General features: G+C 45.1%; 1 long non-coding RNA gene across 1 annotated transcript; it reads left to right on the forward strand.

Moving 5' to 3' along the window:
- Positions 1-4,269: 4,269 nt before the first annotated feature.
- On the forward strand, positions 4,270-58,962 carry LOC125757206 (uncharacterized). The gene is made up of 2 exons (XR_007415142.1): positions 4,270-4,319; positions 58,764-58,962. It is a non-coding gene; the product is annotated as an uncharacterized LOC125757206 (long non-coding RNA).
- The last annotated feature ends 13,127 nt before the right edge of the window (positions 58,963-72,089 follow it).

The raw sequence follows: 72,089 nt of genomic DNA on the forward strand, positions 1-72,089 counted from the left end.
CGGCAACGGCGCGAGGACCCTGCCGTACGAGAGTTAAATCACACTAAAAGACATACTTTGCGGGCGATACACTCTAGTGAGCTTTCAACTTTCCGTCTTAATGTACATGATAAAGAAATTATTTCTACGAAAAGCGCAAGGCACACCTTGAGCAATATATTTGGTTTTGGGACGCTAAATGGAACCATGAGGCGACGCGAAGCCGGAACACTTGCACGATAGCGTTCCGTTGGCTTTCGTTGAACCGTTTGTGATACAATAAATTTTTCTAAACACCGACCTCGCGTCGTGGAACGCGCGTCCTGTCTTCCCTCTAGCCTTGCCTTTAATTCGCACAGCGCGAGCGGGGAATGCGGTCGCTCTTGGCGCTCTTTCGCTCGGGAGCGGACTTCTTCCTTGCATTTCACCGATCACAAGTGATAATGAAGGGACCACGTAAACCAACAGTACAATAAAAGTTTGATATTTAATATATACACGATGTTTCACACTCTTTATATTATGTACTGGGCGCATTTCACGGAAGAGTTTCACGGTTTACAGATGATTCCCTCCGTAGCTTCGCCCCACTCATCATCATTCACCCCGTGGATATGCTGTGATTTTTTTCTCTTCTCTTGTGCCCTTGATGGCACGCCTTACCTTCCTTTTGCGTGCATGGCCCGTTGAGGCTTGAAATGGCCATGTGTAACTTTTTTGTTTAGACCAGGGTCTGAAAATTTGTAACGATGCTATAAACATATATTTGATAAACTCGGCAGAGCATCAGAATTAGCACATCTCCCCATTGTCCTCCCGCGCTTGCACAACACTTTTTCTAACTTCCTTGGTACTACATTACTTTCGGGCTGTGAGGAACCCGACTTTCTCGTCCTATCCCATAACATGATATGGCACACCCCTGCATTCTCAGGTTTGGAAACGATCCGACAACTTCGTCCTTGCAAACGTCTATAAGGAAACTTCATCTCACAAGCAGGTTGCAGCACTACGTAAGCTACGGAGCTGCTTAGCCAATGGTAGGAGCAAGCACCCCACACGATGTCTCCATCCGCGCAGCGTCGTCTGCTCGGCGTCGCGAAAGCGTCAGCGCTCACGCGTTGGGCGAGTAGAGCCAACACCCTGTAGCTTTTCTAGAGGGTGTTGGTACAGCGAGCCCGCGGAAGCAACCAACGCTCTTAAGCGGTGGGCCACGGCCGCTAAATAAAAAATAGGTCTTTTTAGGGGCGAAGCTCCTTAAGGCGGCACCCGTTCGTCCCTCGTAGTCGTCGTGGTCGTAGTAGTGAGTAACAAGTCTTACGCTTTGACCTCCAAGGTGGTGCCGGTGGGAGATTTCTCCTGTGCGTTGTTGAACAATAAAAAATTCGCAACGTGCGCGTTAACTAAAAGCCGAATTCTTCTGTCTCTCATTCCCCATTAGCAGCCATTGGCATGTTCCAGTAGGAAACGTTAGTAGAAGTAGAAGTGTAAGTGTTAGCTAAAAGCCGACTTCTTCTGTCTCTCATTGCCATTAGCAGCCATTGTTTACCTCCAAGGTAGTGCCTGGTGAGATTTCTCCTGTGCGTGATTAAACAATAAAAATTTTGTTCAGAACGCCGTTGATTGATGAAATAAACCAACGAAAGACGCCAGATGTTTTGTAAAAGCAGAACGAAAGAACGCCAGATGTTTTTTTTTAAAGTGTAGTAGTAGTAGTTGCATGTAGCCACCTCGCCCGATCGTCAACGGGCGAGGTGGACCGGCAACGGCGCGAGGACCCTGCCGTACGAGAGTTAAATCACACTAAAAGACATACTTTGCGGGCGATACACTCTAGTGAGCTTTCAACTTTTCGTCTTAATGTACATGATAAAGAAATTATTTCTACGAAAAACGCAAGGCACACCTTGAGCAATATATTTGGTTTTGGGACGCTAAATGGAACCATGAGGCGATGCGAAGCCGGAGCACTTGCACGATCGCGTTCCGTTGGCTTTCGTTGGGCATGCTACCGACCTCGCGTCGTGGAACGCGCGTCCTGTCTTCCCTCTAGCCTTGCCTTTAATTCGCACAGCGCGAGCGGGGAATGCGGTCGCTCTTGGCGCTCTTGCGCTCGGGAGCGGACTTCTTCCTTGCATTTCACCGATCACAAGTGATAATGAAGGGACCACGTAAACCAACAGTACAATAAAAGTTTGATGTTTAATATATACACGATGTTTCACACTCTTTATATTATGTACTGGGCGCATTTCACGGAAGAGTTTCACGGTTTACAGATGATTCCCTCCGTAGCTTCGCCCCACTCATCATCATTCACCCCGTGGATATGCTGTGATTTTTATTTAGCGGCCGTGGTTGGGCATTAACACAAGAGCCGCACAAATAAAACAAAACAACCACGCGCGTTGGGCGAGTAAGCGAGCGCGTGGTAGCAACCAACGCTTTTAGCGTTCGCCAGCAACCTTAGCGCCGGAAACACGCACTCGTGTCGTGCCATACCAATTTTGGTATATATCCAGTTAACAAAACGGCCGGAAGCACACCATTACAGTCGCATGTAAATCATACCGTACATGACATGCATAACATGATTTGCATGTTAAGACCTCTCATTTATGTTCTTCATACAGTCACATCGCACAATACCAATTTTGGTGGATATCAAGCAAGCGAAACGGCCACGAGTGCGCCATGAGCATGACATGTAAATCATGTCGTACATGTCATGCATGTCATGATTTTCATGTTACCACGTGTCATTTACGTTCGTCACACAGTCGCTGCGCGCAATACCAATATTGGTGTACATCAAGCTAGCGAAGCGGCCGCGAATGCATCATGAGCGTGGCATGTAAATCATGACATACATGTCATGGATGTCATGGTTTTCATGCTACGACCTGTTATTCATGTTCTTCATACAGTCACATAGCACAATACTAATTTTGGTGTATATCAATCTAGCGAAACGACCGCGAGTGCGCCATGAGCGTGGCATGTAAGTCATGTCATACATGACATGCATGTCATGATTTTCATGTTACCACGTGTCAGTTATGCTCGTCATACAGAAATGTCTCGTCATACCAGTTTTCGTATATATTCCTTCATTTAAACGGCCGCGAGCGCCCAGAGACCATGTCATGTAAATCGTGCTGCACATGACATGCGCGTCATGATTTGCATGTTAGGACCAGTCATTATGTTCGTCATGAATTCTTGTCACGCCGTACCAATTTTGGTGTATAATCCCTTTCAGTCACGGTGTATACAATTGTACACATCAACTTCGAAGTCGCATCACGCGCCACGTGTTTCTTCAAATGACCTGAAACTTAGTGTGCAAATTCGTGCGGGCTTCCTGAGTCGACAACTAGCGCTTATTTAACTTCATTATGCTGTATATTGCTGCAGATAATCAATTTGCTAGAGACACTACCATGTTCGACAATCGTTCGACGTGCGACGTCAAAGGACCAACGTCAACAGTATTTTTTTCTTCGCTCGAAAAGCATACAACCAAAAAACAAACTGTGCTTGCATTTTGGGCCTAATAATTGATTCCATTTATGCCAGAATTGAAGCTGACTGATTGCAGAATAATTAGATATTAAATTACACGCTAATTAGTATTAATTACTGTAACTCTCACAAAACAACACATTCCTTCATTTTATTTCTTGGAATGTAATACTGAGTGCCTTGAAATCATGCCATGGAAATTTGATGCATTTGCAGACAGTGCATCATAATTCGTGACTCAAAGGGATATGAAATTAACGGAACGGCCGCAACAGCCTAAGGTCGTGGAATGTAAATCATGCTGTTCATGACATGCGTGTCATGATTTTCATGATATGACCTGTCATTTATGTTCGTAATAAGGCCATGTTATGACACACCAATTTTGGTATACATCCGATTAACGAAACGGCCAGGAGAGCACAAAGTCGTAGGCGGCTAGATAGATAGATAGATAGATACGCTCAAAGTCGCAGAAGTTCGCTAAGAAATGCTTCGCATTTAAAAAAACAACACGGCGGCACCCGTGGAAGCTGCTTCCTTGCGCCTCGAGGTCATGAAGTCGCCATCGTGAGCTGCGTGGCCCATAAGCTCCACAACAATGTATTCGAGTCTAATTTGTATTGTTTTCAAGATTCATTCTCAAATTCTCGGGGAGAAGGCTCAGCAGGCGTGGCTGAACCTTTGGGCTGAACAAACATCTGATCTCAATATTAAGGACAAAAGTTACGTTATAATTGTACTCAGCTTGAGATGACACAAAGCGCCCCGCCACGGTGGTCTAGTGGTTATGGCGCTCGGCTGCTGACCCGAAGGTCGCGGGATCGAATCCCGGCCGCGGCGGCTGCATTTTCGATGGAGGCGAAAATGTTTGAGGCCCGTGTGCTTAGATTTAGGTGCACGTTAAAGAACCCCAGGTGGTCAAAATTTCCGGAGCCCTTCACTACGGCGTCTCTCATAATCATATCGTGGTTTTGGGACGTTAAACCCCAGATATCATCAGAGATGACACAAAGCGATAGCGAATTCCATCGTTTATTTATTGCTGACAAGGAGCAGGAAGCGTGAGTTTTGATCGAAGCGGGCGATCGCGTCTGCACGGGCGTTGCCATGTTGGTTCACCACCACAATTATTGGCAGTTACCAATGCAATAATTAAATTCTTATGACGCGCATGATAATTGTGATTAGCGTATCACGTAGAGTGCTGTGACGTAATACGTTCGAACAAACGCAGTTGTCTTAACGTTCTCCAAATAAAATTTTGTTGCAACTAGAACTATCTTCTCCTGCGCAAGCATACGGTTTATTTACTCCTCGTAGCTTCCACCGTGCTGCAACCAGCTTGCGAGATGGAGTACATTTCAGCATTAGTTCCACCTTATCAGTGCATATTTGCAGATACGTTGGTGCAGCAACGTTCGTAGCAACATCTGATCCATTTCGGGCGTATGAAAAGCTTATCTCTGAATTGCAAATCATCGTGTGGGAAGAACACACGGAGAGAAGCGGCGGACTGTAAACAGGCGATGAGGAATAGAGAGCGAGATAAAAAAAAAGTCACACTTTCGCCGCAACGGCGAAGCAATGATTGCGATAGCAATAAATTGGAATGTAACGCGAAGAACGGAAAGCAGCTCAAAATTGCCAGCGCGTCGCTCGACCTCAAAGGACGCACGAAAAGAACGCACACAGGACGAGCGCGAACTAGCATGCGTCACAGCTCGATACTTGAAGCGCACCGCTGAAACATAAAGCAGGACGCACGAAACGAACGAACAGGTACACACAGGACGAGCGCGAACTAAATGCCGCAGTTGTTACTTATTTCTGTTTTAACAGCGCGCTCCTTTTGCAAACGCGGCCGCTGCAGCGAGCGAAGTGACCTTTGTACGCTCTATTTCTTCAGCGCGCACATCGCGGGAAAAGCACAAGACATACAACCCCCCAGCTCCCCCTCCCCGCCCGCCCCCCTTCTTTCCTCGAGATAAGCGCACGAAGGCGACTATGCCCTGTAGGGCGAAGTGCATCGGCGTTCGCAGGAGTGGGGCGACGACCTTTAAAGCGCGCCCCCACGCGCACTTCGCACCATCTCGCTGGTGAGTAAGAAAGCACGCTGAAGTAAATTGTGTATACAAATAGCTCGCCGTTATCATGCTCAAAGACGCTATTCTCCGTGGCCTAGCCGTCTAACGCCGCGTGTTTCGGAGCGAGAGGTCGGCCGTTCGATTCCGCGCGTTGGAAAGTATTTCTGAATTATTATTTTTTGTGGATTATATATATATATATATATTTATATATATATATTTATATATATATATATATATACACATATATATATATATATTTATATATATATATATATATATAATATACGGTGCATGACGGCGGCGACAACGACGGCAAAAACCAGCCGAGACTGTCCATATAATTGCTATCGCAATAAAAGAATGAAACGCATTTCCACGAAGTGAATGATTACGAAGGGGCGAAGCTAGGTCCTAAGGTCCATAATGTCTACGTTGTAGTCGCCGACTAATAAAGGGTTTGTGCTTGTATGAGGTTTATATTGTTCTGTCACAATTATGATTGATATTAGTGTATTGTTAAACCATTTTTACGGGAGTTTAAACAGTGCCGTGCAGTGAGCACGGACACCACACAATGGACAATCCTAGGCCCTGAGGTGCTTCGCCCCTAAGACGGAACGCACGTAGCAGCAGTCCAAACGCATTCGATTTTTTGGTGTAATTTTCAGTAGGAATACGCAGGGGAATTCAGGAGGAAAGACGTAGGACTGAGTTGAAAATATTATCAAGATCACTGGCACTTGCCAAAAATGAAAATAAAAAATAAATAACAAGGCGATTGTGTAACCTTGTAAAGTGATCCTACTTCAGAGAGCGCAGTATAAAGTATTCGGGTGTCAAAAATACAAGACAGAAAACAGCCTTTCGTAATAAACAAGCCACACGCCGTGCGAGGCGAGAACTTCTCGAAGCGCCCGGAGTTCAACTTCTGGTACGTCAAATTTGGCTATGGGTCCCACGAGAACCCACAGCCTAGGGGAAAGCCCATACGTTCATACCGCTACGGCGCGCCAAACCAACAAATCTACGTTTCCAGATCAGCGCCTGTCGAGGGAGGCAGAAAACTACACAGAAGCCAAAACATGAAAAACAGCACATAACATCCAGCAAGTTTGAACATCGGGCAGGAACCATGAAACCTCTCGCGTAAATTTGATAAGATGCGCAGGGGGCGCTCACTTTCGCTGCTTCACGAACTAACTCTGTAACACACTTAGTGGTTTGCCCACCGTCAAAATCTAGAGAGCTCCAGCTGCGAACCGCCACTTCGGGATGCCGCTCTTTTCGTTGCATTAGAAATTTTTTTTCCAAGCTTTTCTATGCGCTGCCTTCGTGGTGCGTGTGCGTGCTGAAAATGCAATCAGCGCGTTCACGCCCAACGTCTGCGCCGAACAACGAAGCACAGCAAAAATATGGAAGAGAAAATATTTTGTTGAAGCAGAACTGCAATATGAGTCTTATCTGTAAAAAAAAAAAAAACGAGTATGGGTGTGCTCTGTGGGGGCATCGACAATTGAGTTACGGTTTCCTTTTTGTGGTGCGTTTGACTCCAGTTGTTGAACATTGTATGCATTTGCCTCTACTTTTGTTGCTTAAAATGGAATAAGATTTTCCTCAATATTACAATGAAATTTTATACGTCGTGGGTTTAGTGTATTTTTTCTATTCGTCTACAAAAATGTACGTGCCACTCAAATTGGCCAAACGCCTCCATCACCAGCAGTCAAGAAAAAACGAAGAGAACACACGTGCGGCAAACAGCAATTAAGATCGCGACAGAAACTGCAAGCGCGTACTGCAAGCCATAAAATTCTATGAGTGTCGCGAAATGCAGAGTGTGGCAAAAAACTTGCAGGGACCATTATGCATTTGCCTGAAAACGACTCGCGAAAGCCATCTTCCTCCTCTTTTTCTGCTCAGTAGAAATTTATCCTCCCCCGCCCCCCTCTGAAAGCTTTATGCACCTCGCCTGGTTTCGCACTGCCTCCGTGATCGGCCCTCCTTCGACGCCCAGCACGGGTGTCGTGCAACGGCGTCTCCATGCCGTCACGTTATGCAATGTCGTAGTGACATTACGATGATGTGACAAGTTTTGGCGATCTGTGACGGCGTGATGACGTCATATGGGGACGTCATCACGTGGTGATGATTTTTTTGCATCAGTCGTGTTGACGCCGACGCCTACGGTTGATGAGGCATCTAGGGCTGTCGCCTTAAATGGCGGAAGTGCAATGCTGCTCAAATCAACTTTGAAGGCGCGTATGGTAAATTCAAAAGAGGCTTTCTGGACAGTCATTTCGGATTTAGTTGCATGACGTCTATTCGGCTGTGGATCGAAATTCTGTTTCCTCTGTTTGATGGTCGATTAATATTTTGAATCAGTTAAAGATCCATCGTTCGCCACCTCAGTCATTTATCGATAAATCCCTATCCATGAAAGTTTCTTGTCGCTTAAGTGAACAATCGGCATTTTAGGCGTGTGCTTTCCGAAGGGCTGAAACCATTTATAGTGATATACAGATTAAACAATTCCACCCTCCAGAGAAATAAATAGAAGTCGGGCTTTATTTATTTGTATACAAGGTGAAACAAAGATGAAAACACGAGCACGTCACTGTGTGATAAATCGTATTTACTTGGTTAGATTTTAATTGGAATAGGTACTAATGATTGATTAATCGATGAGCAACATGTCATGTAAAACCAAACAAGACAAAATTTCAAGGGATGGTGCAGGCTTCAAGTAGTGATAAATCGGAGAACGAGGAGTGTTGCTGTAGTCTAGTGGCGCAACGAACGCCGGTATGAAATGCAATTTATTGGTGCATATATAGAGGTTCGAAGCCTGGGTTCAAACGAGCCATCGCCAACAAACTTTAATAACGCGATAGCGTTAAAGAGCTCGTTTCGCCGAAATTCAACGTCGGTGTCGGCGTCGCTGTTTGTGAGAGAAAAATCATCATCTTGTATGTGACAGAAAAATCAAGAAAAATAAATAAGTAATAAAATGTTGGCTAAGAGTGAGAATCGAACCCAGGCTGTCTGCGTCGCAAGCAGGTGTTCTACCACACAGCCACACCTCTGCTTGGAGCTGCACTGAAGTAACTTTGATGCTTCACAAATATACGCGTCCTGTATGAAGGTGTCACAGTACGAGATGTAATATCGCAGTAGTATTGCGTGGTGCAAGCGTACAAAGCCATCGGGCGCCACACCATGTCAATATCATAACGACTTGGTGGTTTAAAGCCAGCCACCCATTACAAAAGGCACACACTTTATGCGTGTATTCTCTTAAGACCACGTAGTGGGTGCATCGCAACTTCGAAATTGCTCCTGGTTGAAAGCATGCTACCCATTACACAAGGTACACACATTAGTGCGCGCATTCCGTTACACACACGTTTTGGTCGAAGTACGCACCAGGGCCATGATATCACTATCGCGTTCAACTCTTAAAGGCGAAGCTTAAGCGTTCCCCATTTTTTTTCTATTGTGCACGAGTTTCTGTTCAGCGAAGATTTTTCAGCGAAGGTTTCTGTTACGTGACAGAGGGAGGGACAGACAGACGTACGGACGGACGGGCATATCAAAGGTTTCTAGTTCATTCAGCATATATAATGGATGCGCAGTCTGTATTCGTAGGCGTCCAACCGGGACAGCTTATGCTCTCTCATAGTAGATCACGTATAATGATCGAAGTCGTACGCGAGTTGTTCTAAGAACATGTGAATCCGTAATGGACTATTGTACACATCAAGAAAACGAAAATTTATATTTTGAGAAAATATAGTGGCAACCTCGAGTTTCGGTGGTCGCGAAATGTGGTTTCTGTGGGGTCGTTTCAGACACTGACGAATGTTGGAAAGAGGATGAAGAACGCCATTCCGATGCGTTTTAGGAAAGGCCACGGCCTCTCATAAAACTGTCTCTTACCTACACATGAAGCTGATTTGTGCGGATTTTTGTATATGTAATTACAGGGATAAAATCCATGCAGAATCTCTTTTGCTACTTTTGAAAGTGAAGCGTAAGCGTAGAGCTTAATCGATCAGTTGTAGCCTTCCCTAGAACGTTGATTTCGGGAAGTATCAGCATTCGGTCTTCCATCTTGTTGCTAGCCTTTGTCAGCGTCTCGAACGCCCCCGACCACCGAAACACTCATTCGGCATCAAATTTTCGCAAATTCAGAACTTTCCTGCTTCGTACAATCTTCAGCGTAGGCTTTAGAGCTGTTCCTTCATAGGGTTTTTATTTCACTACCAGGAGGAGGCGGAAGGAAGCGAAAAAGGAGAAGGCAGCGAGGATTAACCATAAAAACTTCCGGTTGGCTACCGCACGCTGGGGGATTGCAGCAGGGGAATAGAAAAATGAGAAGGAAACTCGACGAAGCCTTCGTAGAAAGTGTTCTCGTTTTATGTCTGTTTTGCTCCGAGCTATAGCGCATTCATATGAGTCAGAAATATTCAAATGGGTGGCTTCATTCATTCATTCATTCATTCATTCATTCATTCATTCATTCATTCATTCATTCATTCATTCATTCATTCATTTAGCGCTATGGCTATAAGTGCTTCTTTTGGTTAAACCTGGCCATTGCTTCGTGAGGAATTCGTAGCAGACATTTAAGCGGCGCCATTCTAAGTATTTTCTCTATATTGTGGTTGTTTGCTTAAACGTTAAAATGGAAACCTAACTTCCCTATTGGAGTATTATTTATTGCCTAGGGAACAAGTAAATCTATTTGGACGGGAAGCTGAACACTGAAGTATAACCAGATTGAGCACGGAGGTATTTCAGGATGACATAAGCTAGGTGTGCCCGACATATCTGCTTCCTCCTACTTTTTTTCATGTCTGCAGCTTGATTCCCGGGCGGCTCCGCACGGCCCCGGACGCCGGCGCAGCATTCGTTTTTCTCGGGGACCAACCACAAGCTCCGCCCTCTGGTCCTGGACCGCTCGGATGCATGTTCGTGTTTCGCGTGCCTGCGGACGGGCCCGAACGATTTCTTTCTGGCAGCTGGCAGACGACGGTGCTGGGCGTCACGCGTGCGGCCATCTTAAGTTGGACACGGGAAATTTTCGACGTGATTTTGCTCTCTCTTTGCTTTTCTGTCCGCTTCTCGCATGTTTCCGGATTTTACATTGTTTTCGCACCCAATTCTTGTCGTCAGTGTTGCGAGCCGCGTCGAGCATGTGCGTATTTCTGATGGTCGGGGAAACACGCGCGGTGCTCGCCAGAAAAAACAGCAATGGAACGCCCACGCGCGTCTTCGATGCGCGCGCGCTCCAGTACTTTACTTGGTAAGTTGTGCCGCAACGCAAACAGGACGATCTAACCGCCGTTGCGGTCGGGATTGGGTAGGCGTTGTGGCTGGTGTTGCAGCCATAAACGGAGCAGATGGCGTGGCAGACGCCATAGCGGACGCGGACGCAGCATTTCTAAGACGCTGTGCGCAGACGGCTCGAGGCAGCTCGGGCGGCTCGGGACTCTTGGATCAAGTGATAATGGCGTCACGTGACGTAAGTACCTATGAGCCAATGCATCCGCGGGCCGCCGGTGATGGTCCGGGACACGTCCGGGACTTGGTAAATCGAACATGCGCATCACTAGATTGCGCTAATTGCACCTCTCTGGTGTCCTTATAAAACTAGCTCCATCGGCAACGTCCGCGCCAGGTAGAACGTGATTACCTACACTGTGTTTTGGGAATATTCGGTCTGCCAGAGCCCTGTGTCTGCTGCATAGAGCTACTATACAGCGACATGAGCAGTCGGCACCTCATAAACGCCACGGAGACAAGAAGCTTTAGAGTTGACAGATGTGTTCGTCAGGGTTTGCCAATCGCACAGGAGGTCTTTATATTTTCCATGGACCCCCTAATTAGGAAAGTGGCAAAGAGCCAGAATATTCAAGTCCGATGACAGGATTGGGAACAGTTAGCATCACAGCTTATGCAGATGGCACCTTTGTGTTCGTGCGAAACCAAGCCACTTTAGGCGTGTTTTTGGAGCTCTTTGAAGAGTATGCCAGGTTTTCGGGTGCTTGCCTGAACGCACAGAAAGGCAAATCAGTTTGTTTTGGTGGCTTCCGTGGCTCTTTGCCGGGGGTTTTCAATGCGTGGATGCAGCAAAAGTCCCCAGCGTATACTTTCAAGACGGGGAGCTCGCCAAATGAATTTAGAGGACGCAGTAGGTAGGGCCACTCAAGTCTTCGCGTACGCCGCTCACTTCAGTTTGTCGATTGCTGCAAAAGTTACAGTGGTCAAAACCAAAGCGTACGCATATGCTTTCTATATCAGGCGCATTGCGCTCATACCACAGCGTTTTCCAAGCCGCCTTGCTTCGCTCGGAGGGACAGCAAGACACTGACACCTCCACAATAGTTCCTGAAACTTCAAAAAATTGTGGAGGACTCAGCCTGCCAGACGTTGCAACTTTCACGGTTGCACTGGCTGCTAAAACAGTTTGGAAAATTTTTCAGGACAATGATTACTTTTTCTAGTCGTACCTTATTATTCTACTGGACCGGGACTCTACAAGCGGCATTTACATCAGAAGCGCACGCACCCTGGTCATTTATAAGGGATCAGCAGGCCTCAAGCGTTCGGTCGACGGCAACGCCGCAGAAGATGGTTTTTCAAAGTCTACATCCGCACGAATTAGCAAAATGCCGGTCAGTCGCTCCATTACCGACGAGGAGGAACAGAGATGGAGGCTCACTAAATGAAAAAGATGGCGGACAAGCACATGCCGGAAGTTGTCAGAAAATTTGACAGCTGCGGTGGTGGGATGCACTGCCCACTCGCAAGAGATTGCCGCAGTGGGGAGTACTTCACAACGATCGCTGTCCTAACTGTGGCAATAGCGGCAACTGTGGAAATGATTCTTCACTCCATGTTTGAATTCGTGGCGGCCAAAGGCGTGTGGCACGTCGTATGGTGTTAATTCGGCGTCTCTGTGTCCCATGTGGTCGGCGCGAGAAGGGTTTGTTTGCACAGCTCGTATTAAATGCGAAACATTTCTTAGCGAAACCCAGGCACCTTGAGATTTTCCATCTATCTATCTATCTATCTATCTATCTATCTATCTATCTATCTATCCGCCTACGCCTCGGTGCTCTCGTGATTGTCTCCTTTGCTCGGTGAGGACCAAGATTGGCATGGGAGGGTAAGCAGACTTGGTGAATATGACTATCGGGTTATGACATGAATAACGTGAAGATCCTGTCGCGTACGTCGTCAAACCCCTTCCTCCAGACACGTGTGGCACATACCCGTTTACCACGGGCCGCGGTGTACGGGTATGCGCCACAGGTGATTGACAGTTTATATCTACCCAGGAACGACGAGAGCAGACATCGGTAATTTAAATGCGAGACCGTTAAGAAAAACCAGCGCCGGCAGCGTCGACCCGAAGAATGCGGAGAATAAAAATTAGGATCCCAGCAGAATTCAAACACAAGCATTCTGCGTCGCAGTCAGGTATTCTGTCGCAGAGCCACGCCATGTTTGGAAACTGCTTTGGAGAAACACCTTATGCATGCGTAATGTCAGTGCAATGACAATTGTGGTTGTGGTGCTGGCTATGTAATGTTATAACGAAGCAATAAACGCTACATATTGACTCCTTCGATACATGCGTGATGTCAGGATAACATCTGTGGTTCGAGTGTTGGCTCTGCTTTTATAGCAGTCTACTAAACCTTACATTTGTATTCCTATATGATTCAGCAAGCTAAATTCAAGCGTCGCTTGACCCCGGGTTATGTATGATATTCACATCATCGCACCGTCAAGTGCACTTGGTTTCGATAATACTGACGTATGTACGTGCTCTACGTGAATGCTGACGTTACGTCAGAACATAAGTTACCCTTTAAACGTCAGGGTTGTCGACGTGCCTGGAAAGCCCACGATGTGTAGACAACTACTACACTTAAAGAGACACGTCGATCCTCCGCGTAACGCTTGGCTCGAAGCCAAAAAATGCAGCATAGAACTACTCGCTGACTGCTTCGCATGATACCGATTCCCACAAGACATGGGATCTGCCAATTTCGTCTGTCACAATGTTCGTATTGTGTCATCTGGACTGTTTAGCCAAAGCACACTGACAGCCACAACGAGCTGCATACCCAGCTTTACAGAACAGCAGACTGATCATGGTTTGAAATCTGCCTGAACAGATAGAAACGCATGATGAAGTTTTGGTGCGGAAGAGATTATTGAAGAGACGCGTGGTGAAGAAGGTGGCCCACACAGTTTTCGTGATGAGCAAGAAGAATAGTGAATTTTGCTATGCTGCCTTTTTAAAAGCATCTGGAACATGGAAAAACAAGGGAATTAAGTATTATATGAGCCAGCCTCCGGAGGCGGCATGCGTGTTTTTCGCATGTTTCAGCACAAATGCAGTAATACTCCCCAACTGGGATGTGTGTATGTGAGCAAACTTAGACTGTTTTGTTTATCAGTGATCCGTCACACGAGATAATGTCTGTGTTCCATAAGTTAGGTAATGCATGTGCCTTCCTGTTCGTACGTGCCCTTAGAGCGATTATTTGTTGCCCGATGCAGCTGTATTGACCGGAAATGCTGGGACCAGTATTCACTAAACTTTCCTGTGTGGCGATGTGGGATCAACACACCTTGAGAGCTTACTACTCTCCCCAGAGAGAAATATAATTTGTAAAGAGGGGCCACTCCAGCAGTTTCGAGGCCTTGCAAACAGGGGTCTTAACACCGGCCAGGTGGCGTAGCTTTACGAGCACCAAATCGTTAGTTCGCATCTCTAACAGCGGCCTCAAAACGACCAGCGAAATGCGAGTGTGGCAGTAAATTTTTACAAAAGAAAAATTTTACTGATGTGTAGAGAGAGAGAGAGGGAGATGAAAAAAGGAAGGGGAGGGATGTGGCTTTCACCACAGTCTGTGCCTTGGGTTCCTTGTTTAGAGCGTCAACCTTTCATCATATGTTCTCTCCATTGTACTCTTTTTTGCGCAATATTTGCAATTTGTTTCGTTATGCTGACAGTACCTATGCATTTATTATCCAAGTCTGTGTCCTCCTCCACTTTGATTTGACGCTATAACTCAGTTATGGATTGCCATCACCAACTAGCCTAAACCCACTCCCTGCTATTTTTTTATTGGGTTAACTATTAATCGTTTCACTCGCCTAACCTATAATCACTATAGGTGCGGCTTTTAGGTTGATTAATCTGTCTTCTTGGCAAGCGTTTTCAAAAAAGGCTGCAATCAAATGTTATACTACTGCGTGACGCTGTTTATTTTGGTTAGTGAAATAGACTAAAAAGTGCGGAACGGCTCGATAAGTGATTTTATAGCAGAATTTCGTGTTGCTATAAATGGCGCTTATTCTGTCTATATCTTGAAGTTTAGAGCAAAGAAACCATGCTGTATTTCAGAAAATACGAGAAGACAACATTGCAGCTTTCCCGCGTCATGCGTCGTCCTTCATCGTTCCTTCGCGGTAGACCATAATATATGCAGGACCAACGAGCCCACCAATCTGCTTTGTTGAACTTGTTCAGTAAGACAAGCAGAAACGATACTAGAGAGAAGTCCATGAATAATACCTGGAGCAATACGAATATGTAAAATAGGCGGAGAAAAAAATTAAAGGTTTGGGTTTTTCGAACCACAATCTCTTTTCTGCATGGCAAAGAAGCGCCAATTCACCGACATGTGGCTGTCACTTGGTACCGCTAGCATCGCTCTTTAAGTAGCAACCGGTGCCCTGAATCCCTACGACCCACTTCCTGAACCTTTTATTGATACAGTCTGTATCAAGGGATTCTTGTGTTCAAAGAAAAATAAACAAGCTAAACAAGACGCCAGCCAGAGAAATAGCACGCGATAATATCCGCTGGGACGCTGCAGATGTTGCTGCGATCGACAACTCCATTGTTACGTATTCATGTTTGTGTGCGTACTGGAACGGAGGATGAAAGTGGGTCTGAATTCATTTTTTCGGATTGTAGACTTTTTTGTTTTGTAATAAGCACACGAAAGCTCAAATATATTAGTTGAAATGATCACAAAGAGTTCTCAAACCACCCGGCGTATACGTAACCATAGACAATTATTCTCCCATCGTTAGAGTCCCCAGCACTCTGGCACTGGAACTCATTTTTGCCTAGCCTGCACCATTAGAAGCAGTGAAGCGCCCAAGAATTTCAATCGTCAACACTGCCTATATACTTCGCAGTTGGCTATTTTTAGGGCAATTGCGTAAAGTAAAAAATATGCATAAATAGTACACATGCCGCCGCGGGGGAACGTGTACGTATTTTCGTCTCTTTTCGTAAAGTTCTTTGACACTGTGTACAAATGCGTTAGATATCAGCTTTGTGAACCGCTTAGCTGCAGTTCCTTTATACATAGCTCTCTAATGGCAGTAACTAACTTCCCCAATGCAGTAACTAACAGGTAATTAAATGCTGGGACCTGGGCACACCCGTGCGTTTCTATGTGAAATAATTTCTTTGAACCTGCAAAGTGTCCAGCGGGCCGTTATTGGCGCTACATTCGACGACTCAGCTGTACTCCGGTAACTGTGATGGAATCCACGACCTGCCGACACTTGATCGATAAGACTAGCGCTACCACGGTGAAGTAACCGTTGGAGAGGAAATTACTCTGAACAATTCAAGCAAAAGTGTCAGCCCAGCACAGATTCCCGCTCTGCAGGCAAACTTAGAGCAGTACAGCCGCACAAGTGTACAGTACTCACGGATTGAAACAGGACAATATAGGGCTAACAAACACATATACTTTCCTTTCTGCCGTCTTCGTTGCGAGTCATATCGGCGCAGTTTCAATTATAACGCCTAGATAAGCGCCAACACTATTTTAGAGACCAGATTCGTCGCAACACGACCTGGTTATCTCGAGCGTCCGAGTGGTTATACCAAAAAAATTGATGCCGCATTTGAATCCGTGATGCTGTGCGTCGATCAAACACTTCCACTTACAAAATATTTTTTTTTTGCTACTATGGTTTGAACCGATAAAACGAGGGAACATACGCAGGAAATGTTTTCACGGAGCGATCGTTTGCCAAGGCTGGCTTTGCGACGAAATGCATGCGAAGCGTGGTGGAATGTAAGAAAAGCGCTTGGCCTCGACGGCTGCGTCATTGTCAGTCTAGAAATCAGTCGACACTTGAGGTTCCTTCTCGCTCGCCCACCACGCACTCAGCTCATTATCACAGTCATGGCTCTTCCTAAGTGTACTAGTACGATTTCAGAACTTCGGCATCACTCCTGTCACTGTCTGTAAATCGATTAAGGAAAAAGGTTTATTAGAATAACAATTAAATTAAGTGCGGAGATCAGTGACGATTAATCATCTTGCGGGACATCGATTATTGATCAAATAATCGATGAATATTTCATCGACACTGCCATCCCTCCGTGTAATCGAACGACCTACGATTGCGCTTATCATTTTGTTTTTTATGGAAGGGGGGGGTGGGGGGTGGCGCAAGTTCACTCAATAAAAAATTCACCGATGATTACAAGACTGCCAAACGTAACTTCTGAGATTGGCTTCGTGTTGGGGCAAGGCCAACTGTGTCGAAAGTTATGACTTTCCACATGGTATTGATTACGCCATAAATCATAATTTTTGCGAAGTAGGACAGCACCCGCTTCGCGATTCTTCGTCTTTCTACGGATAAGCGAGGTAGCCACTACACATTTGTAAGGTATTTACACATTACACATTTGTAAGGTCATCGTCATCAGCCGCATGCATGCGGCTGATGACGATGAAGAATTATGGCTGAGAGAGAGAGAGAGAGAGAGATTTATTTATAGAAAGGCAGAGAGGTCGACCTGAGCGATATTATGCTCTAGCCTGCTACTCTACACCGGGGGTGGGGAAAGGGGAGAAAAAAGAATGATGGATGACGATGGTAAGTAAGAGAGGTGAGTATGTACAGTCCCGTCTAGGTGGTGCAGTGCTATAGCCGCGCATCCAGTCCAGTGGCTTGTAGGAATGCTATAACCGCTCTTATGACCACAGTTGTGCTGTTGGCGTCAGGCCATGGGCCCAACACAACCTCATCAGTTAATGTCCTATTATGCACTCCTTCAGTCGAGGAAATCAGTTTCTGTCGTTCGCGTGCGTACGCTGGGCAGGTACAAAATATGTGCTCAAGTGTTTCTGGCACTTGACAGTGATCACAGTTGGGACCGCTGTCACTGCAGCCGATGATATGTGCATAACGTCTTGTGAAGGCCACACCAAGACGAATTCGGTGAATCATACTTGTGTTGTGTCGTTTTAATTTACGAGGCATACAGAACCTCATTTCGGGGTCCCATTTGTGTAATCGCCGGTGTCGTCGCTCCGGTTTCGTCCAGTGCTCAAGTGTGAGGTCACGCATTACATACCGAAGCAGGGCGTTCGTGCCTGGCCGTGAAAACGCAGTGCGCACTTCAGGGCCACTGGTCAAGGCTCCTTTAGCTTCGGCGTCTGCGTCTTCGTTTGCCATTATGCCGCAGTGGGCAGGAATCCATTGGAAGGTGACGAGGTGGCCATTTGTTGAAGCAACCTGAAGAAGCTCCATAATTTATATGGCTAAAATATAGTATGGACCTTGTCTCATGACGCAATTAATGGTTGGCAAAGCTGGTTTTGCATCGCAGAATATTGTCCATGTACGAGGTTGCTCTCCAGAAATGAATCTTATTGCCTCCCGGATAGCAACAAGCTCTGCGGCAGTTGATGTGGTCTTGTGGTCTATTTTGTACCGTCGAGCTATAACCATTTGTGGGATGACAAAGGCTGCAGCAGAGGTACATAGCGTGGTAGATCCATCGGTGTACACGTGCATGGTGCCGCCGTACGCTGTATAAATATGATGTAGGGTCAGTTGTTTGAGGCCAATTGGTGAAACTAGGGACTTCTTCGTAATCCCAGGAATCACAAGGCTAACAGGCGGTTTAGGCAGGACCCACGGCGGTGTTCCAGGAAATCTCGGGGAAGAAAACCTTGATGGGAGAACGTTTTCATGCCGTGATATTGCTCTTGAAAAACTGCAGTTTGGGTGGGTGGCACGGAGTGCTGATAGCGGGTGCTGCCTGTGTCGGGTCAACAGGCGAAGATGCACTCGAAGTGGCTCGCAGCGCATGTATACACTGATGGGACAAGCCCGAGCTTCCGCGATGGTTCCATTCGTTGACGTGCAGCGTGGTAGGCCCAAGCATGTTCGCAATCCTTGAGCTTGAATACTCTCTAGCGTGTTCACACAGCTCGGTCTCATGTTTGAGAGCACCGGCATGCTATACCGTATATATCCTACAAACAGCGCATTGTAGAGTTGAAGAAGTGACGATTCTGATGGGCCCCATCTTGCTCCTGCCACAGTCCGAAGAGCGAGAACAAAACTTTTCAATTTTGATTTCAGTGCTGCGACGTGTCTTGACCACGATAGATCCCTGTCTATGATTACCCCAAGGAACTTGTGGTGCGTTACAGTAGGTATCGCCGTTCCATTAATAGTTATAGGGTATCTTGACATATCTTTGCGCGTGAATGCAAGCACTGCGCATTTGTCAATGGAAAGAGTGAGACCCTGGCGCCGTACATATTTAGCTGTTAACGTCACTGCACAATGAAGTCGAGCACGCAGTTGCGGACGAGTAGCTCCGGACGCCCATACGCATATGTCATCCGCATATGCGCTGACTTTTACCGTGCTGGGAAGTTCTGCTGCCAGTCCAATCATAGTAACGTTAAACAGAATTGGGCTGAGAACTCCCCCTTGGGGAACACCACGGTGAATAGTATGTCGATCGGTGTCTCCGTCGCTTGTCGTCATGTAAATGGTACGGTCACTAAGGTAACTTACGATCCAGGCGTACAGTCGTCCGCCGACGTCTAAATCTTCCAGTGCGTCAAGGATCGCATAATGCAGCACATTATCGTAAGCGCCCTTAACGTCTAGGAAGACGGCCGCTACTAGTCTGCGTCGGTTTCTTTCCTCTTCAACATTTGAGATCAAGTCGACCACACCGTCGACTGCAGATCGTCCTCTTCTAAAGCCGTTCATAAATACAGGAAAGCAATTATTGCTTTCTAGAAGCCACTCTAATCTTGACAGCACCATCCTTTCCATTACTTTCCCGACGCAGCTGGCTAAGGCGATCGGTCTGTAGGAGGAAAGGGCATGAGGACACTTCCCTGGTTTGAGCAACGCAATAATGCGACTGCATTTCCATTTAGCTGGGACATGTCCCGACTCCCACGAGTTGTTATAGTGGGAGAGCAGGATATGTCGTGCTTCTGTACCAAGATGGCGGAGTGCAGCGTACGTGATTCCGTCAGGTCCTGGTGCCGATGAGCGTCGGGAAGCAGAAATGGCAGCGTCAAGCTCATGCATTGTGAAAGGCACATCGAGGCGCTCATCAGACGATGGGGGCGCTATGGTGGTAAGAGTCTCAATCACAGCATCAGTGGTGGCCGCGATAAGGCTGCAGTAGTCTCCGGCTATGTCAATTTCTCCCCGACCTTGATGTAGAGCCACGGCTCGGAATGGTTGACTTTGTTGGGGAATTGTCTGCAAACTTTGTACCACCCGTCAGATCTTAGATAGAGGTTGCCTTGGGTCGAGAGATCCGCAGAATGTCCTCCACCGCTGCCTGTCAATCTTGTCGAGATGCCGAAGAACGTGTCGTTGAGCTCGGCGACAGGTGGAGAGGTTTGACGGGGATTTTGTTCTTCTGTGTCGTCGTTCCGCGCGGCGACGGATTGCACGAAGGGCCTCGTATTGGGAGTCGATTGCTGATCTCTGCATCGGTAGGTTAACCTGTCTGGTTGTGTCACGCAGAGAAGAAGCAATGATATCCTCTATTTCGGATGATACAGTCGTGTGCTGACAGCCCGTCTTGACAGATGCCTGGAACAAGGTCCAGTCTGTCTGACGGATGTAGCGTGAAGCTGAGCGGCTAAACCAAATAAACTGAACATAGGTTGGGAGGTGATCGCTACCACGAGTCTCCAAATCCGTGCACCAACATGCAGAAGACAGAAGGCTTCTGGATACAAAGGTAAGGTCGAGGCAGCTGCTATAAGAAGTACCGCGAATAAATGTAGGTGACCCGTCGTTGAGTACGCTTAGACCATAAGTGCACATAAAGTTCGCCAAGTCTCTTCCACGGCAATTCATCGCAGTGCTACCCCAGAGGGGATGATGTGCATTGAAGTCACCAATCACAATGTGTGGACTTTGTGCGGCTTGCAGCACGGTCTTCAGGTGGGAGCAGTCGATCTTCGCACTGGGGTGGATGTATCCTCCTATTACTGAGAACGTCCGCCTTTTATGTGTTATAGTCAGGCTGACGTAATCGTTGCTAGTGTGCGGCACGATGTCGTGTCTTATGTACGTCAGATCGCGTCGTATACAAATTAGTACTTTACTTGTACGTTGCTCGCTGCGAGACCACATTTGGACATACCCAGAGATGCGAAAAGTCGAATCCATGTTTGGCTCGCAGACAACAATAACTGGAAATTGGTATTTAAAAACCCATTGTCTGAAATCCGACAAACGGCCACGTAGACCTCGAGCATTCCATTGCATAACAAGCGACTGCCGCATGCGTTCTTCGAACATCAGTGCCAGGTTCGCTTATTGAAGAACCACTAGAAGTGGCTCCAAAACTTCCAGCAGCTGGACAGCAGCCTTAGCAGCGGGTGTGTTTAGGCCGCCAAGAATCTTTCGCATTGAACCCATCAAATTTTTTAACATAGACTTGATGTCTGCATTATCCATCTTTTCATTGTCTTCCTTGGGTGCAGTAGCACTATACGACAATGGCGTACACGCGGCTCGTGATGGTAGCGAAGGCCACTGAAGCTCTGACGTATTCAGAGCCAATGACTGCTTGCCTTGCGCTTGCGTAGACTGTGAAGGTGCCGAATCTTGTGTACCATCCTTTCTGGCCGGCAAAAGCAGGCGAGGAGGTGGTGAAGGCTTGGCTTTGGATGTTGATTTTTCTACGCGATGAACACTGCTGCTTCGCTTGCGTCGGAGTCGTGAACGATGTCTACGGCGCCGCACTGCCCTTGCAGCTTCTCTGTGAGTGGAGCGGTCTCGAACCATCTTCTTCATGATACTTATTTCATTCCTCATTTTGGGACATTCCTTCGACTTTGCGTCGTGGGCGCCCGAGAAGTTTCGACATTTCGCAGCGGCGTTGCAGTTATCACCATCATGAAGTCCACCGCAATATTTGCAGGTTACTGCACCCTTGCAAACTGCACGGACGTGCCCAAATTTCAGGCATTTATGACACTGCAGAGGCCTAGGCACGTAAGGGCGCACCGAATGCCTCACGTACCCGACCTTTACATGTGTAGGCAATGTCTCCGACTGAAACACTATTTTTACACATCGGGACAGCCCGAAGCGATGAAAACTAACAATGGGAGACGACGATTACAGCAGTTTCTCAAGGTTAGAGTCTGTGATGTCTTCGTCCACGTCGTAGATAACTCCTGTGGTCGTTTCCTTGTCGTATGCGGAGAATGCGCGAACCGGAATGTTTCCCAGCTGAACAATCGCTTTCAGTGTGCCCAATATACTCTTCGTAGTGACCTCCACAGACAGGATGTTCTTTCGAGCATTTGCTAGTGGTTGGGAAGCAATAAACCACACACTCATGTCGCAATTACCATTGTGTGATGACTGGTCGTTATTTTATTCTTCCTCCACGCTATGTAACAGGGTTTAACGCGATTTCTTGCCCGACATGACGCCTGTATAGGGTCTTTTTGCAAATCAGCTTCAAGCACCACAACAAGACTTTGTTCCTGACAGGCTGGCCAGGGTTGAACCTCTGGCATACCTTAAGGAATTTTTAAAACGCCGGTCCCGTTTTTTTTTTTTGCTTCCTTATTTTTTGTTGGTTATCTTGACATTCTTGTACTATTGTGTATTACTGTAAGTGGTGTCTATTATTGATGTACATGCGATGCTAATAAACCGGTTATAATGAAAAAGAAAACAGCGTGGCTCTGTGGTAGAATACTCGACTGCCGGGTTCAAATTCCCATTCGATCCTGGGCATATTTTTCTGAATTTATTGTTTTATGTATATCGGTCACTCTTTCGTGTCTATCGGTTACGCCACCGACGGCAACGGCGGCGATGCCGCTCAGCGCAGGAACGGGTGACTAAGAGATGCGCTCTAAAAGGTAGTCACACCAATATAAAAAATATATATGGCTCTGACAAAAAGTCACATGCTTGCATTGCTTTTTTGCTGATCTGTTCTCTACTATTGCAGCAACGTGACAATATATGGTAAACCAACTATAGAACTGGCGCTCAGGCATGAAAATTTGTTCGAAGTGGGTCGATTCTAGGGCACTGCACTGTCCCATAACATCTCCTTAGTGTTAGTGTCAGCTCGATTTTATGAAGGATTGTGTAATGCCAATTCATTCAGAAATACGTGCAATCTAACATGACTTATCATAGTTGCTGTGGTTAGCAGGGAAGGATACGTGTCAGTGCCACAACCTGATGCCGATGGCAAATCTTTAATGAACAGCTATTACACTAGAGGTGCAAACGTGTGACCACGGCGCAATGGTCACACGTTTGCTGAAATATTGCCGAGTGGCGATTATTGCGCAATAGTGAAGCCGTGCCCACCAAAAGATGGCGGCTGCGCCCGCCATCTTAGTAGGGGCACGACAAATCATCGGCGTTTGGCGAAAAAAGGCGAGCGTTTTCCTCGCACGCCAGACGAGTTTAATATGGCAACTTTTACGGGTCAGATACTTCTCCAAGTGTGTCTTTGTGTTACTAGTTTTCGATGGTAAGCCTCAGTCATGGCAAATTGTATTGGAGATCAATCGCCAACACTCCTCTCGACGGGTTACTTTCGTCGGCAACAACAATCTTTTATTTTATAATTAACGTAGCATTTACATTAACAAATCAAAGCCATTTGACCTCTAAGTAGGCACTACCAGAAAATATCATGTTTCCGCGCTCTTTGGTGGGCAAAAGCTGTCTTCACTTTTGCTGGTAAGGCGTTGCGAGAGCTTCCACTCCAGAATTTTATTGCGATAGCAATTATATGGACAGTCTCGGCTGATTTTTGCCGTCGCCGTCGCCGCCGTCATGCGCCGTATATGTATAAGTATGTATATCTCCACATCCCCTCTCTCATTCCCCCTCTCCACTTTCCCCCTCCCTCACCTCTCCACTTTCCCTATCCATTCCCCCTCTCCACTCTCCCTCTCCCTTCCCCCTCTCCACGTTCCCTCTCCCTTCTCCCTCTCCACTTTTCCTCTCCCTTCACCCTCTCCACTCTTCCTCTGAAACGCGGGCTAGACATACCGAAATTCTCTCCTGCGCAACGCCGCGATGAGCAGCAGCGCATGCCCGTCCCCTCCCCCTCTCTCTCCTCTCCTACGCTGCCCCCCTCTCGCATGCCTGCCGACTGCGTTCCCCGCTCGCCCTGTGAGAATTAACGGCCAGGCTAGAGGGAAGACAAGACGCGCGTAGCGTTCCTCGTCGGTTTCCACGACGCCAGGTCGGTAGCATGCCCAAAGAACGCCAACCGAACGCGATCGTGCAAGTTCCCCGGCTTCGCATCGCCTCATGCTCCCCTTTAGCGGGAAATGGTGTAATTTTCTTGCTATCGCATTCATTGCTTCGCCCTTGCGGCGAAACTGTGACATTTTTTTAACCTCCTTGGCTGAATTTAGTGACTTACTACATTATTACCTGTAAGGTATATGCTCCGTCTGAGAAAAAAAAGCGCCAAAACACATAGCAGAAACGATGGAATTGCAGAGAGAGTTTCGCAAAGAAGAAACCTGCGTTAGAAGGGCACTTGTTAGGCTGTAATGTAAAGCGTAGCTCATGTGCTCGATGTTGTTTCAACACTCAAAAATCTAATTTCAGCACGGGAAACTTAACGAACAGCCGTATATGACTCATCACTTGAATGGAGTTTCTATTTGTAGATGGTTGAAACGATACTAAGAAGTTATAAATTTCGTCATGATGGTCACAAATACTTACTGCTCCGGTTTGTGCGAGCATTAGGGACGGCATACTGCTCTCCCACAGTAGAGTACAAGTGGTACTCTATATTGTTCACCTTTTTTTCTAAACAACGCATCGAACAGTTAATCATAGTCATTGTTCTTTTGCACAACCGTACTGTATACTGTCCTTTGATGTTCACACGCACAGCCGCAAACAGGTGCCCGTCCTTAACTGGTTTGCGCATATTATCCTTTTTTTAAATAAAAAACCAACTTTTGTGAAGTATTTTTAATGCAAAAGCCTTAGACGCCTCATCAAACGCGAAAGTTAACCTTCAGATGCATCGGCGTCAACACGAGTGATTCAAAAAGTAGTCATAATGTGATGATGCCCCTATGTGACGTCACCAAGGCGTCACATATCGCGAAAATTTGTGACGTCACCATGTCTTCACATCGCGTGACTTCACCTGATGACGCGACATCGTAGTTTGGTGAAACGCGGACCAACAATATTATTAATTTGTGGTCTTTTACGCATCAAAAGTCTAATATGGTTCTGAGAGCCGCAGTTGTGGAGGGCTCCGGAAATATTTGGTCACCCGGGGATCTTTAACGTGCGTCTAAATTTAAGTGCACAGGCCTCTACCATTTGGCCTCCATCAAAATGCGGTTGCCGCTGCCGGGATTCGATCCCGCGATCTTCGAGTCAGCAGTCTAGCACCATAACCACTACAAGGTACAAGGTGGGCCGATCCCGGAGCACTGAAAAACTCCGTGAGGAGCAGAAAGCTTCCAATACCTGCGATCCCGGAGGCAGTGCAAGACCACGTCAGTGCAGAAAGCCTCAATACAGAGGATCAATACATCGACTGTTAAAAAAAAAAGTCACAGCTTCGCCGCAAGGGCGAAGCAATGAATGCGATAGCAAGAAACTAATGCTATACGAAGTGAGGCTCGCCAATGGATACTCTCAGTTTGAACAGCGCTCCTGTTGCAAAGGCGGCCAAAGCAGCGAAGGAAACTAGCGTGCTGCAAGTGTCGACCTGTGAATCTTGATAGTTTGCGCTCATCTTCTGTTTGTTCGTTTAGCGGCGTCCCTTGAGCTCGTATGACTTTCGTACGCTCCGTAACATGAGCGCGGACATCACGGTGAAAGCTCCAAACATCCCTCTTCCCCTCACCACGAGAAAACCGCGCGAGCAGACAGCGGAAGGGCAAGCTTCTCCCTGCGCAAATATAAGAAGCGAGCCGAGCTCGCCGACGACTTAAATCCGCCCGTCGAGCTCCTCGCGCCATCTCACTGGTAATGAAGAAATGCTTATAAGCTCCTGCCGTCTCTGAGTCCTGCCAGCGGTAAAGAGAGTGCATATAACGCTCGCCGTTAGCTACCTGAAGGAACTGCGCTTTTGGCGTAGTGGTTAGCGTCACGCGCTGCGGAACGAGAGGTCGCTGGTTCGATTCCGCGCTTCGGAAGCATTTTTTCTGAATTACTTTTCTTTGGGACTTTGATATATGCATACATACTTATACATATACGGTGCATGACGGCGGCGACGGCGACAGCAAAATCCAGCCGAGACTGTCCATATAATTGCTATCGCAATAAAAGAAGATGCCTTGGCCTTCGAGTCGTCTTAGGCGATTGCGTAAGGGTCTCTGTGAGATTTTTTTTTTTCGCTTTTTTTTTTTACTCATAGGGTTTGGGCCGATTCAACGAGCGAACGCACATAGGACACGTTTTCATGGAGAGATCGCTTTCCAGGCTGGTTAGCGGCGTAATGCATGCGAATCGTGGTGGATGAGTGGGATAGCACTTGGCGGCTGCGTCATTACTCGTGACTCGACACTAGAGTGTCGCGCTCATTCACCCGCCTCGTACTCGGCGCAGCAGCACAGTCGCTGCTCTTCCGATTTCGAATTTCCGCGTCGCTCTTGTCACTGTCTGCAAATCGATAATGGGAAAGGTTTAATACATAAGTCGAATTATATAAAAGCCGGTCATCGATGAACATTCATCGTATTGCGGCACATTTTTCATCCAATTAACAATGAACAGAGTGGAGTGGCCCAAAGTTGTTTTGCTTGGAGAAAATCATGATATCCTCTTCGTCTTAGTGACGCCTGCGTTATTTCAAAAAAAAGGTTGTGGTGTTTACTAGCTTTGATGTAATGAATGCTTGCCACAACAGTTTCATACCTATCTAGTAAGTGCAGGCAGTAAGTGCTAAGCTACCATCCTGACTGCCATGACACTTACTACTCGCAGTTACTACCTACCAGGACCTAGTAATACAAAGTTAGTAACCTTGTTACCATGACAGTCAATAAATACATTGTTGGTCTGTTTACTAACACTAGTAAAGTATAATCACCAACAATAACTTTGCACCTATTTGGTTTATGTGTGCGGTTGACATTTTCCGATCGAGTTGAATTATTACAAAGGTATAAGGTCATATTAAAAAATTCGGGATGATGCGTAGCATTTTCAAATAATGTGGAGGTGAAAGCCTACTTGGACCTCTTGTTGATTTGCTCTCGAACTTTCTTCTGATAGGCTTAACTTTATGATGAACGCTTTGCCTGATGTGCTGTTGAAGTTAATTTTCAGCATAGTGCTGATGCCCAGCCGAATTTTCTGGCGGTATTTCTGTTGCACGTTATGTTGTAATTGCTTAAACTTTCAGTTAGGCTTCCGAAGAATTTCCCATTGAAGATTATATACATTCTCATGCACTCCTACATTTATGTGTGTAGAACTCTCAAGTATCATTTACACTACTGAAGTCGTGTGGAACCGATGCTGTACTATCATCGCATACATTAAAGTGTGTATGTAAGCCTTTCGAAGCAATTTCTCTTTACCTTTTGCAATGAGCTCAGAGCATGCCATCTTCACTGTTTAATTGTACAGTTCATTGACACACCGTGAAACCCAAATCTACAAGTACACACTTCATTCACTCACCACAGCACGTATCTTCCACCTGGGGAACCTGCTCGGCAAGCTAGCGTTATGCGCCGGATATCAGCACCTGACTGCGCGAAACATTGACGCACCCTATGGATGCGTTAACGAATCGGTTGGAAAGCGGCCGCACCTGCAGAAAGACGTTCGCGAGAAATTGAGTGCCGCTCGTGTTCTCACCAGGATCCGGGATCATCGCACGCAGCAAGAGCAGACAATTTAGATTCAGCTAAGCAAACGTTGTGCAACAGAACTCTGGCATTGCCTCATTCTTCATAACACAAGTAGGCAACATCACTTTTCAGCACCCTTCAATAAATATACCGCAGACAAAACAAGCACTTTCGTGCTCTCATCTCATAGAAAAATGCTAAGGGATCTCGTGCTGTTTTTTTTTTACTTCCTTTGCAAGAATGTACGCGTCGACGTTCCGTGCTGCCTATTCGCATCAACTGCACTTTATTTTCATTTTGGGATAGCTTGTCAATGTTCCTACATTAATGCTGGGCCATCGTTAAGTTGGGTCCGATGTGGCGGATAACCGAAAACATCGTACGTAATTGTGCTATCATAGAATTGCAAAAGCGGCTGCGCGCTTTCAAACGAGTCTGATTGCGTTTCTAAATAGCATTAGAAAAATGCTACATCGCATTAGGAACGCTTATACACAATCACATAAATGTTGCAGCCACACTCCTAACTTTCCAGGAAGTTCGCACGAAGTTCCTAGCTGCTATTTCCGCATGTATGCTTCTCCTAAGAAAAGGATAATTAAAAATGTTGTCACTTATGCCGGCGCGAATGTGGCGGTAATTACGTACAAGAATTAGAACGTCAATGGTAAAAAGAATGTATTTATTCATGTTTTCCGAGGCATAGCAAAGAGAGAGAGAGATGAAAAAAGGAAGGCGCGGAGGTTAACCAGATATTAGCATCTGGTTTGCTACCCAGCACTGGGATGGGGTGGGAGGGGTGGAAATAGGGGCAAGAAAGAGGATCTAGAGAGAGAGATAGAGGGAGAGGGGGAAAAAGGAGGAAAAAAACGCACGTACACACACAGGATAAAAAAGAACAACACACACAGGAAGGGCGTTCTGGTTGCAATCGTTCAGAAAGGCCGGTCGATCGCAAGAAGCGCAGTAGCGCTTGCACGGCCATCTACAGGGTAACCTTAAGTCCGTTTCCCTAGATAACACTATCATCGTTTTGTTTGTGCATTACAAAGATAGCATAATTCTCACGCAAAATCAATACACACTACCTTTTCTACGAAGTAAGGAGGAAATATACGACCCTGCAAACGCATTATCTTTATCGCTATGTTGTCCGTCATTTCCGCTCCCACTATAACTTCGTTCTTCAGAGAAAATGGCCTTCTTTCGCGACGAAACCCAGCATTAACAGCTTGTAAATCCACACCATCAACTGCTTCTTCGTAGCATTATTGTCACAGCTTCGCTCGGTCTCCTCGATCGAAAACATGCTTAGTTGCTCGATAGCACAACTTTTATATATCTCTCCCCATTACGCACAAGAATGAAGAAGTCATTTTTAAAACAGTACAAGCTCGGTATTGGTGCGAGGTAATCGATGTTTATCGCCACACAGCGAACTGATTGCTCGCACAGCTTTCAGTAGCGTTTCGTAAGCTGGCAGCTCAGCGAAATGCGTTTGTTTTCTCTAGATCTTGCGTCGCCTGCCGCGTTATGATATCGATCACTCCACCAACTAAGATTTCCAGCTCAGAGAAATCGTCAACAGCTCGACCATGTCGAGCTCCGCGGAACGAACGCCTTTAAGTATGAGTGCTTCTAAAGTTGCACTTAAGTTATTTTTGCCGGTTTCGCTCATTCTGCTATTCAGTATGCACGCTCTGATGTTCTTTTTCGATTTGGTCTTTGTAAAGTTTTCGTTTCACTTTAGGTGTACCTTATTACTGTATAGATAAAAGCCCAAGTAGTAAATTTCGACAGATATGCATCTTTCCCTTTAATCAACTGGTCAGTTGCCATCTTTTTTGTCCTGTTATTAGTTTTATATTTAAGAACACAACCGGCATGTATGGGCGAGAGTATGAACTTTATTTGCGGCTCAAGCTCGACCATTTTAACGGGAGCACTACGGGCTTATGGCAGCCTATCTGGTGTAAAACCCACTGAGCCAATATAGCTCGCATTTAGTGCATCAGCTTACGCGTGAGTCTTATTCTAAAATAGCTTCTCTGGCATGCTATCAGAGCGTCTTAAGAATATTTCGTAAGCACTTCTTCTCAAAATTGTAAAGTGTCTTAATGTATTTCGGCGGCCATCATAGCAAACAAAAATAGCGCTGATGAGCGCTATTTGTGTGCCTACTTGGACAATAAAATCCAAGTGAAACCGGGAATGGTTCTGCTGATTCCTTCAACGGTTCATTCAAGTTCAATCACAGAGGAATGAGAAAGTATTTTTATAGCGCAGTACTTTGTGTTAAGGTTTCGCAATATTTCAATAACAGTGCTGTGATATGACGATACTGAAAGAAGCATGTTTCTTTCATTAAAAGGACAAAAGAGAAACGCACAACAAACGAACCAAACGCAGAACCGAACCGTCCAAGCAGAAATGTAATTTTTCACAAAAGCATGAGCAGTGTCTGTATGCTTGTGTATAACATTTATTTCTTTTCTTATAATAGCCGAACGATACCAAATACACTAATTAACCGCTGGTGAAAGGTGTAGAACCTAAAAGACACACACGGTTCTTTATGACTTCGCCTAAGACGACTCGAAGGCGAAAGCCGTCTTCTCCTTTTTCTTCTCTATTGATGAACTGATCCTCCCAAGCCCCCTTCCGAGAGCTTTCTGCACTTAACGTGGTTTTGCGCTGCCTCCAGGATCGGATACATTGCAAGCTTACTGCACATCACCTTGGTTTTGCACTACCTCCGTGATTAGATCACCTTTGACCAAGAGATGGCGTCATGTGATGAAATCAAAATGTAACGTTACGTTATGTGACGTAATGACGTCACAAATCTTGGCAGCCTGTGTCGCCATTATGACGCCATATTTTGACGTCATCATGTGGCGATGATTTTTTAAATAATTTGTCTTGCCGCCGATGCCGACGGTCTATTTTTGTGGTTGATGAGGCATCTAAGGCTTTCGCCCTAACATCTTCGACCTCCGAAACCGCTGCAGCTTCTAGCTCGCTTTAACGGTTATTAACTAACTGCGCAAGCGGGAAAAGGACAACCAACAAGATGGGAACCTGAAGGAAAGTTCAAGCGGTGTTCTTCGTGTTCTTCTATGTGCATCCCGCGTGTGCAATTAGCTAACAATTGTTAAAATGAACTAAGGAGTATCCCATTAAGATGTCCTTCTCTAGTTTGTTCTTTCTACAATCTTTTGCTTATAAAAAACTGTATCATATTATGAGCACTGACTGTGCAATTCATCAGCTTCACCTGTGCATACAAATCATCATCATCATAACCATCTTTGGCTTCCGCGCCTGTGTTGTAAACACAGCATTCGTACCGTCGTACCTGACGTCACCTTGGGCACGGCGGCAGAAAGCCAGAACGTCTTCAATGTATGACGTATATTATTCGTCGGGTCCCTGGATGTGGGTAGCGAGCTTCTCTTTCGCTACCTCAGGGCGCCCTGCAGACGTGCCGAATATCTGACGCAGCTGCACCGTGAAAGCTGACCAATCAGGAAAGTCGCGTTCATGGTTATAATAACACGTCTTAGCGACCTCCTTGAGGTAATAAGGAACATAGCGCAGTTTGTGTGACTCGTCCCAGTAATTACAAGCACAAAAGCACTGGTTTTGTTGTAATTGTCGAATCATTCTTCGACGTCTTCACTACGAAGGCCGGAAAATACTGGAGGTTCTCGCTGCGAGGTACTCAACGGTGTATGAGGACCAGCTGGCTGAGCGGAGGCGGCAGGGGATGCTTCGTTTCGTGCCATCGATGTTTCTGGCAAGCACAGCTGCCGACCGGACCGGAGCTCCAGGGGTGACCGGTAGAGAGAGAGGACGGTGGGAATCACAGCACGCTCCACCACTTATGAGACGATGTCAGGTACGACGGTACCATTGTTGAATTTTCAACACAGGCGCGCGAGCCAAAGACGGAACACCAGGCGAGACAAACGATGGTGATGATTTGTACGAACAGGTGAAGATGATGAACTGCACAGTCAGTCTTCACAATATTATTGCACCTATGTGGATGGTAGCTGTACATCCTCAGATAAGTCATTAAGCCATTAGTGGTGGACGATATTGTTTCTAAGCAGAATCGTTTCTGACGGGTTTAAAAAGGCGCAGATGATAACTCTGAAACGACTGCGTGCACATTGGAATTTACATAAAACAATCTCATTTGTTTCACTTGGGGACTGGAATTTAGTAGCTCTGCAGTAACAGGTGATTTGTTACCACGCAGCTGTTAATTGCTACTTTTACTGGGAATTATACCGAGAGAGAGAGATAATAATATTTAATGAAAATCCCGGAGAGGTTAGCCTGGTTTGTCATCTGGCTTGCTACTCCATGTGTCCGGTGATGGCTATGGTATATACACCAAGTGCAAACAGATGGAAAGCGCAGCGTTAAAGCACTGAGACCACAGGGATAGCTTCGGTCACTGGCAGTGTCGCAATGTCTTCGCCCTTTCCTGTCAAGGTCTTTTCATATCGACATAATTTAATACGTAAGATTATGGTTTTATGCTTGAAAAAACCGTATGCTTCCGTGTATATTGTGAGGTATACCATTTTAATGTACGAAACATATATTTCTTAGACGTTATGCCGCTGCGTTCATTCTTTTCATATGTGATATGCCTGATCATTATTTATGGCTAATGATGGGGATTTAATCGTCATTTTTAAATATCCTGTTGAGTTATTCGACATCTGATTTATTGTTTCATTTTTTGCATAAGGCTGTACATTACAGAGTGACTGCGTCAAAGTCCGCTTGTTTTAACATCAAAGTCTCCTTTCTACGTGACCTGTTCTACCATTGTCGGCCTCTTCCGCTTGCCATCTGCGCGTAATTTGTCGAAATTTATACTGTTCTGCTCATATGAGTCGAAACATGCCGCTGTATTTTTTTCTGTGATCGGTGTGCACTCTACAGAAACCAAAGCTCGTACAAAGAAAAAGTGGTGTAAATCAAGCATGATGTCAGATGTAAGCAAACATACTTATTCGCTTTGGTGCATACTGTAACTCAGGCTTTAAAATGCGATTGAGGTCACCATCTATCCGTAGGTTACCGTTGACAAACGTAATCCCCCGCCAATCACGTTCGGTCGATAACATGTGCGGCCTCTGCCATCATACCACCTGCAAGGCCTGTCTTTCTTTTTCTTCTTTTTCATGTGGTTATTGGTAATACTAGATCTCTTTTTCTGACAGGAAAGCGTAATCGTGTGAGAAAAGGAAAGAAGTCATGTTATCGCCTAGGAGCAGGAGACGTATATAACAGAACAACGCCTTTCGGAGAATTCGTGCTTTTGCCCTTTAGTATCAATTGAAGGGTAGGCATTGTTTCTACACCAGCCTTCAGGAAACCGCCATGATCTGCTGGCCAAACAACAAGATGACGTTTTAGCTGTATTTTTTTCTGACATCTGCTTCCGTTCGCTATGCTATATATTATCCTTGTTGGGTTCTGAGCAGAATAGTGTGCCTTGTGTTGCTCACACCAACTTTATCGCACGCCATGGCCACGCCAACGCTTCGTTATTAATCTCCGGTCTGGTAATCTACACCGTATCAGCCTCTCCTTCCTCGTCTTGAGCCCAGCCTCGTCTAGAACGAATGGGCCCTAGGACCCTCCCCGCTCTTCCATACGCTTAGCTTCGGCTCTATAGATAGCGATGTCCATGAAAGGAAGAAGGCGGCGTCCAGCGTAATTTCGTTTCTCTTCTTCGATCCCTGAACACTGATGATCGAAGAAAAAAGACATTTTGTCGGCAAAAAAAAAGCGTTCACTGGACTGCTTGTTGTTGATGGTCGGAGCCATAACTGTGCCAGCACGTAAGTTTTGCTTATACCTTTTATTTGCATGGCAGGTGTATTTGGCACGGCGTGGACTCATTTAATGTGTTCATCTAGTAAATAGCACAACTCAAGAGATATAGGCTGTGGAACGACCTCTTGATGGGGGCTGAATTAATTGAATTTTATTTGCCAAAAGATACGTGAATCGATAAATACATGAAAAAAAGAACATCTCGCTATCAGATCAAAAGATGCAGTGCAGTGCCCACACATTGACAGATAAATTTCAGATACACACGTATGTTACGCTCAAAGAGGTTTAAGAAACCGTCTTTGTTACGCTGCGTGTCCTTCAGCTGCAGGTGAAAGTATATGGTCTAGCAAAAAGGAAGTAAATGCACTGAATTACGAGAAGACATTGGTAGCACGCATTCGACAAATCTAATCCCGCAACAACATCGTACTTGGTTGCTTGGCATTAATATGAAGCGCGGTACATACCGAAATGTTTTTTTTTTCAATACAACCCTAGCGTTTGTGTGGCTATAGGCCAAAATTCCTAGAATAACAAGCAAAACGAACGTCGGTCAACAATGATATGCTAATTACCAAACTATATGGTCGCTCAAAATTGAAATATACACCATCAAAACTTGAAATACACATTCGGGAGCATATAACCGAACATAAACCTACAATTATGTTGAAAAACACCTTGGGCATTTATTGTTTAATTACTTTAAGTTCATCAGCCTACTAGTGCGCTCACAATCATGAAGACTTAGCTTTTACTAATTCTCTCAAGCTGACATATAATGCTGATATCTTATATGGTGTTTCTTCCGTCGGCCTTGATAGAAGGAACGTGATTTCTTAAAGGCGATAACGCAAGCGCCAGGAGGGTTCAACTTGGTGTAGCAGCAACAGTAAAAACAAAACAAAACGGGCATAACGTTTCGGTCGTGCGCGTCTCCCGAATCTGCTCCAGACGCGCTCGAAAGTGCTTGACCGTAAAAAGTACGCAGCAAACGTAGACATGAAGGGCATTTGAAGAATGAGTGCTGAACCCTTGGCAAAAAAAAAACACGAAATTTTATAACACGTATAGTAACACCAATTAGGCAGTAAACTAAGTGGACTAAGGAAAGAAAAGAAACACAGTCTTTTATAGCTTATTGATCGAGTGGTGGCCGTAGAGACAAAACAGAAAGGCATGCTGAAAGACCACTGTACTTGTCATTGCCACTGGGCAAAGTAAATACAAGGTATGTATTGAACATGCGCCCTATTGTGTATAAAGAATGGCACTTTTTCCGCCTTCTGGTCAGGCCGACGAAGGAACATGGCTGACCTTTCAACCGCAAGCTTATACCTACGCATGCTGCAAACTTACACGAAGCTGAAAAGCTGTTACTCATCAAATTTTAAAGGCATTTTGTCAGTGTACTAACGGTTCCCTTCCTTTTAGAAGAATCACTTCTGAAGGAAGGAACGTTGTCACAAGGAACTAAAGAATACAGGTTAAAATGTTATACACGAAACGAAAATACGAAAATTTATGCAGTAAACGAAAATACGTTAGGTACCACTCAATGTCAATTGCTGTAAACAAAGCTTCGATAAGGAAAAAAACGGCACAGCACAATAAGAAAAATATTGGGATATTACGCGCCCCTTAGCTAACGTGTAATGGCCAAAGCCGTGACGGTACACGAAGAGGAAATGCAACTTTATCTAGGGTCGAACGATGATATACAGCGACACGTGATGCTTGAGATATTTCGCGTGCGTTCACACAAGGGCGGCTGTAAAGGTCGCCATCCGCAAGGGGCGCCACTGCTTTGCAGCGATAATTTACTCTAGCTTTTTGATATAGTTAGAAACAGCGCCTGACAGCAGGATGTATGCCCTTTCCCATTCGTTGTTCAAATGCAATTCTAAGCTGACAAAATTTTCGTTTTGTTCTGCTACTGACATGTTTAGTAACAACGTTCGTAATGTCGTACCTGCGGCAGACATGGGCACTTCACTGTGTAAGGCTGGCCTATCTACATCAGACGCGTCTATGTACTAACGAAAGGGCAAGAAACGCTGTTAACTAAAGCTAAACTCTGCGTTTCTCACGAATAACAATCCAACGTTTCCACCATAGAGTTAGTTGCCGTGGGATGCGGATGCCCCCCAGCCGCACACGTGGAAGCGGGGAAATGTTGGTAATAATTGGACGGAAATAACCAACTGTACGATAGTAACTGGATGGTAATAATTGGCCTAAATTAACCTTAACATAGCATTGAAAACTACGTAGTAAAAGTGAGTAAGCACTGCATAAACATAGTAGGACGCAAAACCGCTACGATCGCTCACCAAGACCGATGAACTCCAGAACTAGCGCAGAACTAGTGTGGAAATGTACCTTTTTATGCAAACGTATGAAAGTGAGGGAACGGCACGAATAGCTTGCTGCAGCACCAATATATCTGGCCAAAGTTCAGGAAATTTCCATTCAGATGAATCTAAAACCGGGTCGGCTTCGTCCGATCCGCAGGTAGGTCGGAAAAAACGTTTACTAAAGCAGAAGCCCTACATGCCTCGTCAAACGCGAAAATTGAGCGTCGGTGCCGTTGTCAACACAAGGGACAAAAAAAAATGTAGTGATGACATCACCATATGACGCCATCATGTCGCCAGAAATCGTCAAATTTTTTGGCATGATCATGAAGTTAATGTGACATCAGAATGATATACGTAAAGTGACGTGAAAGGATGACGTAATCACATGTCATCGCCGCTTGTTAAAGCTGGGCCCATCACGAAGACAGTGAAAAACCAGGTGAGATGCAGAAAGCTCGCAATGCCTTCGATCCCGAAAGCAGTGCAAAACCACGTTAAGTGCAGAAAGCCTACGGGGGGGGGGGGGTGTCAGTACATCGACTGAGAAGACAAAAAAATCGGCAGATCCCACGCATTGTGGGAATCGATGTAATGCGAAGCAGCCAGCAAAGAGCTGCATACATCGCCTTGTTTGTCTTTGAGCCAAATGAAATCATTCATGCCATGGCATCTAGTCCACCATATATCGCATGTTTGCCATGCACGCATGCATGCACAATCTAGTGTACACCATGCCAATGAAACGCATATTCTGGTATATAAATGCATGACCTGTCGCTTATGTTCATCACGCACTCGTGTCATGCCATACCAGTTTTGGTATATATCACGTTAACCAAACGGCCGGAAGCGCACCATGACAGTGGCATGTAAATCATACCGTACATGACATGCATAACATGATTCGCATGTTAAGACCTCTCATTTATGTTCGTCATACAGTCACATCGCGCAATACCAATTTTGATGTATATCAAAGGAGCGAAATGGCCGCGAGTGCACCATGAGTAGAGCATGTAAATCATGCCATACATGACATGCATATTATAGTTTTTGATGTTACCACCTGTCACTAATGTTCATCATAGTCACATCGCGCAATACCAGTTTTGGTGTATATCAAGCTATCGAAACGGCCGCGAATGCACCATGAGCGTGGCATGTAAGTCATGACATACATGGCATGCATGTCGTAGTTTTCATGTTACCACCTGTTATTCATGTTCTTCATGCAGTCACATCGCGCAATACCAATTTTGGTGCATATCAATCTAGCGAAACGGCAGGGAATGCACCATGAGTAGGCATGTAAATCATGACATACATAACCTGCATGTCACGATTTCCATGTTACCACCTCTAATTTACGTTCGTCATGCAGTCGCGTCGCGCAATACCAATTTTGGTGTATACCAAGCTAGCGAAACGGCCGGGAATGCACCATGAGCGCGGCATGTAAAGCATGACATACATAACCTGCATGTCATGATTTCCATGTTACCACCTCTCATTTACGTTCGTCATGCAGTCGCGTCGCGCAATACCAATTTTGGTGTATGTCAAGCAAGCGAAACGGCACGAGTGCGTCATGAGCATGACATGTAAATCATGTCGTGCATGTCATGCATGGCATGATTTTCATGTTACCACGTCTCATTTACCTTCGTCATACAGTCGCTTCGCGCAATACCAATTTTGGTTACATCAAGCTAGCGAAGCGGCCGCGAATGCATCATGAACGTGGCAATTAAATCATGACAAACATGACATGCATGTCATGTTTGTCATGATTGGTTTTCATCATGGTTGGTGTCATGATTGGTTTTCATCATGATTGGTTTTCATCATGGTTTTTGTCATGGTTTTCATCTTACCAACTGTTATTCATGTTCCTCATACAGTCACATCGCGCAATACCAATTTTGGTGTATATCAATCTAGTGAAACGGCCGCTAGCGCATCATGAGCGTTGCATGTAAATGAGGTCGTACATGACTTCCATGTCATGATTATCATGTTACCAAGTCTCACTTACGTTCGTCATACAGTCGTGTCGCGTAACACCAATTTTGGTGTATATCACGCAAGCGAAACGGACGCGAATGCACCACGAGCGCGGCATGTAAATCATGACATACATGTCATGGATGTCATGGTTTTCATGCTACCCCCTGTTATTCATGTTCTTCATAAAGTCACATCGCAAAATACCAATTTTGGTGTATGTCAATCTAGCGAAACGGCCGCGAGTGCGCCATGAGCGTGGCATGTAAATCATGTCATACATGACATGCAAATCATGATTTTCATGTTACCACGTGTCAGTTATGTTCGTCATACAGAAATGTCTCGTCACACCAGTTTTCTTATGTATCCCTTCATTTAAACGGCCGCGAGCGCCCCGAGACCATGTCATGTAAATCATGCTGCACATGACATGCGCGTCATGATTTGCACGTTAGGACCTGTCATTATGTTCGTCATGAACTGTTGTCACGCCGTACCAATTTTGGTGTATATATGAAATTAACGGAACGGCCGCAAGAGCCCAAAAGCCGTGGAATGTAAATCATGCTGTTCATGACATGCGTGTCATGATTTTTATGATATGACCTGTCATTTATGTTCGTGATAAGGCCATTTTATGACACACCAACTTTGGTATACATCCGATTAACGGAACGGCCAGGGAGCCCAAAGGCCGTGGAATGTAAATCATGCTGTTCATGACATGCGTGTCATGATTTTTATGATATGACCTGTCATTTATGTTCGTAATAAGGCCATGTTATGACACACCAATTTTGGTATACATCCGATTAACGAAACGGCCAGGAAAGCACAAAGTCGTAGGCGGATAGATAGATAGATAGATAGATAGATAGATAGATAGATAGATAGATAGATAGATAGATAGATAGATAGATAGATAGATAGATAGATAGATAGATAGATAGATAGATAGATAGATAGATAGATAGATAGATAGATAGATAGATAGATAGATAGATAGATAGATAGATAGATAGATAGATAGATACGCTCAAAGTCGCAGAAGTTCGCTAAGAAATGCTTCGCATTTAAAAGACGGCTTTCGCCTTCGAGTTGTCTTAGTCGAATACATAAGTGAGTTTTTCATTGGGGTTAAGTGTTGTGATTAGGCGTGATTATTCGTGTTTCCTTTAGGCGGGCCAGATAGCCGTCGAGCGATGTTTTACGGCGACCTCGTCAGCTCGTTCTATGGCCTGGAGTTAGGCGTTCAGGCTAGAACTGAGCAGTGCTGCCTCCTATGCTTCAGCTGAAGGAAAAGTCACAAGGCACAGAATAACGGAAAGCTGAGCTAGTTGGTAGGTATTCATGTAAAATGTCCTGTGCAACCTTTGGCCATAAGGCTAAAGGTAATCCAGGACGCGGCGGTCGTATTTTGATGGAGTAGGAATGCTAGAGGCCAGTGTACTGTGCTATGTCAGTGCACGTTAAAGAACACCAGGTGTCCAAATTTCCGGAGCTCTCCACTACGGCGTCCCTTATAATGATATCGTCCTTTTGGGACGTTAAGCCCCAGATATTATTATTAAGGCTAAAGGTTGCACAGGGAAAAGAATGAGCAAATTCGTTCTTTTCGCACTGGAAGTGCCGGTGCACCAACATGCGATAGTTTTGGGTCAGGAGGAACTAGTAAACAGTTTTCCGTTTCTATAAGGGCTGCGCGTGTGAGGCTGCAAAACATAAATTGTACAGCACACATGGTTTTTGATTAATTAATTTTGCTACAAGTATTATTGTATGAACGCATCGCAAGGTGGGCATTTGCTGTATTGAGGCAAATTATACAAATTATGACCTCGAATGTCTCCCTAACAAAACCGCGGTATCCTTTATAAGTGTTGTGCAAATTCAGTTACCACTGTTTCGTTAACAGAGACAACAATGAAGCTTTTGGCGCAGTCTGAAAAGACCGGATGATTCTCCTTGTACCTACACTGTATTTCTGTAGTTTTTCATTTCGTAAATTTTTTGTCTTGCTCTAAGAACAAAATGATTTCGTGAATCTTGAGAATGTTCAGAATCTTCAAGCGAACTTTTTGCTAAAACTCAATATTTCTTCGAGTAATAAAGAAAATGAAATAAACATAAACTGAGCAACTGCACGCGACTCCCTTGGCTAACTCGTGCGTCCGCGGAGATCATAATCCAGGTGAGCTTCAGTGCTTTGTGTCATTGCATTTGTGATCCATATGCTATATTATCAAGATACTTTTAATAAGTATCTTCAAAGTCTTTAAGCTGTGAACTTGATAGAACAAAGTTTCAATGAGATGGACCTATTCCTTTGAAGTAGTTTAGGACAAAAAAACACTTCATTGAAAAAATGTGCCGTTTCAGACATTCCTTGCGGCTTTTATTAGGCCAGACAATATTGGTAACAATTCTGGCAGGTTCCTATCAAGTACTCTAGCCCCTACATCTTACTCATCCTCTCTGCATTTCCAAACATTCGCTTCTTCTAGTGCTCGCCTTGCCATTACTGAAGGGACATCGTCCATTTTGTCGTTGTTCCTTGCTATTACTCTGGCTCAAGAAGAATACTTTGCCAGCGCGCGCTGAAATACAAGTCACCAGAGATCCAGTGAATTTCTTTTTGTACATGCTCCTATATACAGGCATCAAATGCGGCGTCTGTACTCGCTTGGGCTTATTACACATTCCACTGCTACAGCATTATATTGCAGTCCTTTTCATTCGCCAGTGCCGACGCGCGGATCTCATCTCAGCCCAAGATATGAAGACGTGGTCGGAGAGATGGAGTCCCGAAGGATGTATATACGAAAGCCACCTTCCTTTGCATTCTCCTCTGGGCCATTTTCTTTTCGACTATTGAGATACCACTTCATAGAGTACTTTCTGGTCTACGTTCCTTCTCATCACGGACAGAAGCGTATTTCACAATACGCCTCCACAAAGCGCGTGCATATAGAGTCACACGACATGGGCTGAAGTAATGGCTCCCTCGGCTGTCATCGCGCACCATACGTTTAGTATACCAATGAGCAAGCACATTAATAAAATGGCAAAAGAAAAGCCCTCGAGTCGCGAGACACCGGAAAGCGTGAGAGTTCCGGTAAAGTTCCGCCTATTTCTCTCACGACACTCGGGGAGTAGCTGACAAGGACGTGTCCTTTTCTTTTGGCGGGAAATAATGCGGTGATCAACTTGGCGTACACTGACTGCCACGGCAAGTTTCGCGGAGGCGCAACTACAGCCGGCATGAAAAAGTTCCGGGGCTGAATAATAGGCCCGACATAAACGCGTCCACACAAAAAAGGAATGAAGGAACGGCCTTACTACAGCGCTGCGACGGAAAGAAACGAAGATAGATTGCGGAGTTTTGCTCGGGACAAAACTCCGCAGTAAATATGCGGCGTGCGAAATGTCGCACGCCGCAGTCGGGCGATAAGCGAGAAGTCATACTGCCGCTTCGGAGGCTCTGCTAGAAATGTACAAAACGTGAAGCAAAAAAATTTAAGAAAAAAATAAAGCGTAGTTGCAACCTAAATGATGGGAGAGAGAAAGCAAAAAAGTGGCAGCCTCCTGCTGACTTTGTCTCCTCGGTGGCACAATCTTTCTCCTAGAATTTGTGACGAATGGGAAGTGCGCTTGGGATCTTTACTCGTTAGTCTTACTTGGTTTCCTTTGCCTTTGCCGATCATTTTCCCGCTTTTTTTCTTTCGCTGTGAGAAGTTGCAGTCAAAGATGTAAAACGGCTCTTTCTTCGTTACTGTTGAAACGAGAGTGTGGAAGAAAGTAACGGCGATTTAGTTTTATGCGGTACACTCCTATACAATCTTTTCCGTCAGCATAACGCAGGGCATCGCCTGGGTTAGGGCCTACGATCGAAGCGCAGCTAGAATTTCGGTGATACTTTACACGTACAACGCGGGAGACGGGAATTCAACATGAATGAGCGCTGAACGAAGGCTGAATGAAGAAAAACGAGTTGACAAACAAGCGAGACTTGTTCCGAGAAACGGGAGACCTTCCCCAGAGACGGTGAGGAAAGACGCATTGTAGGAGGAAATAAGGTGCGAACTGGAGAACAACGCCTGCTTCCTGTTTCCCAGTCACGTATACAGCGAGAGAACCCAGGTGCCGATTTCTCACTGTCCGCCGCTTTTCAGCAGAACCCCGCCGACGCTGAATGCGCGAACGGCAGTTGCGTTCGCTGTAGTTTTGCACGAACATCGAGTGTGAGTACTGCGCGAGACGGCTGGCAGGAGGCCGCTTGTTTTCTACTCCGTCTTTTGGCGGCTTCGCAACGTATTTTGTGCACAGCAGCACGTCCTTCATACTCTGCATTTCAGAGACTTTCATTCGAGCGTTTCTATATTGTTTCGTTTGCTTTTCTTCGTATTCATGACTCTCCGTTTGCGCATATACGCTTATCTTTGAGAACCACTTCTCATCGCGTTGCAGTTTTAGTCGCGTCTGCAGAAAGCGACGCGCAGGGCGGCACGTACAGCAGCTTTTAGACTGCATTTCCTTGCGTATCGCTACGGGCTTCCCCTTTCTGCAAAGCTTTCAGTCGTGCCTGAACTTCCTTGCAGGCTTATGCTGGCACGTCGATAGAACACGGCCAGCCGCCGACTTAAATATTGCCTACTCGTGCTGTGACCATGTAATACCACGATACTGCGTCCATGCATAGAACAAACGCCAGACGCTTCCCCAACTTAGCCTTACAGTATTGTAGTAAACGTCACGACAATTCAGAACGAAAAAAGGGCAATTTTTTCGAGGGTCTGGTTTCTTTATTAGACACAGTCAAATGAATCCAACAGATAACCAGGCAAAGGAAAGCATCCAGTACATTATTTGCTGTCTTTAATTAACTGTAGTGTAGTAATTGTGAGGTAAATTGAAATGAATTCTTCTTCTTTGAAAAATTATTGACTGCATTCATGCACTAAAGCTGCAGAATTTTCCTTTTGGCAAGGTCGCCGAATGCTCAATAGGTATTTCTTGTAACACTACTAATCTTATCTGTCATTGACTACGTCGATAATCGACTGTCGTAATAGATATCTTCAAATGACAGGAGGTAAACTTCATTTGCGAGTAGCATTCTTTACCTCTGCTCCATACAGTCACGTTTATCTGTATTGCTAGTGTTTGACCTGCTTCCTACTTCATGGCTAAATGCAAAATATGAAATGCAGGCAGAAAGATGTACCAGCTTGTCTTTGCAGGCTAGATACCCCTTTAGATTCTCGCGATCCTTCGTCAACTACTGCAGTTACAGTTAGGAACCTTGATCTTTTTATTACTGTTTTTAATGTTTGCAGATGTCGTTCGATATACACGTGTTTGTTTGACTAGCAATGGGTATAGATAAGATTACACATCTGAAAATATTTATGATGCTTTTGGAAAGTTACCGGAAATGCGGTACAGATATGGAACCTTCCCATGGACGGCATAATGCGCTCATTTTGTTACCGAGAGGGGTCAGTTGGTGTTAACAGCTCTCATCTGTTTTAGAAATAAATGCAAGCCAGGATGTCATCAGCAAATTCTCGGTTCAGGCACACGGTTTCCGCTTGGTGATTAGTTGTAGCACTGGTGAATAAATTTCCATAATGTTAAACATGGCGCCCCTGCAGAAAGGAAAGCTCCTATTAATGCTTTATATTTATCTTTTTTTTGTCCGCTCTGAACCTAGGGAAAGCAATAGCGCAAAAATAATTAGGGCTCCCATCACTGCCAACAGGGTGCATCGTATATGCACGTGTGATTTTTTTTTTGTATCAAACACTTTGTAATGAATGCCACCGTTTGGCAAAATTTGTGCAGAGGCTATCAGGCGCGGAAACTTTACAGCGGGCTTCCAGTCCACTTAGGTGCTTAGGGCGAAACAAAAGTATTAGTCAATGACGGCGTGTTCGAGGCTGTGGGTTGCTATTGGTTTCGTCAGCTTTTTGTCGAGTCGTCATCACATTAAAGCAGAGTGCTGTGGCAAATGTGCTGAAAATTCGAAATGCATATTTGCTTTTTAAATGCGAAGCATTTCTTAGCGAACTTCTGCGACTTTGAGCGTATCTATCTATCTATCTATCTATCTATCTATCTATCTATCTATCTATCTATCTATCTATCTATCTATCTATCTATCTATCTATCTATCTATCTATCTATCTATCTATCTAGCCGCCTACGACGTTGTGCTCTCCTGGCCGTTTCGTTAATTGCATGTATACCAAAATTGGTGTGTCATAACATGGCCTTATTACGAACATAAATGACAGGTCATATCATGAAAATCATGACACGCTTGTCATGAACAACATTATTTACATTCCACGGGCTTTGGGCTCCGTGGCCGTTCCGTTAATCGGATGTGTACCAAAATCGGTGTGTCATAACATGGCCTTATCACGAACTTAAATGACAGGTCATATCATGAAAATCATGACACGCATGTCATGAACAGCATGATTTACATTCCACGGCCTTTGGGCTCTTGCAGTCGTTCCGTTAATTTCATATATACCAAAACTGGTACGGCGTGGCAAGAGTTCATGACGAACATAATGACAGGTCCTAACATGCAAATCATGACGCGCATGTCATGTGCAGCATGATTTACATGACATGGTCTCGGGGCGCTCGCGGCCGTTTAAATGAAGGGATACATACGAAAACTGGTACGACGAGACATTTCTGTATGACGAACATAACTGACACGTGGTATCATGAAAATCATGATATGCATGTCATGTATGACATGATTTACATGCCACGCTCATGGCGCACTCGCGGCCGTTCCGCTAGGTTGATATACACCAAAATTGGTACTGTGTGATGTGACTTTATGAAGAACATGAATAACAAGTGGTAGCATGAAAACCATGACATCCATGACATGTATGTCATGATTTACATGCCACGCTCATGCTGCATTCGCGTCCGTTTCGCTTTCGTGATATACACCAAAATTGGTGTTACGCGACACAACTGTATGACGAACGTAAGTGAGACATGGTAGCATGAAAATCATGACATGCAAGTCATGTACGACCTGATTTACATGCCACGCTCATGATGCGCTAGCGGCAGTTTCAGTAGATTGATATACACCAAAATTGGTATTGCGCGATGTGACTGTATGAAGAACATGAATGACAGTTGGTAAGATGAAAACCGTGACATGCATGTCATGTATGTCATGATTTAATTGCCACGCTCATGATGTATTCGCGGCCGCTTCGCTAGCTCAATGTACACCAAAATTGGTATTGCGTAAAGCGACTGTATGACGAAGGTAAATGAGACGTGGTAACATGAAAGTCATGATATGCATGACATGCACGACATGATTTACATGTCATGCTCATGACGCACTCGTGCCGTCTCGCTTGCTTGACATACACCAAAATTGGTATTGCGCGACGCGACTGCATGACGAACGTAAATGAGAGTTGGTAACATGGAAATCATGACATGCATGACATGTACGACATGATTTACATGCCATGCTCATGGCGCATTCGTGGCCATTTCGCTAGATTGATATGCACCAAAATTGGTATTGCGCGATGTAACTGTATGAAGAACATTAATGACAGGTGGTAACATGAAAACTATGACATGCATGCCATGTATGTCATGACATACATGCCACGCTCATGGTGCATTGCGGCCGTTTCGATAGCTTGATATACACCAAAACTGGTATCGCGCGATGTGACTATATGATGAACATTAGTGACAGGTGGTAACATGAAAAACCATAATGTTCATGTCATGTATGGCATGATTTACATGCTCTACTCATGGTGCACTCGCGGCCATTTCGCTCCTTTGATATACACCAAAATTGGTATTGCGCGATGTGACTGTATGACGAACATAAATGAGATGTCTGAACATGCGAATCATGTTATGCATGTCATGTACAGTATGATTTACATGCCACTGTCATGGTGCGCTTCCGGCCGTTTTGTTAACGTGATATATACCAAAATTGGCATGTCATGACACGAGTGCGTGATGAACATAAACGACAGGTCATGCACTTATATACCAGAATATGCGTTTCATTGGCATGGTGTACACTAGATTGTGCATGCATGCGTGCATGGCAAACATGCGATATATGGTGGGCTAGATGCCATGGCATGAATGATTTCATTTGGCGCAAAGACAAACAAGGCGATGTATGCAGCTCTTTGCTGGCTGCTTCGCATTATATCGATTCCCACAGTGCGTGGGATCTGCCGAATTTTTTTTTTTTTTGCACTGAAGCTGTATACGGCCAGGTTCTTCCGGATCGAGTCTGGGGACAAAACGACGCCTAGGACAACAAATTCCGGCGGCCCTCGCCCCTTCGCCCCTCTCTCCTTCGTAACACGTTCCGACGCGCTCAATCCAACTACTCTTCCTATACATTTTCCACTTACTTTCTATCATTTTATAATCTTTCCACGACGCCGGCGGATTCGACACTGAGTTAGGCAGACGTTTGGGATGAGCATCCATGTGCAGTTATCTATGAAGTTATGTGATATCCCGTGTATTGTGGATACGACTTGGATATAAATGTGTGTTTCTGAACGCTACGTTGTAATGCAAACTACGCTCCAAAAAAAGTCATTTCGCTATTTTTGTCACTCATGACGTGCCAGCTACATGGATCTCTTTAAAGAGACACGTGGACCCTCGTTGCATATTTTCATACTCTCGACGCAGAGTCGTGGGACTTAAAAGATAGTTACCGTGTCTTCTTAGAGTATGCGTGGAAAATCAGTGCTCACCGAAAAGAGTAACGCATTCTAGTTTTTTCTTCTTATAATCTATCGCTGGTTAACCGTCGATATTCATGTTATTTTGTCGATTGGTATCATTTGCTATTAGATTTTTTACTTGCACGTGTGTTGTCAGGAATTCATTCTTGTGCTTGCGTGTGCTACAGAACGCGGAGAAATATTGAAGCCGAGTTGCTATACACCTGAATCTATCGTCAGCAAGGAAGTTACCACAGAACAGTACTGATGTCGACGATCGATTCTGACTCAACTTTTCCAACAAGCTATTCCTTAGCTAGGCTATAGTTGACAGTGATGTATGAGCTGGGGGCACATTAGGAGACGGAAATAGAAAAAGTGACCGTAAGACGGAAGTGCGTACCTAGAAGTCAGTTGTGTTGGAAAGCTGCAACCACAACCAGTTCAGCAAAACACGGAGGGACAGTCAAAGCTTCTGTATAAGGAAGGAAGGAAGGAAGGAAGGAAGGAAGAAACAAGCGGAAACACAGGGAGGTTAGCCAGTTCTTAGACCGGCTGGTTACCCTGTGCTAGGGGAAGGGGTAAGGGGGATAAAAGATTATAGAAGAGAGATGTTACAAAAAAAGGAGAGCAAGAAAAGGAAAAAGAAAAAGAGAGCGGAAAAAAGGAAACGAGAATATGACACTACAGAGTCTGTCTCTAAGACCAGTTGTCCGCAAGAAGCGCAATAATGCTTTTAAAGCCTTCTGTCCTGACGACGGACTCGGCCAAGGTCCCAAAATCCTTTGTTCTGACAAAGGGCGATTGTCACGTTTGTCTAGCACATTAGAAAGTTCTTGTCTTGGCGCGCTCAAACGGGGACACTCACACAGAAGATGGGAGATCGTTTCTTTGTAGCTGCAGTAATTACATGTAGAGTTGTTGGCCATTCCAATCAGACAGGAGTAGGCATTCGTGAATGCCACGCCAAGCCACAGGCGGCACAGAAGCGTCTCCTCAGCTCGCGATATTCCTGACGGAAGACGGAGCTGCAGATTGGGATCCAAGCTGTGTAGACGAGCGTTGGTGAAATCAGCCGAGTTCCAGTGGGCAAGTGTGAGTTCACGTGCCAGCGAACGAAGTCTTGTAGCTGCGTCGGTTCTGGACAACGGTATATCTGCGTAGTGGTCACTGTCATGTGCAGATCGGGCGGCCTCATCTGCACGGTCGTTACCGTATATACCACAATGACCCGGTATCCACTGATACTCTATGTTGTGTTGTTTCTCGACTGCATGGTGGTGAAGGAGCCTTATAGCAGCGACTAACTGCTCATTAGGACCATAACGAAATGACGACATAAGACATTGAAAAGCTGCCTTGGAGTCAGAGAAGATGGACCAAGCTAGCGAAGGCTCTTCAATTACAAATTCTAGTGCTGCACGGATGGCGGCGAGTTCTGCGGTCGTTGATGATGTCAAATGCTTTTTTTTTTAATTTTATGGTGATTGACTTCGCGGGAATAAATACTGCCCCTGCTGAGCTTGCAGAAGAGACAGAACCGTCCGTGTAAATGTGAAGGCGTCCGCTGTGTTTCTCATGCAGGTACAGTAGTGTGGCTTGTTGTAGGGCTAAATATGACGACTGTTTCTTCTTTTGGATTCCGGGAATAGTGAGTAGGGCTTCGAGTGGGTGTAGGCACCGCAATGGTAACGGCGGTCTTTCTGTATGCGTAAAGTTCGAGGGAATCACTGCTCGATGTGATGCTACAGTACCGCTGAGCGCAGAGTGCGGCCTAGATGCAGGAAGTGAGGCGAGGTGGTGCGACGGAATCCGAGCGAAATGTCTGACGAGCATTCTCAAAGCATCGACGCGTATGTATGTAGTGATTGGATGGTCACGCGCGATGACGACAGTCGCTGCTGTAGATGTGCATCTCGAAAGGCCAAGGCATATTTTCAATGCTTGAGCTTGAAGCGACTGGAGAACACGTACGTTCTTTCTTCGGGTTTTACAAAGCACAGGTAGGTTGTAGCGCATGAAACCGAGGAACAGAACGGTGTAAAGTTGAAGCATCGCTCGCACAGATGCACCCCACGATTTTCCAGCAAGAAACCTTAAGACGTGGGTGATCATGGTCAGTTTCTTCTTCATGTAGGCGATGTCAGGGCTCCAGGACAGGTCGCGATCGATTATGGCCCCCAGAAAGCGGTGGGTCTTCTCATAAGTGATGGCATGGCCGTTGATTTTAATTACATACGGGCCCATCGCCTTGCGCGTGAAGGCAACAAGTGAGCACTTTTCTGATGACAGCTCCAGCCCCCGTCCTTGAAGGTACTTTGTTGTCAGTGTAGCCGCTCTCTGAAGCCTGGCACGTACGTGAAGACGCGTCACCCCCGAAGCCCAGATGCAGATGTCATCGGCATATATTGATAGATGAAGAGACCGTGGAAGTGCGGCAACCAGGTCGAGAAGCGCTAAGTTAAAAAGTGTATAAAAATTTATCGCTCCAGTAGAGGTGTTTCGACGCCATCATGCAATGTGGCAACCCAAAGCTATTCGAAAGAAACGCCATTCCCCACAACGAAATAGTCATCTAAAGTTCTGTCGAAAGTAACTTTTCTTCGAAATCTGGCAACATCTGCCACCGTTGCCCCATTTCGCCTCCTCATTTATTCACCACCGCAGGTGAGCTACCAGAGACACCACTTAATTAGCGACGCTGGCGATCGACCGGCGAGTGCGTGGTTTGTCGCAACGCAGTGCATGGGCAGCACAGCCTCCGGGCAAGGAGTTGCCTTTCAAGCATTGGAGGTGTTTTCTTTTTTTTTTCATCAGGCAAGATGCGCTTATGTATATGGCCTGGGCGTAACTTTCTGACCAATCATTGTTTGTGGAAATATGTGCATTATACTTGTTTTAATGTTATCCTTAAAACGCAACTACCTCAGAATTTTTCAGTGCAACGTTGATATACGGCCAGGATGAACCGCCAAGTCGCCTACGGCACCATCTCAGGAGGAATCATTTATTATCAGTTTGCACACTCTAAGTTCGTTTGCTTTTCTTTGTGGTTTTCCGTTTTTTTTTCATGCATTACATAAAAATGCAAGAGCAACGTGCTGAAATGATTGCACTGACTCTGGAGAAGTATATTTCTAGCGCATTCGTTTAAAAAGAAGGGCATGGTAACCTAGTTATAAGCAACACAGTGTTAATAAATTTTTACAGGTGCGGTATTTTACAACTAATGCAGTGCCGGAGGAAATATCTCGGTTATCGCCTCATTTCTTTTATTCTTTCCGCTATGATATCGCGCTAACTTCTTACAAAGAATGCTGCTCGGTTACTGAAATTCGCGGCATCGGTACAGGCTAAGGCGGTCACATTTAGATGGAAGCGCAACACTATAGCCTAGTCTACTTCTGTCTAGGTTCACGTTAAATAAGCGCAGGTGGTCGAAATTTCCGGAGCTCTCCATTACGACGCGCGTCATAATTACATCGTGGCTTTGGCATGTAAAACCTCAGAAATTATTGTTATCTTTCATTCCTAAAGGTAATCTTGCTCCAAGCAGCTGAAGGAAATTGAAGTTTCGTTTTTACCTGACCAAATAGGAAAACAGAAGGCATTTACCATTTGAGACGTTTTTTAGCTATTCTCGATTACATGGCTAATAAGCCGGACGAAGTATGCAGGCTGCTTCGTGCAGATTATATGTTGTCCTGTCTTCTCCCATTAGTTTCAATACGCGCCCTTTTGGTAACATGATGAAGGTTCTTCATGGACAGTTTCTTGATGAAATTTCACAAAATTCATGGCCGAATCGGTACATTGCAGGCCAGTTGTATGGCAGGTTTCTACATTGTGTTGTGATGCCCATAACGAAGGCAGGCCGCCATGCTTTGACAAACTGCACTAAAATTGCTGTCTTTTCCACATTTGCGGCACTGCAACAATCGCGGACTTAATATGCAAACTACATGCGGCAAAATGCGCAGTTTAGCATCGCGTGCGATGGTAAACCGCGCCTCTGAAGAGAAGCTTCCTGACAACGCGAATTGTCCATCTGTAAAACCAAGCCGCGACAATAACGCTACGCCCATTAACTGACTCGAGCAGTGTCAGATGCATGTGTATCACAGCAGCGTATGTAGTGTCATTTAGTTTCGCGCACCATATGAACCAATAACACGAAAAGGATGAATCATTAAACGCCGAGAATAAAGTCACCACCACAGAGAAGCAGCAGCAAATCGTGCCAAAAACATGGGGCGACATATCAGTTAAACTTGAATGTTCCAAATGTTCTCACGTTACACTCGCTTCACATTGTTAGATCTTGCGGGACCCATGAATTACATCGCAAATACTGCCCCTCACTTCTTAATTTCAGAATACGAATTTTCATGTATATGATAACAGTTCGTACATTTCACGTATATTTTCAAGTGACGAGAAGTTTTAGAATGCGTTAAACCAAATCTCTAACGAAGAACGGAACCTGCAGACTCCTGGCGTGCCTCACAACGAACTCATCTACGCATTTTCATGCCGAATTCACTGTGGAAATGGCGCCTACGGCGAAACATTACGCCAGCGCAACCCATGTTTTGCTAGTATGCGAGTCAAAATATTCTTAAAGGGATTGAGAATCTAATGGCAGTTCTTCGAATGATCTATCGCTAACAACATCACCGTCAACAGTGGAAGCAATAACGATAGAAGACGCAGACACAAACGAAAAAGCAGCTCTTTCACATCGGAGGAAAACAGGCAATTTCCAATCTCATTGCGCCGTTGTCGGCATTTCCTCCAAGCTTTTCTCCAGTTTCGACGAGGGGTGATACGGCGCTGCCGGTGCTCCATTCGAGTGGCCTTATTTGTGCCTTTTTTCGTGTATTCTTTCCGCCGACGTTGTTTACCGTACATTGCAGCGTATGGCGCGAGAATGTTTTCCGCAATACATTTGAAAGAGAATGTGCCCACGCGCAATCATTCTGTGGCGCGCTCCTCCCCGCCCGCGAAACTCTGGATGCGTGAGTTTAGTCTTTAAAGCTAGCAGGCTCCCTTTCGAATAGTGCCGATGAAGTTTTGCACTCAGTAAGATAGCCATGGGGCTTGTTTTTTGTTTGTTTGTTTTTTCGTGTGTGTGTGTGTGTGTGTGTGCGTGTGCGTGCGTGCGTGCGTGTGTGTGTGTGTGCGTGTGTGTGTGTGTGTGTGTGCGCGTGTGTGTGTGTGTGTGTGTGTGTGTGTGTGTGTGTGTGTGTGTGTGTGTGTGTGTGTGTGTGTGTGTGTGTGTGTGTGTGTGTGTGTGTGTGTGTGTGTGTGTGTGTGTGTGTGTGTGTGTGTCAACTTTCCTGCGCTAGAAAAGGGCACGATATAGCACGGAAACAAATGTTCAACTCCTTGCTTATGCATTTCGCAATAAGGCGCTTTATACGCTAGAAAAAAGAACAAAAAGAATGGACTGCAATACACTGAGCTTTATAGACCCTCTTTATAGACGAAAAATGTCCTTTATTTAGGTCAGAATTCCGCGGTGTTTACCGAAAGGTCATGTAATGAACGCATGCTTTTCCCTATTGCTTATACCTACGCAACGGTATTGCCCGTGCGTCCCCTTTCGTAGGGTCGCGTACATGAAGAAAAAGACCATTACTCTATATAAAAGCATAGCTCATGTGCGTGAGCTCTGCGGCTGTCGCGGCAAGATTAAAACAATGAGAGATAAAACTGCACTCTCGCTCAGAACTAGGAGAGCCTTAGCCCGGCAGTAGAGTGAGCGATCGCTCTTCAAAGGGTTCGCAAATAATAAAATATTTATGAAATAATAGTTTGGACGATCAAATTTAGGGTGGTAGGAAATCCGAATTTGAAAAGAAGCCGAGAAGACTAACTTACCACGTTTACGGCACAATTCATCAGTCGCGCCAGCAATAATCAGCACTTAAAGGTGTAGCCAGTTTTCAGCTGCTAGCTGAAATTTCACTTTTGCTCGGCTGTGGCACCCCTGAATTCTTTACGGGTGGTCCAGAAACCGTGTAAGTTCCGTCAATACAGAAATTGATTCGCTTCAACCGACATCGACCTCGGCGGCTCGCCTACGAATCAAAACAGCACTATTGCAACATTTATCAGAATGTACACTCTCTAACTTTTCCACACATTGCATCAATAGTTAAGCATGCAATTTGTAACCGTAGATACATTTATAATAACAGATTCGTGATAAATTTTAAACGAATTCATAAACGAAAAGTCATGCTTTCCTCAGAAATGCTGCGCTTTGCAGCTCTTAATTATCAGTTTTGATCAGCGTGTCTCCCTTCCTGTTTCACGCCTCCCCAAACTCCTTCACCACCGCGGAGAAGCTTGCTAGAGGTTTATATATAACCCAGGCACATTTCTCTGCACGTTTTACTACTCCGCACATTTTACTAAGAAAAAAATCCATGTCTTTGTCTCTGTTGCGAAAGCAAGTTCTTGTTCCTCCGCCGAGCCCAAATGCCTACCGTCATTGTAAAAAGAATGTGTTGTAAAAACAAGCATGCATATACCGCGTACGAAAACTGACTAGAATATAATATCAGCTAAAAAGCTCCTCAAGGTTGCACTGATGGCGTTCACATCGACGGCACTTCTAAACAGCTGCCGGCATTTTATTCGTGTGCCTCTTCCGCATTCTTCCAATCAATACTAGATAATGGCCGCGCGTTTCTTGAATGAGTTCAAACGACGTGTCTGCTCCTTCCTTTTCTACTATTCGCTGGCTCCCCCTTCGTTTTTCCTGCTCGAGAAAAGAAAAAGTGTTCGAACCCTTGCGGATGCGTGAATTACACGGATCCATTTTCAAAATGGTGTTGTCGGCAGGGTGCTTTGCACAATGGTGCGCCAGACATGTAAGCACAGAGCATTATGCTTCTGTGTACCATTTACTAGAGGCCTCGAGGGATACCTGCTTCCATCGAAGGAGTCGTCCCGCAGGTTATCCCATTTTAGATGGTCCTTCTACGTATGTCAGTCGAGAAGTATTACAAAACAGATTGCAGTCATTTGTGGTGGTTTTATTAGGTCGTACTTTTCAGTATTAATATTTCAGCTGTTCGTTCTATATCTGTATGATTGGTTCGCAGGGTCAGATGGTTATTAAAGATTTCCCATTTCGTTCTGTTTCTAATAAACCAGCGATGTTAAAATCGGGGACAAATGAAGCGTATATATTCTTTCAAGCGATGCTGAATGTGACAAGTACTCATGTCTTAGATTAACTGTATGGTTGACGACGCTTATTTACAAATCGTAATGTCGCACGAGCCCCTTGTAAATATAGCTATCGCGTTCTGAATTGCTTTTCTGAAGCAATCTTTTATAGTTTACGTTCTCTTTACAAATCAAAGTTCTCATTTGCCATTGTCGTCAACAACTACTTGGCTCTTAAGCAGAGTGCATATTTTTTTAAATCCTTAATTATCAGTCAGCAATTCTGGTGTCACCGTAATACACGTTTGGCCACATGGTCGTGCGTTCTGCAGTAGCGAAAAACAGGCTGCAGCATTGTTTTCATCTCCTTTGATCCGTCAGAGGAATCTCGAATGCTTAAAACTAAAGATTATACCGAAGCAAGGCAAGAAACTCACGTAATATCTGGTTATTTCATTTTATCATAGGATGTCTATTCTAAAGTTCGCTGCAACTGTACAAGAATTCATATAACTTCACGCTATATCTCCGGCTTTTCATCGCTGGTTATCTTTCATCCACTGTTATGAACCAACTCACCCGACTAGCAATGTGTATCTTCGTGTCTTTTCATTACACGCGCATTTTGAACTTCCTCAAGTTGACGTTTTAACGAACTAGCCCATCTAGCAGCTCTTTCTTTTTCTATTAGCCGAAGTATTAGTGGCAGTCTTTTAACGAAATCCGGGATTCTCAACTAGAAAACAAGCTACTCCGCTTGATAGCCACGCCAGTCTACAACTTCTCTACATGCAAAACACACGAAAAGGGATTGTACAGGCGACGTAAAAGAAAATGGATTCACCAAGAAGCACTGTGGCTACGCCATCTCTACATCTCCGAATGCATCTTTAGCCGTTACGACGTCGTCACTTCACATCAACATGAAAACACCGAAAAAAGACCTGCCCATTCTGGAAACATTCCTCTAGCAGTTTATTGTCATGGGCACTGATCCATTCCAACGAGGTGCAAGCAATCTTTGTTATCATTTTGCTCGCTGACGCATTCTGCTGGGCACCTTCACATTGCATTGACCCGCTATTTAGAGTTGTTCATAGCCAGAAGTAAGTGTGCAGCATTTGTGTCCAGGACCAACCTAACTTGTCTCTACTGTGTTCTATTTTTATCATCCACCATTCGCTGCAACGCCTGATCCCGGTGAGCCAACACGCAGCATGAGTATGACGAGGAAGGAAGCGGTGCAGTCTTCAAACTTATTACACAATATGCGCGGTGTGCGAGAGATGACGGAATGCTGATGAGAGGCCACGGCAAGCACCGCGCCAATGCCAATTTTATTCCCAGCGTGTTGTAAGGGTCTTACAAGGTGAAATATCCGATGCTTAAGAAGTGTCGGGGAAAATAAGGTCACGGGTAAGGAGGAAGCCACGCAGCGCTTAGGCAAGGCTCTTTCGCTAAAAGCCCATCCATTGTGGCCATGCTAAGCCATCCAACCGCTGCCATTAGGGTTAACACAATACGCGCTAACAGCGTTGGAGTGTTCTGAGTGCCTTTTCATGGCGTCATTCTCGGCCCCCCATAATGAGATATTACTGGGCACTGTACTTGACGCCATCGAGTAAGTGAAAACAGAAGAGATAGATATATATTGAGAATAATGTATGGCATTAGCAGAGTTTGGCTCAAGCCCGACTCCACTCGCATTTAACCCTCATATATTGATGCACAAAATTACAATGACTTTGCTTTTTGACTGCCCTAAGCAGGTCTCCGCAATACTGCATACGAGGAAGTCCTATCTTGTTATTCAACGAGCTCGGGCAAACAGGAAGAAGTGACATCGCTGCGACGATCACTATCGGTTTTCACCATAGATAAGGAAATATACATTACAAGAAATAATAATTCTGAGGAATGAATGACATTACTCCACGAAAACATCTGTCTACACGTATTAGATCATTATATTGAATAATTATAAGAAATAATCATTGTCAGAAATGAATGAGATTACTTCACGAAAACAACTGCCTGCACGTATTAAATAATCATATTCAATAATATCACCAAGCTATCCTTATATTGTGCCGTAGAAACTTCATATTCGACAAGAACATTCTGAAATAAACACTGGGGTGCTATACGAAAAAAGCAACATAATTGCATAACATTTTCTGCGCAATATAAGCTGCACAAGTGTTCTAGTTATACGCAAGTATACGTATACGTTGATTGTGCATGCAATATATGTGGTTGAGTGCCTGCAAGATGGCAAACTCTGTGAAATCAGTTCATCGCCTCTTTCAAACCTTTTTTTTTCCGTAGCACTGCGGTAAAGTTAGAGTTCGGCAACGTTTATGAGCTGTTGCTTTTTCACTCGAAGAATGCTCTAGAAGCTTATCCAAAGGTTATTACAAAAATACCCAAAAAGTAAGAACATCGAAGGAAAACCTTTCATGTTTTTTATAAAGAGTCACTTGTTTCTTTTTTTTTTTCTTATACTGCCAATTTTCCAGGATCTGTTCGACGTACTTTTAAATCTTGAGGCCCGAATGAATTCCCCTATTTCTGTTGGGGAAACAGTCAATGCATTGGCGAAAATTACACATGACTGACTAAATTTCTTGGGCTTCTTGGGGTGTCTTACACTGTCTGGAAAGGTGTAATTGCGTAAAACTTGGCCCCAGACAACACGCTGTACATCGGGGAATAATCCGTGAAAGCGCTGCAAAGTATCAGCGATTGTCCTGTGAGAAGCTGCTTCAATATTATTCTTTATTGATTGCGGCATGCACGCCATGCGATGTCGATTCTTTCTTATTGCTATTTCAGGGCTTTCGCGTGTAGGATCCGCACACTGCTTTGTGTTTGCTACATCTATATCTTCAGTATCATGGTCGTGCGGCTTTGCTGGAATTCTGTTTTAAGGCTGTCTTAATTTTTCAACTGTCAGCCGCACTTATCAGACCACCTTAGGGGAGAAGGGGGTATTGTAGAATGGAAGAAAGTTGAGTAGCCCTATTCAAGTACATATTAACATTACAACTTGTTGTTGCGGAACAGGACTAACCATATGCACAACTTTCGCACATTGATGCATATAAATGCACGAAACAGCATGCGACGACAGTCTATGACAGCCTGGAAAGGAACAAAGAATGTACACAAGATTGTCACTATCATCGCCATGCTTCATGAGCAATATAATTTAGAATCGAATATTAAGAAACTGTCGTTAAGATACTAACGTGTGTGCCTGATTTGCACTCACCGTTCTTTTTTTTTTTTACACATGTACAGGAGGAAATCCTCTTCCAGCTGTCTCAAGTCGCTCCTCTTTTGTCCTAGCTGATTCTATGCTATGTCTGGAAATGTCTGACTTTTACCAAATTACCCGATTTCCTGCCGTCTTCAACTGTACTGCCCGTTCTCTTGGAATCAGATCTGTGACTATATAATCCGCCACAGTTTATTACATGACCTGCTGACTTGAGGAGATAATGATTATCGGTGTGAGCGGCAAAGCGGACACGTGTATTACGTCACAAGGTTATTTGATACCAAAAAAATCACAGCATATCCACGGAGTGAATGATGATGAGTGGGCGAAGCTGCGGAGGTTCGTCGGTAAACCGTGAATCTTCCGTGAATTCTGCCCAGTACATCATCACCGACGTGAGATCGGGCGCGTTTATACTAAAGGTTCGATGAGTTATGACGACTTGCAGCGCACTTTAATTTTACATGTACGCTGTGAATTTTCATTGTTTAGAAAACCATTGCTTAGAAAACATCTGGCGTCTTTCGTTAAGCAGCTGGCGTCTTTTCGTTTTGCTTTAGAAACATCCGGCGTTCTTTCGTTTTGCTTTTACAAAACATCTGGCGTCTTTTGTTGGTTTATTTCATCAATCAACGGCGTTTTGAACAAAATTTTTATTGTTTAATCACGCACAGGAGAAATCTCACCAGGCACTACCTTGGAGGTAAAGAATGGCTGCTAATGGGAATGAGAGACAGAAGAAGTCGGCTTTTAGCTAACGCTGCGAATTTTTTATTGTTCAACAACGCACAGGAAAAATCTCCCACCGGCACCACCTTGCAGGTCAAAGCGTAAGACTTGTTACATACTACGCTACGAGGGACGAACGGGTGCCGCTATAAGGAGCTTCGCCCCTAAAAAAATCACAGCATATCCACGGAGTGAATGATGATGAGTGGGCGAAGCTGCGGAGGTTCATCGGTAAACCATGAATCTTCCGTGAATTCTGCCCAGTACATCATCACCGACGTGAGATCGGGCGCGTTTGTACTAAAGGTTCGATGAGAGTTATGACGACTTGCAGCTCACTTTAATTTTACATGTACGCTGTGAATTTTCATTGTTTAGAAAACCATTGCTTTAGAAAAATCTGGCGTCTTTCATTAAGCAGCTGGCGTCTTTTCGTTTTGCTTTAGAAACATCTGCGTTCTTTCGTTTTGCTTTTACAAAACATCTGGCGTCTTTCGTTGGTTTATTTCATCAATCAACGGCGTTTTGAACAAAATTTTTATTGTTTAATCACGCACAGGAGAAATCTCACCAGGCACTACCTTGGAGGTAAACAATGGCTGCTAATGGGAATGAGAGACAGAAGAAGTCGGCTTTTAGCTAACACTTACACTTCTACTTCTCCTAACGTTTCCTACTGGAACATGCCAATGGCTGCTAATGGGGAATGAGAGACAGAAGAATTTGGCTTTTGCCCCGCCACGGTGGTCTAGTGGTTATGGCGCTCGACTGCTGACCCGCAGGTCGCGGGATCGAATCCCGGCCGCGGCGGCTGCATTTTCGATGGAGGCGAAAATGTTTGAGGCCCGTGTACTTAGATTTAGGTGCACGTTAAAGATCCCCAGGTGGTCGAAATTTCCGGAGCCCTCCACTACGGCGTCTCTCATAATCATATCTTGGTTTTGGGACGTTAAACCCCAGATATTATTATTATTATAAGAATTCGGCTTTTAGTTAACGCGCACGCTGCGATTTTTTTATTGTTCAACAGCGCACAGGAAAAATCTCCCACCGGCACCACCTTGGAGGTCAAAGCGTAAGACTTGTTACATACTACGCTACGAGGGACTAACGGGTGCCGCTATAAGGAGCTTCGCCCCTAAAAGCTCGCGGGAGCATTAGTGATGGATCTATCAGACTGTATAACTATAGGTTTTTAGGGGCGAAGCTCCTTAAGGCGGCACCCGTTCGTCCCTCGTAGTCGTAGTCGTAGTCGTAGTAGTCGTAGTGCGTAACCAGTCTTACGCTTTGACTTCAAGGTGGTGCCGGTGGGAGATTTTTCCTGTGCGTTGTTGAACAATAAAAAATTCGCAGCGTGCGCGTTAACTAAAAGCCGAATTCTGTCTCTCATTCCCCATTAGCAGCCATTGGCATGTTCTAGTAGGAAACGTTAGTAGAAGTAGAAGTGTAAGTGTTAGCTAAAAGCCGACTTCTTCTGTCTCTCATTCCCATTAGCAGCCATTGTTTACCTCCAAGGTAGTGCCTGGTGAGATTTCTCCTGTGCGTGATTAAACAATAAAAATTTTGTTCAAAACGCCGTTGATTGATGAAATAAACCAACGAAAGACGCCAGATGTTTTCTAAAAGCAAAACGAAAGAACGCCAGATGTTTCTAAAGCAAAACGAAAAGACGCCAGCTGCTTAACGAAAGACGCAAGATGTTTTCTAAAGCAATGGTTTTCTAAACAATGAAAATTCACAGCGTACATGTAAAACTAAAGTGAGCTGCAAGTCGTCATAACTCATCGAACCTTTAGTATAAACGCGCCCGATCTCACGTCGGTGATGATGTACTGGGCAGAATTCACGGAAGATTCACGGTTTACCGATGAACCTCCGCAGCTTCGCCCACTCATCATCATTCACTCCGTGGATATGCTGTGATTTTTTTCATGACACGCATATGCAGATACGGCTTTCATATCCTGCGATCGTGCATGTGCCTATTTATGCCGTGTTTTCCTTTTTATTTAGCGGCCCTCGCCGCTTAATGTATGGCGGGAGTCTGTGCTTGCGCATGTTATACAATATATTACGGGCTACGCACCAATTTTCTCTCTAATCAACCGCATAGTTTTTGCTTGGTTTTAACGTTACGTCAAACGTTTGTTTGTTTCATCGTAGGCATCACTAGTTAAGCAGTTTATAACTATGCAAGCTTCTCTGTTCGCCTCGATGCGTCGGTGCCATTCATCATTACGTAGTCGACGTGATGATATTTATTGCGACGTCAAATGCACCCGTTACGTCCCTATAGGAGGTAATGTTTTGTTACTGTGCAATCCCCGGAAACCATTCTATGGCGTTATTATTCTTAACAGCTTCGTTCATCACAGCGCAAAGCGTTGCGACAGGCGGGATTAATTATGAACGTGTCACACCGACAGTTTGCCAATGCTGTTTAAGTTATTTGGCGAAAAACTGGAAGTGCAGTTATTATTGCCCTATGGGTGGATTCATCCTAACTTCCTGATATCCGGAAGCAACGCAGCTGCTCTTTATTTCGCGGCAAAGTTATCGAGCTTCCGTAACGGTGTTGAGAACATACAGGACTAACCGAGCGCGTTTGCCATAACGTCGCTGATTATTTTTATTTTTTTCTCATTACGCGCATTTGCATGGTGTACGCGTTTTCTTCTAGTTGGGATCCAACGAGATATTAGCACTTGGGCGAGTGCGATACTCAAGCTGCCAGGATGGCCGCCGACGAGGCATGTAGGGCGTAGCACTTCCCGCCGACGAATTAGGCTCCTTCTGCGCCCAGTACATGGTGGTGTCAGAGGAAGCACTTAATGCTGCGCGTGCAACAATTTCCTGTTTGCCAGCCACCGTATGTACGAGCCAAGCGAAAGCATCCCTCTCCCTCCGTTACATAGATCGCCCCCACCCAACTTTCCCTAATCTTGCAGACACTCGATGTTGTCCGTTCGTTTGCGCGAGAGAAACGCTGACGTTTCATTCGCCACGACCACCCCGAGAGGATGGCTGTGCTGACGGCCCCGCGCAGCAGTTTACTTCTTATTTTATATTTATTATTTTTGGTGCCGCTGAAGTGAACCAGTTGCCCGGACAGTACGTGAAACTAATACACAGCAATGTGCTATTAACCTGCCATGCATGTCGCTTTGATTACTCCACGTGCCCAGGACGCATTCAGTATTGAGCGCCTCTCGTTTCATTTGGGAGTGACGAAATAGCCAGTTTCCGCCCCGTCCACAAAGCAAACAGCTACAAAAGCTCTTCATTACTGGTTGACATTTGCTAACAGCGCAGTTCCGTTATAGAAAAATGAGGGTTTCATTCATCACATATTAAATAAATCCCATTCTCCTTGTGTACGATCCGGTGTCGCAGAAAGCACTTTCACACGCGTGCGGGTTACTTTGGTTGCATGCATGGCTAATTAATATCTGTACGGTAATATACCAACTCATTAAGATGTGGGTAGTTACGAAGCAACCCAGAAAAGCGGCTTACAATGAGTTAGGTACTTAGCTTACCGCCTTTAAATGTTTCAGGAGATAGAGAGGTTCTGAGGAGTGCTTTTACGAACAGCCGCCATTTATATACTCTACCCGATCTGGCCCGACTCTTGCAAATGATACACATCTTATATTATACCTAACTATGGAATGCATATGTTTGCAAGAAGCTAGGTAGATCGCGTGTCTTCTTTTTTCCACAGATGTGGTCATTATAGCATTAGTAAACGTACACCAAGCGTAATATTACGTGACACAAAACACGCCTATACGCAGTAAATCAATTATCTATGCGCCTACCAGTGCGTACGCTGATATACACCTGCAGTTCTATGACCACTCAATGTCAGAACTTCACTATAGCTCGCAGTAGGTGCGCTGCTGAACCAAAGGCCGCGGGTTCGATTTCGGCCGCGCCGGTCACATTTTGATGGAGGTGAAATGCTAGACGGCCGTGCAATGTGCAATCCCAGTCCGCGTTAAAGAACATCCGATTTTCGAAATTTCCGGAGTCCTCCGCTACGGCATGCCCCAGATCCATATCTTGGTCCTGGTCTGTAAAACCGCCAATATTAAGTCAAATTATTACAACGAAATGGCCTTTATAATGAGCCTTTATAATGACCTGCATATATAATGAACGAAATGGCCTGAAATGGCCTGCATTCGGCTATGCTATACTATTTTTACGTAGCCTCAAATATTCCTACCATCACGGTTATTACGGCACGGGAAGGTTACACCTGCCTAATGAAGTATTTGGAAGGTCACAAACATTTCATTACAAAGTCCTTTGGTTGTGTAGGTTACCGATAGCACTTCATTCTACGGAGCTTCAGAGCGCACCACCCTGGTGGGAGGAGTTTGATACCGTTGAATACGAAAAGACCCACACGTACTATCGCGCTCAGTGTGAGCAACACGCCAGCGCGTGGCTAAGCGCACTGCCAGGTTGGGTAGTGGCGCCCATTGTGGCGTATTTTCGAGTTATCTGGAGAGAGCTTTGCTGTTCTTGCAAGAGCGCACCGTCCCGACTTCCTTGCTTTCACCTTCGAAGCTATCTTATTCGAAGTTGATATCATGACAGAACAAATGGATGGCGAGCGTGAAACCAAATACAGGTGATGCGCACTGGCAAGAATGGCCAAAGCCTATCCCTGATAACTCGGAAACATGCCGCCATTGGCGCCGCTGTACAACCGACATCAACCGTACAGTGCGCTTGACCGCGCGCTCCCGCGGTGCAGCTCATACCGAGCGCGATAGTACACTTAGTCTCATCAGCAGCTAACGACCGTCCATGTGCATTCGATTATCCGTGTAAACGATTCCGCTCATCCTCTTTGAGTGACCCAAATTCCCTAAGGCATTTACATATGAAAGCACTATTTGCATTTCGTAAGAGCGCTTAGGCCTTGCCATCGCTTCCTCTCCTGGCTCGTTACTCGGCACTCAAAAGTCAACTTTCTTTGATCTGCTCACATTTCCTGTGTCACGCATTATTCATTCCTTTTAATGCATGTACAGCGCCACGAGTGTTTGTGGAAGCATTTGGTTAGCGAAAACACTCGTATGTTATTTGTCCTACGCTATAGCAGAGGGCTAATGGGAATCAGTTTTGCAAAGCTGCGAGTTCAGTTGGCTGTGGTTTATCATATTCAGTGTCCCTCAGTGTCCAGTGTCATGTTCAGTGTCTTGGTAAATATGCACGAAAGAGTGAACGCCCCGTAAAGGCGTTGCTCCCAGGGATGCTTCCAATGGTGCACCAGCATTAAGTTTTATGCAACTTCGAGGATTCTTCTTTTTCTTGGCGCGGTCGCCACGGTGGTCTAGTGGTTATGGCGCTCGACTGCTGACCCGAAGGTCGCGGGATCGAATCCGGGCCGCGGCGGCTACATTTTCGAGGGGGGCGAAAATGTTTGTGGCCCGTGTACTTAGATTTAGGTGCACGTTAAAGAACCCCAGGTGGTATAAAATTCCGGAGCCCTCCACTGCGGCGTCTCTCATAATCATATCGTGGTTTGGGGACGTTAAACCCCAGATATTGTTATAGTAAGATTCTTTTTTGTCTGATATACCTGCGTCGTGCTTCCATTGTAGCTTTGGCGCTGCATTCGGGGAGATTACAACTTTTTCCTTTTTTGAACGTTATTCTCTGACTCCCTAAAAACTGATTTGACGCGTTAAAAGAAGCCTTGAGAAAGCTGTAGGCCTGCAGTTGTTTGAATGAGTTTTTTTATTATTATTATTGCGGTAGAATTAAGCGCTCACTTCCTTGGCCTAATGCCTTTGTTGCGCTTTGCTATGTCTAAGCATCTGCGCACGTGCCTCAGTTTTCAAAAGGAAACGTTTACTGACAAATACAATCTCCTGGCGTATAAGATGTGAATAAAGTACGTACGCGAGGAAGGAAACGTGGTTGCATTAAATGCACGTAAAACGGGGCATACAGCAACTCACCTTATAGCAATCGGTTTGATCGAAAGCAACCGAAACGATGCACAGCTCTATGGCAGTCTGCTAAGAAATGACAAACTAAGAATATCAATATATGCATATACACTCCGAACATTGCCGTTTGCCAACGAAACAAGCCTGAATAGCGTAAGGACTTTATCCTAAATTGTTGGCGCATTGATTGTTGTCTGAGTGGCGCTGCGGCCACGCCTATCAATTCAGGTAGACAAGGCGTTAGCTCGAACTGAAATAATAATAAAATAAATCGTACGCTTGATGGCGCGCAGGTAGGGGCCCCGTTATAAAGGCGACGCTCATAGCATCCATCAATGGATCCATCAGAATCAGCAGATTGTCTTAAGTGTACGATCAGGACAAGTAGCCCGGCAAAAGGAATTGCTGCTTAAATCTAGCCCAACTACACGCGTGTAAAAAAACAAAATGAAATCTATAATATCTGGGGTTTAACGTCCCAAAACCACGATATGATTATGAGAGACGCCGTAGTGGAGGGCTCCGGAAATTTCGACCACCTGGGGTTCTTTAACGTGCACCTAAATCTAAGTACACGGGCCTCAAACATTTTCGCCTCCATCGAAAATGCAGCCGCCGCGGCCGGGATTCGATCCCGCGACCTTCGGGTCGGCAGTCGAGCGCCATAACCACTAGACCACCGTGGCGGGGCCAAAATGAAATCTAGAAGAAGGCAATTTCGTAAAGAAAGTTATATAAAAGTAATAAACTGGTCGCGGTCGACTCATTTACGAATAGTCAAACTTATTAGCGCTCGGCTAGGATAGCTACACAAGACCGGCCCAGTTGAAAAAATTGAGTGATAACCAAAGTGATTTGGTGGAAAGCTGGAGTAAGTGAGCACTACATTGACGATAAGTACTCGAAGGAGTAATTGAAAGCTGTAATACATGTCACTCAATGTGCTTTCTTTAAGTGGTACCTTCACCGCTTTTTTCGTAAAAGATGCCCGCACAAGAGCATAATGCACTTGCTACCACGGCGCTTGATATTTGCATAATGTTTTTGCCGAGTTTTGTACTTGTATTTCAGCACATTTTTGTGAGCTTATGTAATTTGCAATTTCTAACACGTTGATGTTCAGACTGCCATGTTTTGGGGCTCAACATCTTGAGCGATGCAGAGGCGACATTAGGGGTCAGATTCTTATTGTTATCGCGGTCGATGAGTTCGGCGCAGGAAGAATCAATGAAATAGGTTCATTCCAGTATCCACGAAATAATAAAAATATTCATAAATGTAAAGATGTTCCATGGACGGCACTCCGCGACAACGTGCAATGGCGACAGTCAAGGCGGTGCACGGACTTCCAGCACGAGCGGCGATATTTCAGAAAGGAGCCGAAAAGGACAACCCACAAGAAAGCCCTGGAGAGGACGACCCATTACGGAGTTCCAAGGCTTCGCGGCAATAAATATCTTCGACCACCATGTATTTTAAGAATTTTTAAGTGCAGAATCATTAACGGCAGAATCTCGTGTCCATTACGCTGTAGACAACTGCTCGTGCGTCTTATTTGGTAGCTTTCTTATTTTTTTCAGGCATCGTTTTCTCCATTTCTCTTTTCGTTGTTCTTGCACAGATGAAAAGAGCCGTTCCACTCTCGCCTAAGCAGGGAAGATATCGAGTCACTCAAGCTCCGCGGAGGTTTCTATCAGCTGAACCGTTATGTGAATAATAATATAAAACGACTCACTTTCAAAACATCCCCAGTGTTGAGATGGATGATCTCGCGTTGGAAGAACAGTTGTAACTGAATCGTTAGTCCGAAATGGAGATGAGAGGTTCGATCAATGAGAATAAAAAAATGAGGAGGGGGATGATCATTTGTTCAGCGATGCGAACCTAAAGTTGCGTGGCTTTGATTTGCCAAAAAGTAGATTTCTCTTTGAGCTATATGATAGACACTATGAGGGTTCTCCGTGTTCAATAATGGGTTGAAGTTCAATTTGCTCTCAGAAGGTCGATTATCCTCATGAAGACTTGTTCATCATTTTTTCTACGCCTGCGTAATGCAGCACTCGGTTCATGTAGTCACTCTCCCTAACTTCATTTCTTCGTTAACGTGGTCGTCTCTATATCAATCAATCTTGTCGTCCCAGTTCAGGAACAATCTATAACATTTCTTTATATCCCACTTCAGTTTGGCTTTTTCTAAGCTATATGTTTTGTTTTTTTTTTATTCTGCTGCAACCTCATTTCCTGGATTTAAATTTATATAGGCTTTCAACTTGCGCGGATGTATTTTACTTGATGACCCTATACTCGTACCTTATCCACCAACAAAGGCAAGCTTTCATTCATTCATTCTATCACTCATTCATTCGTGCATTCATTTCTTCATTCATCAGATTACAGTCGATTACTGCGCATCGGCAAACGTAAGCTGCTCAATAGGGACTGAGGCATTGCTAAAAAAAGGTACATCGTCCTTTTTTTTTTTTGATGAACAAGGTTTGCCTTGTCCATCTGTCTGTCCAGTCCGCACATCCATTGGACCGTTCCGTTACGCTGAGGACGTTCCTTGTCATTATAGACAACATACCGAGTGGCGCGTAGTGCCGTAATGACAAGCACCCACATTACCAGAGTGTTGCCAATAGCAAGACTTCTGTTGAACCGCTTGCCCCAAGATTTGAAAGCGTGTCAGTTCATCGCAGTCATCAACGCGCGGTCGTACAGCGGTTCTTGCAAGAAATAGGTACAAGGCTCCGCGCTGCACACAGACTGAGAGTTTTAGCGTCAGTGCCTGAGAGAGAGAGATAAAAGCGAAGGAAAGGCAGGGAGGTTAACGAGGTTGCAGCCGGTTTACTACCCTACACGGGGGGAGGGAGAAGGGGAGAGTATTTCGGAAGCCGGAAGGAGCATGATTGCAGTAGAAAAGCATTACAATACGCACAATGCACAAAAATAGTGGCGGAGAATAGTGGACACACGGCACCCGACCTTTGCTATATTACCTTTCGGTTCTTGCCGGTGGTTTTCTTTAGATTGTTTTAGCTTTGACATTGGTTTATTAATAACACTCTGATCGTGCCCTCAACCAGTCATGTTGAGGGCCGTCATACAGTTACTTCCAAAAATTACTGTAGTCGGATACAACTTCAGAAGTCCGGAGAGGCCCCGCTCTGACGACCGAAGCGCGGTAACCGATCGCCTCCGCGGCTAAAGTATTCCCTCTCGTGCGTTTGGCGACATGCTACGAAGGCGGAGTCACCGGTCGTCCTGCTCGTGACGTCAGTCTAGAGTGCGCGCCCATTGGTGCAGGCTTGTGTGCATCCGCCTTTGAGGAGGAAATGATGCGGACTTGTAAAGTTGTATTTGATTATAGAGTAGGCAATAACGCTATTATGTGTGGGTGCTTCAAGTATGGTAATTGAGCCAGCACAAGAATGGTAATTAGTGCATGGACTCGACTAGACTTTTTATATCCGAAGTTGGGTAATTGACACTCAGCTAAACTCGTTCCTTTTCATATGAAATGGCTTTGTGGCAGTAAGTTTGACTTTCCTCAGCAAAAAGTTGCGTTACAAGTGCAAAAAGGCCCAGCTTTTCCGCATGCCCTCGGGGTGTTTCCGTCTTGCGTTTTAGCAACGTTCAGCATCTTCGAAATTTGACCGAATTTAAGACAATCAGCAGATTGTCTTAAACCAACATCAGTCAAATCCTTCCACGACACGTCACTCCCGTTGTATCATCGTGATCGCATAGGAATTTGCTCTTGTAGTCTCAGTATGAAACACTGTGTGAATACCTGAGAGATCAGGCACATTGTTGCCCAGGCAACGTATTCGTTGACGCAACATTCCGGGAGTATCAAGCTGTGAGAAATGGTATCGGCATTCCTCATTGTATCCTATAAGCTGAACTGTACCGTTGAATATTTCTAAAGGCGCGGTTCCATCAAACAATAGTTCACCTAGAAGACACGTCCGACGATGGGAGATTAAGGGAAGGTGAGAACACCTTATCTTCATTAATTGTCTGACGCTGCGAATTTGTAAAACAGCACGCAGGTTGGAGAAAAGGGGTTTTCGAAAGAATGCAGGAAGAAACAAAATTTTGATACTTGGCAATTACATTTAAAAATCGCAACAGCGCTCGAAGATATCTGTGCAATATTCGCCGTTGCTTATTATGGGGTACTCGTGTTATCTTTCTGGCGCGACATACGTGAACCAACTTTTTAATTAATGAACTTCGACGGACTGCAATTGTGAAGAAGAAGAAGACGCATTGCCTGAACATTCTTCTAAGCAGGCAATATAAACAGTGCCTGGTGGAATCAAAATAAATAACGCCTAGGAACCACGAAGCGCGCTATTTTTTTTTCTTCTGCTTGCCTTGACACTTCTAAGCCTGATTAATGCATCGGGTTCCTCGTTAACACTTCATCCTGTAACTTCCGATGGCAGGTGTCATTCTTCAAACTTATTCGGTGCCCCTGACGGCACTAGGCAATTAATGTTCTCCTAAATTAGAAGTGAGGCAGACCCCGATTCTTCCACCTAATATATTGCGAGGGGAGGCTGGACCACTCGAACGCAGTAAATTTTATTGCGTATTCAAAGGTCTGCCCTAGAGATGAAGCTGCCTGGAATAAGGCGAACAAAACGAATCAACCTCAATGGAGACCTGCACCATTTTTCACTAATTCTCTGACGCAGTCGACCGTCAAGGCACCAATAATAGAGAGACGCGCTTAATTCTGCTGTCTCTCCTTTGATTTTCTGACGTTATTATTTTGACTGCTTTTGCTTTTCAAGGGACGAGTGTTACTGACGCATATAAAATGGTACGTCTTCTTTTTTATTTAAATAAAAAATAAATTAAGGAGTTATTGTCGTCACTGCTTGGCGATGGCTACCCCGTTCCAGTTGGTTGTTAGGATAGAAAAAAGTTAAGAAACAAAAATTACACATATACATATATTCAGTTCTACATTTCGTAAGTACAAAAGTTCTCGCTTGAATAGAGCACTCATAAAAATGCACTGCACACTTTCAATGTAGTCCGCTGAATATTCATCCCAAATATTAGTGTGTTCAAAAAAACTTTGAAGCACCTTAATTGCTTTGCGATTTATCCGAGATGGCCATGGGCCTAGAATTTTCGCCAACAAGAACGTTCGCTCCGAGTCGAACGAGTGGAGTTCCTGATCAAGTTCGCGTCTATGTGTCATGTGCTTGAGACGGTCAAGTAACAGATGATCCACATCCTCGTCGTTGTGGCCGCATGAACATGATGACGATGGCGCACGCTGAATCTCTAATAAAAAACGCCAGGCCTGCGCGGAAAGCGCAGCACAGTCACAGCGAAAGCTGGAAGAGCGGCTTTTCTAGATCCCGTTATAAACTCTCTTGTGGCTACTAATACAAGTACATTAGCAACGTACCCACTACGCCACAGATCATAATTTTTGGGAAGTTGGGAAGCACCCACCACGACATTATTCGTTATTTTGAGGAGAAGCGAGGCACCACCTGTAAGCCATTATGTGCACTTTGTTATTGCGGTGGTTGATGACGATGAAGAATTATGGCTGAGCCCTTTGTAATAGGTTGAATGCTTTAAACGACCCACTAGTTACGTAATTCATATTGTGTGACGGCCCGTCGTTATTTAACTGTCCCACCACGCTTTATAACATACGTTAACCAGAGAAACGGAGAGCGAGAGAGAGAAGGAATTAACTTTATTGAGAGCCTGAGGAAATGGATCATGGGAGCCTTATGGGCTTCCTTGGCAACCAATAGAAGTGCACTTGCCAGGAACCCACTACGCTATAAATCATCATAATTTTTGTGAAGTAGGGAAGCAGCCACTATGCAATTTTTCGTCATTCTGCGGAGAACCGTGGTACACTCTAAACACCTGTAAGGCATTATGTACACTTTGTTGATGCTGTGGCTGATGACGATGAAGAATTATCCTAGAGGCCTTTGTAATGGGTTGGAAGCACTCAACAACCCACTCGTTGTGCAATTTTCATTGTGTGACGCCCGGTTACAGAATTCGCGTTTGTGTGACGCCTGGTTATTTTACTCTTCTACCACACAACATTACACATGTTAATGTGGTTCCTTCCCGACGTGAAGCCTGTGTGGGGTCTTTTTGCAACGCAGTTTCAAGCACCGGCATAGCCCTGAGGTAGAAGAACACTGGGCTCCCACGCCAAGGGCCCAGGTTCGAACCTCGTTCCATCCTGGTATTTTAAAAGACGATAGCCTTTCTTGGGAAACTTAAACGCAGAAATTTTCGTCTGTCTTTCTGTCTCTCTGTCTTTCTGTTTGTCGGCACGTCACTCGATTCAGCCACCCGGCCAAAGTTGAACCACTTGCCCAAGGGCCATACACCCTGAACGGATGACTAGGTTCATACTTGTGTACATTGTTGATCAAAAAGCAAACATTACGCATATCTGAGGCGCAACATCACTAGGCAAGTATTAGGTGCTGTGTTCCTTTAATAGAAAATACATAGATACGTAATTCTAGAGATCCTAGTTTCTTAAGCTGCGCTGAAAATGCGACTGCGCTGACACTTGTCTTCTTCCGTGCCCTCTGCACGAGCTCATTGTTGTGTTTCGGTTTCGGTTCCGTATTGCACTGTATGAATGCCATGGGGTGCCGCTCTGGCATTCCTCTTTTACCCAGGTGACATGTAAATAAAAGAGTGTGTGGAGAGTACTCGTTGAGTGCGAACGTTTCTTCTGCTTCGGCGCTTCGCGCCAAACCGCGTGTTCGGGCTGGCTGGCGTCCCCACCGGTCGCGTTGGTCACCGCCGGTCTTCGCCTGCTGCTGCGCCGAGACTACCAGCCCGCAACACAGCACTCATGTTTCCCGACGTATTGCCAGATGGCGTCCATATCTCACGCAGCGCCTCTTCTATCGTCTTTAGACGACAATTGCAGCGAAGCACGCAGATACGCGGCCAATTTTTTTCTTATTTCCTTTTTTTTTATTTCGTACGATAGTGGTTACGGACACCGGCGGCGGCGGACAACTACGGCGCCAAAAACAGCCGTTGAAATGATCTCATAACAGCTTTCGCTGTAAAAGTGCTTTGTTTAAGCAGTTCCGAATCATAAGCGATGCATGAGCAAGTGTGTCGATACGTCGTGCGAGCTGAGGGTCTAATTGGCACTCACGATTAGGGTCAACAGCGTACAAGATCGATTCTTTTGTGCTCTCTGAGAACCAGCTGGACAAACATAATTCACGTTCTAATCTTCGTAGTATTCATTGTACGTCTCATTGTGATATAGTAATGAGGCGGGTTTGTGTATAATGATGAGTGGCTTTTGCCAACTCATCTGCCGTTTCATTTCCCTTGATATCACAGTGACTCGGAACGCACTGAAATTCTACGTGATGTTCTGACTTTCTGGCTTCTGAAAGCTCTTTTAAGATAGCGTATGCTAAACGCATATATATTTTTCCTGAAGTGGCATTCTCCGCATACGTGAGACCCGCCTGAGAATTTGTGATTACGACCCACCTTCTTGGCGTCGTTGACAGATTAATAAAGCTGTAGGCTAGCAAAATGGCTACAAGCTCCGATGTTGTTGAAGAGGAAAGGTGATCCAGCCGACATGCATATTCTCCATCTAACTCCGGAATGATAAATGCTGATATCGCCGTCTCTTTGGTGACAGAGCCGTCAGTGTGCACGTGAGTGTAGCCTTGGTACCTGTCAAACAGGTAATGTGAGGCCAATTGCAGTGCGGCAATGGCTGGTACGTCATCTTTACTGCGAAGTCCTATTATTGACATTTCAGTAGTTTCTAGGTCCAACAAACAGGGTGGCTAGTTAACGTCACGTGGCCAACGTGTCGACGCAGGAAGTTGTAAAATGTACTTTGGTACACACGGTGTATTTGCGTTGCTGGACGGCTCTCAATTCGTGATATCATGGGACGTATTCCGCAATTATCTTCTGTTTTGCTTATCTCTGCAATTTATACAATTGCATTATTATGACACACTTGGCACTTGTCACACGCATTAAAGAGAAATTCTGAGATAAAACAAATGGCAACGCATTCTTGTGAAGAACCTCTCGAAGAGCATAAATGTATTGATTAGCGTTTCAAGA

Source organism: Rhipicephalus sanguineus, chromosome 2 (genome assembly GCF_013339695.2).
Source record: "Rhipicephalus sanguineus isolate Rsan-2018 chromosome 2, BIME_Rsan_1.4, whole genome shotgun sequence".
Classification (NCBI taxonomy): Eukaryota; Metazoa; Arthropoda; class Arachnida; order Ixodida; family Ixodidae; genus Rhipicephalus; species Rhipicephalus sanguineus.